The following is a 52,498-nucleotide window of genomic DNA, read 5'->3' on the forward strand; positions in this document are numbered from 1 at the left end:
ATTACTTTTACATTAATACGACTAAAGAGTTAGTTGTAGAGCATTCAATGCGATGACAGCAGCTTTCTACTTAGATATTTTAGGACTCTCTCCTGTCCTATATTTATGTAATGTTTATTTATATCAATAGAATTTTCTAGAACATTCTCCTGAATGACAAACCACCCCTTCGGACTTCGGCTTTGGTTAGTCGAGGAGGCATTCATCCTTAGACCACCTTTACCGGCCCTTATGACAAAAACTAACTTTCTCATTTACTAACACGAACTTCTCTGACAATGTTTACTCATTCTCGAATGACTTCACGTGCTTAGATTGGGCTCCAGGCTTAATATATACATAGATAATGAGCTTCTGGGCCCAATACTCCTACAATAATCATATATAAAATTGTAAGACCTCTAAAACTTTTATAGTAAAATATTATGAAGCTAATCAAAAGTTAAACATTTTAAATTTTTTTATATATAGCCTACAGATATGGATATAAATTATATTTTTTAAATCATGATATAAATTACGGTCAGATGAATTATTATATTCCATTATCAATGGTCACATTTCATCCTATAATAGGTGTCAAAGTGTACGGTTTCATAGGTGGGTGTACGGCTTCAAAAAATAATTTTGGGAGAAGGTACAGCTTCATAATAATAATTTTATTAAGCAGAATTCGACATATTACATACTAAAAGATATAATTAATATGTTAGTTCCAGTTAATTTAATTGGTAAATTTTTAGTAGTTTGATGGTTGAATAAGAAATTTGAGATTCAATCTCTGCTTATATAAAAAATCAATTGATATATTGGTCTGATGATATCATCAGAAGTGAAACGTTATAGTTTGAAATTCTCTAAAAAATATATATACGATTATAATTAATTTTTTGGTAAAATGGTTGTAATTATTATTATTATTTTCTTTTAAAAAAATGATTATTATTATTATGTATGCCATGAATCTCTCACCTTTATTTTTAGGAAGAATCACTCACTTTTATTAGGCAATTGTTTTGGAATTCTATAGATATCATATCATGTTACTTCTGTTTGAAGGATTATGCTTAGATTACGGACAAATTTGGTATTAATGTAGTGCAATGTTATATTTGACGGCGTGAGCATGAAGTTTTTTTTTTTTTTTTAATAATTTGTTTCCTTCTAAGTTAAGTAGCAAGCTACCAATCAAAGTATCAAACTATAAGCCCCAATTTTTCATTTCTAATTGTCAAAAAAAAAAAAAATCTCCAAATAAAATTTTGAGTACTATATAACCTTGTCCATTTCTTTTCCTTTGTGTGTGTTTGTTTCAAAAAAGAAAACCTTGTTCTTAGGTCAAGTTATCATCAAACATTAACTTGGATAGATTTATTGGAAGTCATATTATCATATATTATATTACAAAAATTTGGGTCCTAAGGTTGTCCCAATTGTAAGGATAATGGGTGGCGTAAACAAAGACTTTAAGTATAAATTTTAGGTCTACCCCAAAATGAATACTCTAACTCTTAGGGTAGTTTAGACACTTATAAAGCCAACATCCAACTTCTTATAGGTTATAGCTCATTAAAAATGTGGGACAAAGCCCACAATGGTCTTAGTGTATGTACTACACCTCATATAATAAGCTCTTCATATGTGCTCTTGAAATGTGGCTCATTAATTATAGGATAGTTTACTTTAGTTTCAATTCTGATACCCAAATACCTAGAGACTTACTAATTAGTAAGAATTTAAGATCATCTACTTTATGTAAAACTCAACGGCTTAGAGGCTGTTTGGTTGCTATTTTTTCATCACTCAATTTCCCTCACTCAATTTCCATCGTTCATCACTTTAAATAATACACTTGTTTGGACACCATCACCTAACTCCTATCACTCAATATTTTTTACACTATTTGTGGGCTCCATACTTGTCACCCGGTGCAGTTTTTTTTTTTTTTTTTGTCTTCCCAGTATCACTGAACCCAGTGAAAAAGAATAAAAAAAGCTAAAAAAAAACCCAGATCAGATCACCGAACCTAGTGAAAGAAGAAGCAGAAGAAAAAAGAGACCCAGATCAAATTACCGAACCCAATGAAGGAAGAAGAACAAGAAGTTAGTGTGAAAGGAAAAAGAAAAAAAAAAGAAGAAGAAAGGCACGCACTGAACCCAGTAAAGAAAGAAAAAAAAGAAACCCAGATCAAATTACCGAACCTAGTGAAGGAAGAAGAAGAAGAAGCTAGTGTGAAAGGAAAAAGAAAAGAAAAAGAAAAAGAAAAGATGAAAGGCACGCATTGAACTAGTAAAGAAAGAAGAAAAAAAAAGGTCAAAAGTTACGTCTAAAAGTCTGACAGTGGGTCCTTCATGTAGTGTTATTTACAGAAATGCTATTGAGTTATGAGTTATGGAAACTGAAAATAGCCAAAAGTTGTTTTCAGTTTCCACAACTCATAACTCAAAAAGTAGAGAATTGAGAGATGAAAACAGAGTTATGGAAACAAAAAAATTGTGCAGCCAAATAAGTATTTTGCTATAGGTCCTACCATTTTTGAGAATTGAGTTATGGAAATAGAGAATTGAGTCATGAAAAGTAGTGAACCAAATAGCCTCTTAAAGTTTCAAGAAATTTAAAATGCTGCTCTATAACTAAAACTCTATTTCCTATAATTAAAAAAAAAAAAAATTCTATCACCAAAAAGTATCAATAAATTTAAAATAAGATATATAATTTACTTTAATTAAAATTAAAGTTCTTCTATATTTGCATAATATTTATTGGAGGATGTCATTGGAAATTATACAAAACAAAAAAACAAAACCAAACTTTTGTTTATAGTAATATAGGCAAATAAGGAGAGCAACTAGATCTGTGGTTTATTCCTATTATGAAGTTTTATAGAAGAAAAATAAAGTTTTATGAAATGTAGGGCATATCTTATAACACGTACACCAAGTTACCCCGACAAAATTGCACTTTGCCCTTTTCGGGCAAATTATATAGCTTTATGCTCATTTTCTCAAACTAATTAGGGAAATACTCATTTTTTAAAACTCGATTTGTGATAAATCAAGTTAGGTCCTATAATGACGTTTTTAAGGAGCCTATAGTAACGTTTTAAGGACCTATAGTGGTATTTTGTAACTCTACCTCAATGCAATCGAGTTATAGGTAAAAAAAATTGTCTATAACTCAATTTCATTGAGGTCGAGTTACAAAACGCCACTATAGGTCTTTAAAATGTCACTATAGACTCCTTAAAACGCCGCTATAGAGTTTTAGAATTTTTTTTTTTTTAAAAACTCGATTTATCACAAATCAAGTTTTAAAAGAAGAACATTTCCTTAATTAGTTTGGGAAATGGGACATAAAGCTATATAATTTGCCCAAAAAAGGGCAAAGGGCAATTTTGTCCCCAAGTTACCCATGTAGAAAGTTTAGTTTAGTCAATTATATACTTCTTTATCTCACGTTCATTTATTTTGTAATATATATATATATATATATGGCTTAGTATGTATATTATTACAAAAGGTATTTTCTCATAATTGATAGAACACACACCTTTGTTCTACGAATCTGTATCCTTGATCAAGAACCGTCTACTGATGTTGACATAGATGCATGGTTTCTTTTTGTCAACAATCCGAGAATAAGCTTGAGATGATGATGATGATGATGACAGATGCAAGTTGAGTGAGAATAGTAGCAAAGCATGGGCTATATGGCGGGCCAATGGGCCATATCACATGCTTTTGCGTCCACGACCATCTTTCTCTGCCTAACATTTTGATTGACAATTTACATATTTGTGATTATATTACCAAACTGTAAAGCACATTTTCTTTTTGGGTATTCTTACACTTGATCTACCAATCAATTTGGCTCCACCTCACAACTACTATAGTTTTATTTAGATCCATCCATTCCATAATCTCCACGCAATCTTTATTTTCATCATAAGAAGATCACATTTTTTTTTTTTTTTTTTTTGTCTTCCCAGTATCACTGAACCCAGTGAAAAAGAATAAAAAAAGCTAAAAAAAAACCCAGATCAGATCACCGAACCTAGTGAAAGAAGAAGCAGAAGAAAAAAGAGACCCAGATCAAATTACCGAACCCAATGAAGGAAGAAGAACAAGAAGTTAGTGTGAAAGGAAAAAGAAAAAAAAAAGAAGAAGAAAGGCACGCACTGAACCCAGTAAAGAAAGAAAAAAAAGAAACCCAGATCAAATTACCGAACCTAGTGAAGGAAGAAGAAGAAGAAGCTAGTGTGAAAGGAAAAAGAAAAGAAAAAGAAAAAGAAAAGATGAAAGGCACGCATTGAACTAGTAAAGAAAGAAGAAAAAAAAAGGTCAAAAGTTACGTCTAAAAGTCTGACAGTGGGTCCTTCATGTAGTGTTATTTACAGAAATGCTATTGAGTTATGAGTTATGGAAACTGAAAATAGCCAAAAGTTGTTTTCAGTTTCCACAACTCATAACTCAAAAAGTAGAGAATTGAGAGATGAAAACAGAGTTATGGAAACAAAAAAATTGTGCAGCCAAATAAGTATTTTGCTATAGGTCCTACCATTTTTGAGAATTGAGTTATGGAAATAGAGAATTGAGTCATGAAAAGTAGTGAACCAAATAGCCTCTTAAAGTTTCAAGAAATTTAAAATGCTGCTCTATAACTAAAACTCTATTTCCTATAATTAAAAAAAAAAAAAATTCTATCACCAAAAAGTATCAATAAATTTAAAATAAGATATATAATTTACTTTAATTAAAATTAAAGTTCTTCTATATTTGCATAATATTTATTGGAGGATGTCATTGGAAATTATACAAAACAAAAAAACAAAACCAAACTTTTGTTTATAGTAATATAGGCAAATAAGGAGAGCAACTAGATCTGTGGTTTATTCCTATTATGAAGTTTTATAGAAGAAAAATAAAGTTTTATGAAATGTAGGGCATATCTTATAACACGTACACCAAGTTACCCCGACAAAATTGCACTTTGCCCTTTTCGGGCAAATTATATAGCTTTATGCTCATTTTCTCAAACTAATTAGGGAAATACTCATTTTTTAAAACTCGATTTGTGATAAATCAAGTTAGGTCCTATAATGACGTTTTTAAGGAGCCTATAGTAACGTTTTAAGGACCTATAGTGGTATTTTGTAACTCTACCTCAATGCAATCGAGTTATAGGTAAAAAAAATTGTCTATAACTCAATTTCATTGAGGTCGAGTTACAAAACGCCACTATAGGTCTTTAAAATGTCACTATAGACTCCTTAAAACGCCGCTATAGAGTTTTAGAAATTTTTTTTTTTTAAAAACTCGATTTATCACAAATCAAGTTTTAAAAGAAGAACATTTCCTTAATTAGTTTGGGAAATGGGACATAAAGCTATATAATTTGCCCAAAAAAGGGCAAAGGGCAATTTTGTCCCCAAGTTACCCATGTAGAAAGTTTAGTTTAGTCAATTATATACTTCTTTATCTCACGTTCATTTATTTTGTAATATATATATATATATATATGGCTTAGTATGTATATTATTACAAAAGGTATTTTCTCATAATTGATAGAACACACACCTTTGTTCTACGAATCTGTATCCTTGATCAAGAACCGTCTACTGATGTTGACATAGATGCATGGTTTCTTTTTGTCAACAATCCGAGAATAAGCTTGAGATGATGATGATGAAGATGACAGATGCAAGTTGAGTGAGAATAGTAGCAAAGCATGGGCTATATGGCGGGCCAATGGGCCATATCACATGCTTTTGCGTCCACGACCATCTTTCTCTGCCTAACATTTTGATTGACAATTTACATATTTGTGATTATATTACCAAACTGTAAAGCACATTTTCTTTTTGGGTATTCTTACACTTGATCTACCAATCAATTTGGCTCCACCTCACAACTACTATAGTTTTATTTAGATCCATCCATTCCATAATCTCCACGCAATCTTTATTTTCATCATAAGAAGATCACATCAATGACACTTTTAATCATTACGTTAGTTGTAGCATAACATTTTGTTTAATTGGATTGGTTTAGCAAATAATAATTCTATTTTATGAGTGAGAGTCGTTGTTGGCTAGTTTATGTTGGAGAATCTTTGACAAGTAATGCAAATGACAATATGACATATGATACATGTGGGGACTAAAGTTTCGAAGGGATTATAGAACCACAATAGGAATTTGACGGGTCTGAATAATCTTTACAACCTGACCTTACAACCTAACAAAGAGAAATACAAATTTGGTCCCAAACAACTTGAGGGTTGGCCAGCCCAGGGTTTCAATCACTAAACTGGTGGAAAAATAGTGAAGTAAAAAATTGACAAAGTAACAATATCAAAGTTTTGCATACTTCAGTTCAATGGGTAGATGGCGAGAAAGCCCTTCCCTCAAGACTCGCCATCTAGTCATCACTTCAGTTCAGATAGGGGGATGTGTGTTAGGACAACAAGTACCAATTCATAGGTAAATAAGATGTTGTTTAGTAGCATTAAATGTGATGGTAAACTGTGGGGCACAATAAATACTGATTGAAGGAAGAAAGTGGCTGTTGCTTTTGAGGATGATTGTAGTGGCCAATTGATTGGAAGAAAAGATTTGTGGGTTGGTGGTCACATCAAAGTAATTATAAAATACTTACGGAGTACTATAAATGTATACGCTTTCCTCTTATATAATTGTGGGTCTCACAATTTATGTGAGAGGGAAAGTACGCATTTATAGTATTCCTGAAAAGATTCAATAATTTTCCATAATGTCATATTGAGATGGGTGGTGGTTTTAGCCAACTGGCAAGAAGGAATGGATCCATAAATCTATAGATAGGCCTATTGGGATGACTATTTGTATTATTTTATTTTAAGTTTAAAGTTTGCTTGCTCTTGAGTCTTGACCGGTCACACAATATATCTTCTTTATAATATAAGTAAATTTTATTTATTTATTAATTCTAATTTTAATACATATCAAGTATGATGCTAATGTGAACACATCCATTGAAAGTTGAAATGACTCTATCTTTTTTGTTTTTTTGTAGGAAATTGAAATGAGTAAACTTGCTATACATTGACTCAACTATGTTGACTCTTGAATGGGCTCTTACTTAATCATGCCTAAATTCAGATAAGGAAGACGGAATTTGGTTCCTTTGTTGTGGAATGAATTTATCAATACTAACTAGGAAAAACAATTACGACTTGATTTTATATTGCCAAATATATATATTGCCAAATATATATTAAAAGAAGAGAAATGATATATCTACAACAATTTTACAATATTTTTATAACAAATTCTAAGTGGCAGGTTGTTACTGGTTGTTATTATTGGGGCAAAAAAGTAATCTTAGTATTAGTTTTAAATTTGAACCAATAACAACTAATTACCTGTGATTTGTTGTAAAAATATTATAAAATTATTGTAGATGTAGCATCTCTCTTAAAAGAAAACTATCACTTGACTTCCCTTATTTAGTTTGGCATGAGATAAAAGTTGTTTTTCCATAAAATTTTAGTAGAAAACAACTCTATTTCATGCTAAGATAAATAAGGGAAGTTTAAAGATAATTTTCTAACTCATTTTAAGGTTGCTACCAAATATAAAAAAAAAATGAGATAATTTTTAGAAAATAAAATTTTTTTTTTGGAAAAATGTTAATTTGGAAACAAATAAATATAGTTATATTTTGCCAATGTAGCGGGCTCCATCAGCTAAATTATATATTTTTTAATTTAACTTAATTTAAGAATTAAAACAACTCAAACCTGGCATGGAAATTCTTCCTTGATTTCTTGTCAATTAGCCCCGATTTTCAAAGGACAAATGGAGGGCGATAGGAATAGAAAAAAAATAAGAAGGGAAAATAGTGCAAGAAGGTTCTTTCAATCTTACATAATTGGGCTATAGGGAAAAAAAACATTGGGTGACAGGCCCAATTATGCATGAACTATGAGCATCCTAACTAGGCCCAGACATATTTTGAGGATGAATTGAGGTAAGAGACCCAATTACGAGGAAGCGAAGTAGCAAACTCTTTAAATGCTTCGGCTGCCATTGAATAAATTAATCTGACTGATGAAAATTTTGCAACCTAGGCTTATTTGATTCAGCTTATTTTCATGATAAAAAAAAAAAAAAAAGGATTGTACACTTAGTTTTAAAAGTTAGAGTTTGGCTACAAAGCTACCATGAATAATAGGAAGATGACACGTGACATCACGTGTAGTACACATAATTCACTTAAAATAATTGTATAAAATCACTTCAAAGTGTAGCGTAGCAAGTGATCACATGCCATTTTGCTATTGTTGGTTTTAGGCTTGTAGCAAATCTTATATCATTTTTTAAAATATTATATTTTCCAAGGCACAATTATATTTTTACATAATAAATTGTATAAGCTAATGAAAAGAGACTCATCCAAATGCACCTTCTCTTGATATTTTACCAAAAACTAAATCACATACACTATTGAATTCAAACACTTGAATGCATTGAATTTAATTGTTCTTGGAAAAGACAACACTGTTATATTTTATTGATCAAAGCAACAAAGTGTTAAGTTTTACTCTTTGCCTGATTGCCAAACCCACTATTTTTTCTTAGGATAAACATACGAAGGTGAACCCAATTTTTTTTTTTTTTTTTTTGATACACCAAAAAAGGAAGGTTATTAGTTCCATTAATGCTTTTCGGAGTGGGAAATCATCTCAAACTCCCTTCAGTCACCCAGTGAAAGAAATTCAGTTTTATACTTGCTCTCAACAGAGCTTTTCTTTTGCTCACTTGCTCTAGCTTAGAGAGCGAGACTTTTTTATTCCGTCGGATAGAGCCTATTCATCCAGATATTCGTAGTTGATTTGTAAAACAATATGGGCTTGAAAGAAGGCCCAATCATACATGAATTATGACCCTGCCCAAAAGGTCTTTAACCCAAAAGAAACAAAGGCCTAAAATTACAAAACTTGGGCCTATAAGAGGCTATAAAATACCCAACAAAACATATATATAAAAACCGAAAAAAAAAAAGGGAATTTTTATAGTAAACGGCTTCAACTTTGTCATTCACACTCAAAACACAAACACACTCAAACAAACCCACTCTAAAAAGGAAGGGGGGGTGGCTTTAGCATATAGCACACAGGAAGGAAAGAAAATTTTTACAAAAAAATAAATAGAAAATCAAAGCAAACGGAAAGTCTTTGAGCTTGAGCGACCCTTTTAGGAAAGGAAGAATCTGGACCGTCCCAGATCCGTCTCTCTCCGGCCATCACCCATGTCCTCCACCGTCCGATCTCTCTCTTTCCTTTCCTTCCTCTTCCTCTTCCTTTACCTCTCCTCCGTATCACTCGCCTCCGAGTCAGATCACAAGGTAAATTCTCTCTCTCTCTCTCTCTCTCTCTCTCTCTACCTTTCCACTGCGAATCCTAGCCGAGTCAATGACTCGCTGATTCGACTCGTAGATCTTGTTCATTACGTTCGTGTTTTGTTTTTGTTGTTGTTGTTGTTGTTGTTCAATTCCCGATTCAGATCTATGGGATTTGTAACGCTTTCGTGATTTGTTTGAAGATTAGGACTCTGGTTATTGCATCTGATTAGCTCAATTTTTTGTTGCTTAAGCTTCATGCGAACCTAATTGTTTGATTTTTTCTGTTTGTTTGTTTGGTTCGTTTTTCCGAAAGATTTGGACTTTGATTTGTGAATTTTAGTGGGTTTTTATTGCTCGTTGATGAATCTAATTAGCTCATTTTTTTTTGCTTAAGTCAATGAACCTAATGGGTGCATTTTATCGCGAGAGAGATAATGTAACTGATATGCTCAATTCTGCTTATGCAGTCAAGCTCATGAACCTAATATTCATTGTTGTGAGGGGGAGATCTCGGGTGGGTTGATTGTATCGCGAGTGTTATTATTGTCAATGTGATAGAAATTTTTGGTTGCAGTATACGAATTTGGTTGTAGGGAGGTTAGTGGGATTGTAGAGTTGCTGGTGTATTTTAATGCTGGGTTTCTTTTATGGTGATATGATATGCATTTTTGTATGCTTTTTAAAGTTTCTGGAATTATGACTCGCGGCGCATGATTTTGTTATTGCTACATGTTGGATCTAGTTGAGTGGATGTTGAGGTCACTGGGTGTTTGTGTAACCTTTCAATCAGAAGGAATTTTTTTGTTGGATCTAGTTCTGATAGGATGTGTTTTGAGAGGTTTTTCATGTGGAGTTGTGGATAAAGAAATTATACTGGTTGACTTATGTAGAATGCTTTGACTTTAGCGGCCAAGAACATATTTGCGTCATTGGAGACAGTCAATCTCTTTTCGTTTGGTCGATTATATTAGATTTTGGCGAGGGGGTCTGGGTCACCCACTAGCACTCCAAGAAATGAATCTCAATTGCCTATCCGATTTGCACCTGTGATCCGTATTCCTGAAGTTTTGGGGAGATGCTTGTCAAGTATTTTTATTTAAGGGAGGAAAAAACCTAGAGAAAACTTTCTGAACTTCTTCAGTGGTTATCATATTCTCTTTCTACTTTTTGTTCCTTCATTTTCTTGTTGTACAATAAGACACAAAATGCTATTGTTGTTCAAATAAAAGTTGCATTCCTTCCTTCCTTTAAAAAGCGTCAGTGAAGTAACAGTTTCAATTTGGTATTGGGGGATGAGTTGTGGTACGTATAAGAAAAGGAACATCAATCTGATTGGGAAATTATGTAAATAACATTTTCCTTTTTTTTGAGGATCTATCCTTGTTTATTTTTCAAAAACAAATCATATAAGATGGGCTGTCCCTGTTGTTTTTTCTAGATTCTTTCTGTGTACTCATTGTTGTTGTGTAGTATAGTATGTGCTGTGGGAACTGTACTGCAGACTTTTCCTTTACTAACTCCAATGGTTTTCTATTGTTTTTTTGTATCTGCATTTTGATATGAATTTTTAAGATACTTTTGTTGATACTCCTTTGTCTCTTCTGCAGTATCAACAAGATGACCCAGTTACCCTTTGGGTAAATAAAGTTGGTCCCTATAATAATCCACAAGAAACTTACAATTATTACAGCCTTCCGTTTTGTCGTCCAGAAGGCAATGCTGGTCACAAATGGGGTGGTCTGGGTGAGGTCCTCGGTGGAAATGAACTTATAGATAGCCAGATCGATATAAAGTTTGATAGTACGTACAATTTCCGTCTTATCACTTAAATTTGACATTGAAGTGGAGTTAATTGCTTGAGCTGACCCTAATATAATTGGGATTAAGGCTTAATTGAATTGAATTTAGTCTTATGTATTGACTTTTCCTTGCACAGAAAACGTGGAAAAGGCTGTCATTTGTCATCTGGAACTTGATGAGGCAACGGTTAAACATTTCAAGGATGCAATTGAGAACAATTACTGGTTTGAATTCTTTGTGGGTATGTTCTTCATTGAATCTGTTGATGTTTTACTAATATAAGTTGATGATATTTTTGGTATAGATTATCAATTATAGAATGTGGGCTGATGCATATGGGAGTCCTGTAGAAGGTTTAGAGACATGCCTAACATGTACAGAAATAAATTATAATGTTTATTTGAAATGCATTTAGTATGTAATTCCAGAGAGAGGGAAGAAAAGCTAGATGCAAGTAGGTCTGGATTTGTTGTGGGAAAGCAAAGCTAGATATGGATATAATAATAACTTCAATCCTATTGTATTTGCATTACAAGAAAATAGTTCTTAGAAAAATGATGGGAAATCATGTTCCCTCAGTAGTCACAGAAAATGTAGTAGGTTTTCTGCTATGCTACCTCCCAAAGGCGTATGTCTTGCGTAGTAGCATCAGCATGAGCACATTCGTACAAAGTGAATTTTTTTTTTAAGAAGATAACTGTAGATTTATAAGTGGTTAGAATGGGCTTGTACATTCTTGTAAAACCTGTGATACTTAAAATGGTTTTTGCTGGTGCACGTACTTTATTGGTTCAGACTACCTAAAGAACTGATGGGAATGAGAAATTCTAAGATACTTAGGAGTTAAAACCTGTTTAGAGTTCCAAACTGAAGTTCAATACCAAAATTTCAACAATCTTCAGTATTTATGTTATAATTAATTGATTTTGAATTACAAAAAGTCATTGTTTAAAAATCATTTCTAGCATTTATGACTCATTGAAGGCACAATTATACTGTGACTGCTGATTCTGACTCTCATGACAAATAGTTTGGAAATCATTACTAGCATTTGTGACTCTCTTAGAATGCACAATTATACTAATATTCATTGTTGCATAGTGCTACAGCTACACGGGTGTAGATATGTTGATCTAATGACCATATTGCTTTATACTATTGTAATCTGGAAAATTCATGTGTGGGCTGTTGTATATGTTTTGTATGCAAATTTTGTTTTGCCTTTGCTCTATTTCATGATATATTGGAGCTCTTACGCTTGATCTCTTTTCTCTTTTCTAATGTTGGTCTTCGGAATGCTGGATACAAGTTCAGATGATCTGCCTTTATGGGGTATGCATATAACTCACTCTGGTGGTTGTATTTAGCTTGAATATAATTTGATGGCTCATGATAATTTGTTTTGTTTTGTTTATTTATTTATGTTGTAGGTTTTGTTGGTGCGTTGCATCCAGATAAGAACAGTGATAATGGCAAGCATGTGCTTTTCACGCATAAGAGTATTGTTGTCCAATTCAACAAGGATCAGGTTTTGCTTTTCAAAATTGCATATGAATTCGATGATGGGAATTTAGGATTCTTCCCAGAATAATGGTTATGTTTCTATTCTTGCAGATTATTCATGTGAATCTCACTCAAGAAGGCCCAAAGCCTTTGACAGTTGGAAAAACATTAGACATGACATATTCTGTCAAATGGATGCCAACTAATATCACTTTTGCACGTCGCTTTGATGTTTATCTGGATTATCCTTTCTTTGAGCATCAGGTAACATAATATGGCTGCTGCTTATTTTCTAACTGTACATTGCATTCCAATATTATGAGCCCCCAATTTTGTGTTTTGACCAAGTCATTTCAGATATTTGTAAGTGTTTCTTTTTTTACGGACTTCTTGATTACCCTTATTCCCATACTTGTTTCTGTTATTGAGAGTTGTGTGTGTATGGTTAATCTGCAGATCCATTGGTTCTCCATTTTTAATTCATTTATGATGGTTATCTTCCTCACTGGTTTGGTGTCAATGATATTAATGCGAACTCTTAGGAATGACTATGCAAAATATGCTCGGGAAGACGATGATCTGGAGACTCTGGTAGTGCTCAATTCACTTGCATTTCTGTTGTCATTTTTTCTTTTGTTTTCTTTGTTTTTGTATTTGGTTTAAATAACGAAAGGTAAAAAACTATTTACAAAAGTAAAAATTTTAATTTTTACCGATCAAAAAACAAAAAAGAGGGTAAAAATTGTCATTTTTCTTTTGTTAATTGTTTGTTGATTATGTTCCTTTTTTCTTTTAATTAAAGAAATCAAAATTGTTGCTAGATCTGATGTTTTTGGTTACTATTTTGCTGCTTTTTTCTTAGGAGAGAGATGTTAGTGAAGAGTCTGGTTGGAAACTTGTGCATGGTGATGTTTTTCGTCCTCCTCGCAATTTGGTTCTTCTTTCAGCTGTTGTTGGTACAGGTGCTCAGCTTGCGTTGCTTGTTCTCCTCGTCATCTTATTGGCAATTGTTGGAATGTTGTATATTGGGTATGTTGAGAAGTTAATGATGACCTTTTTTTTTTTTTTTGTTGGTTAATTACACATGCAGTTGGTGAATCTTGAACTCATGACCTTACCCTCCTCCTCGCTGTTACAAGCGGAGGAGGTGCTGTTTAATTTAGAGCTCATTGGCGTTACTAATGACTAACGGGTTATAATTTCTTTCATCTTGTGTCTTGAGACTTATATTTTGGGGTGTATAAACCTGAACAGTAGCATAGATGCATTTGCTGGTAGCATATATTTTCCTTTCATCTTCTCATTGCTGTTATAATGTTCTTTAATTTTTATTTATGTGGCTCAGGAGAGGAGCGATTATCACAACTTTCATTGTATGTTATGCTCTTACATCGTTCATTTCTGGTTATGTGAGTGGTGGGATGTACTCGCGCCATGGAGGTAGGAATTTTGGCCATTAGTAGCCTCATTTGCTTATTTCTGTTATTCTGTTGCTTTTATATTTGGGTTCTGTTTCAGCTTTGTAATGCTCTTCTTAGATGTTTCTTTTTTGTGCATTATTAATTTTTGTATAACTTCTATGTCATTCTGTCAGGGAAAAATTGGATAAAGTCCATGATCCTCACAGCATCTCTATTTCCATTTATGTGCTTTGGTATTGGGTTCATCTTGAACACAGTTGCTATCTTCTATGGTTCTCTAGCGGCCATTCCCTTTGGCACTATGGTTGTTGTCTTTGTCATATGGGCCTTCATCTCTTTCCCCCTGGCACTTCTTGGTACGGTTGTTGGGAGAAATTGGAGTGGTGCTCCAAACAATCCTTGTCGTGTGAAGACCATTCCTCGTCCAATTCCTGAGAAGAAATGGTATCTCACACCATCTGTGGTCTCAATTATGGGTGGATTGCTACCCTTTGGCAGCATATTCATTGAGATGTATTTTGTCTTTACATCCTTCTGGAATTACAAGGTGAGTTCCACAATTCTGTGGGTTGTTTTGATTGATAAGGAAGATTTGGAGTTATGTCTATTAAGTGATTATTGTGTGGCATTTGAAGGCATGAAGCTATTGTCTAGTTTGGAATTACAGGAGATGGTGAAATAACTACCACACATAGCTAGTGAAAATTTGAACACATTTCGTGATCTCTTTTTACAAAGTATGAAGACAGGTTTCCAATGGCTGATTTGCACCTCTGAAAATACCATGAACTATGGCATACATGTCTGTGCCTTAGGAAACATGTATTAGCTTTATATTGCGGTTTAGTGCTAAGTTGTAGTTACGTAGTGACATTGATATTCAGCATTATAATACAACAGATTTCCATTGACAATTACATTGTCTGGAAAGTTTACTTGTGACAGGAATTTAATTTGTTGGAAAGCTTATTATATTTTGTTGGAACAATCTCCCTCTCTTCTATTTTTTTATAACAAGGGTATTAATATTTCCTGGTGGCCTCTTTAGACAGATGGATGTTAAAATTTATTTTGAAAATAGAAATTAGTATGTCTGCACAATACAGTTTGAGGAAATGTTGAACTTGAGTAACTCATCTTAGCTCTTTATGCTTAACAGGTGTACTATGTGTACGGATTTATGCTGCTGGTTTTCGTGATTCTCATTATTGTCACTGTTTGTGTGACCATCGTGGGGACATACTTCTTGCTGAATGCTGAAAACTATCATTGGCAGTGGACTTCTTTCTTCTCTGCTGCCTCGACAGCTGTCTACGTGTACCTATATTCGATTTACTACTATTATGTGAAGACCAAGATGTCTGGCTTCTTTCAGACCAGCTTCTATTTTGGATACACTTTGATGTTTTGTCTCGGTTTAGGAATCCTCTGTGGTAAGTTATCACAATTTTATTGTAACATTAATGCTTCTGTTTGTTTGTTTTTTTTTTTTTTTTTGGCTGCTTTGACATTCTTTTCAAAATCTCTCTCAATGAGTTATTTATCTTAAAATGCTGGCGCTCTCTCTAATGCAGGCAGTGGAAAGAAAATTTTATTTTAATTTAGTTTTCTTTAAGGTCAATTGCATTTTTTTTCCATTGCATTTTATTTTAGTTCTTATTAGTTATTTATGTTATTAGTATTTTAATTTAAATTCCTAGAATCTAGGGTATTTTTGTAATTTAATAATTAGGTAGAAAATTTAGGGTTAAGTCATAGCGTAGTTTATATAAGCACACTATTGTACTCCACTGGAAAAGCTTACGTTTTACTTGAGTAAAAATTATTTGTTGGAGTTTACTTCAACATCTTGGTGCTATTTTGAGGCGACCCTAATTGTGGATTCCTAGGTTTTTCTTTCTTGCCTGGTGCCAATTCCAAGTAAAGCCCGAATGTTGATTCCTAGGTTATATATTATCTTTATGTTCAATTTTTGGGGATCCAACTCTTATTCTGACACTAAAGCCTTGTATGATTGGAATCCATAGAGAAATCTTTATTTATCATTGTAACTTCAGCCAAAGTTTAAATTGTCAAGGCAATGGAGGTGGAAATGAAAATTTCAGTAGGTCCTTTTAAATATTTATTGATAATTCAATTAAGTGGGGGTTGAGGGATTGAACCCTGGATGCTTCTGTTGGAAATACCAGGAGGTGCCACTTGAGCTACAAGACTGTTGGCACTTGGCACTAGGTCTTTTTAAATTTTTTGAGCCAGTGGTTCTATTAGGCCTTAGGCTCTCCATCCTCAATTTTCCATGGTTGACTAGTAAGTTTCAACTGTCTTTGGCATGGGTTCTATTGAAGCATGTCTTATTGATTTATGGTCATTTACCACAGTAATGTTGGTGATTTTTGCGGCTGAGATGAGGCTAAGAACGTCTGGTTGATAGGCTACTGACACATCCACATACAGCCTGGCCAAACAAATGAGAAAAGATGTTATCTTTTGGTGCTTGAACATTGATTTGATCGTTTTAATTGTGCAGGAGCTGTGGGTTACCTGGGCTCTAATTTGTTTGTGAGGAGGATCTACAGAAACATCAAGTGCGACTAGGATTCTTCTGAGAAGAAAGAGACTGCATGCCACTTCCCTGAGCACTTCAGTTAGGACACAATAAATTTTGAGAGGAAGCTTGTGGTCATGTACGAGGGACAGCATTTTCTACAGATTCAAATCACAGGGTTTGAGGATGGGGATGTATTCTTCTTCTTTCTCTAGACTAGGGGATGCCCTGAGATTTTTTGTGTTTTCCCCGGCTGTAAGTGAAAGGCCTTAATTTAGGAATCAGAAATTGTTTCTATAGTATGGAAATTTAGCAGAATATCGGACTCTTGTCATTTATTATTTTCTTCTTTGTCCCTTTACAAATAGGTTCCCTGTGTAAGGATTGATGCCTAATTTCCTCTGTTCTTTTTATTTAGTTCTGTACCTGCACATCTTTGGGACAAAGAACTTGTGAGGGAAAATACTTTTTTAGTAATGAATTTTGTGATTCTGAATATGTAAGAATTTACAGATTTTGTTTCTATACCTGCATATATGCTTTGTCTAGTCTTCTGGGGTCGCATCCATTCTGTTTCTGTTCTTCATTATTTCAATTTTGATTCAACACACATTTCTATTGATTCCAGGAAGTTAAGCAAATACTTTTAAGGTCATGTGTGCATGGCATTCAAGAAGGTTTTAAATGCCCATTTTGTAGATTCCTGTCGTTAGAACTTAGAACAAGGGTCCATTTTTTTCCAATGCTGTGAGAAAAAGACAAATTGACCAATCTTTTTTTTCTCTTCTCCTGTTTGTTCTTTGCAACGTCTATGATAAATTGGAAAATTGGTGGTAGCCTTGTCTCTTTCAAAATGTTGTGTGGCTATGTGATTTGCACGTTACCTATGCAATTTGTGGCAAATATTTTTTCAGATCTATAACCAAAAGAAAAAAAAATGAAGTAATTCTCTTTTACCCCCTTCCCCAAAATAGAAATCCTGCCGTAATATTAGAATAAGAAAAAATAAACCCCATTTTCATTCTTTAGAATAAGAAAAATTTTTATCAGAGGATTGTGTCAACCACAGTCACCAATAAAATTATGGTGATAATAAAAAGATAAAGTGAGCCACGAGAGGTTGCCAAGTGGCAGATAGGGTTTGTTGCCAACTCAGTTCATCACATAATAGCCACACTATTTCCACAAGCCCTTCCCATTATCAACACTAGTTGCCTCTCCCACTCTTTTTAGCCTTCCAAACTTTCTCCTCAGCCTTACCAAGCAAGAAAAATGGCAACCACAGCTGCTCTCTCTGGCACCATGGTTAGCACCTCCTTCATCCGCCGGCAGCCGGTGACAAGTCTACGATCACTTCCTTGTGTCGGCCGGGCTCTCTTCGGCGTAAAAGGTGGTCGTGGAGGACGTATAACAGCAATGGCTGTTCACAAGGTCAAGCTCATTACACCTGATGGGCCACAAGAATTTGAATGCCCAGATGATGTTTACATTCTGGACCAGGCTGAGGAGCTTGGTATTGACATCCCATACTCATGCAGGGCTGGTTCTTGCTCTTCATGTGCAGGGAAAGTTCAGGGAGGGAAAGTTGATCAGTCTGATGGTAGCTTCCTTGATGATGAGCAGATTGAACAAGGATGGGTTCTCACTTGTGTTGCTTATCCACAGTCTGATGTTGTCATTGAGACCCACAAGGAGGAGGAGCTCACTGGCTAAAAATGTGAATACACATTCACTATGGCTGCTCTCTCTCCCTCTGTCACTTCATTATGTTTTGTTGGTTGGTTGGTTTGGTGGCTTGGTGAAAGTCCAGGGAAATGGTTGTTGTGTTTAAATGAGTAGCTCCTTTTTATGTTTTTTGTTTCTTTCATTTGTAGTCACAAATGAACTGCTGTAGCTTAATAATAACAATAATCTTCTATGGGTTTTGCTGACAAGATTGCTCGTGTGTGGGCTTATGTATGTCTTCTTAAGCATCATTCATGTTTGTGGACATGCTGGAAATGGAAACATTTTTGTAGCTCTAATCATTATAATATTTTCTATTCAAAAATAAAAAGCACAAAAAAAAAAAAAAAAAAAAAAAAAAAAAAAAAAAAAAAAGATTATTGTGGATATGGAGCTTTTGCACTGGCACAATGAGGAATTGCAGTTTGTTTGAATTAATATTCCAAATCGACAATGTAAGCTACAAATCTACAAAACTGAATTTGCAATGAAAATAGAGAAAAAATGGCTCATTTTGCAATTGTATATATGCATCAGATGAATGGATGTCTGTCTTCCGTGTTAGCATTTTAGTATATTCCGGTTATCCTTCCCTCTATTCTCCTCTCCCTCCGTTCCAAACATAGCCTTACTCTGGTCAACACAAATCAGATTAACTTCCATTTTTCTGGCTCAGAATGATAGCTTGAGCTCTAGGTGGATAAACACCTTCATGTCTTCTGAAACAACTCAAAAAGAGTATCCACCTTACTTTCCTCTCCACTGTTTGCATTGTCTTCTTCATCATAGGTGGGAGGGTGCGATTCACTTAACCTTATAGAGTCAGATAAAAACTCTTCCACCCGTAATGAGATTTCTCCAGGTATGTCAGAAGTCTCAAGCACGGGTTTGACAAGTTCATCTGATGCCACAGTTACATGATTGAGTGAGCCAATGGAAGAGCTTCGAGATAAAGTACCAGATGCAACTGTTATTTCATCTCTCTCATCAATTGTTGTATCAAGTGAACATACTGATCTTGTGGTATGTGAGTGCAAAGAATCGCGTAATTTAGACCTTTCCTTCACTCTTTTACACCAACTATGGAGTGACTCTCTGACACTCTCGGAAACCACGGCTTTCTTAAACCGAGATCCCATCTGAAGTCATTAAGGATCATAGCATTATACGTATATCATTTGATACAAAAACATGCTATCTACTATATGTATTTCATTTAGTCTATGAGCTAAATTACTATAATATATCTCTATTTAAAAGAGAAGAAATCTTTGGTAGTTCTTTCAAGTCAGGGGAACCAATACAACTCCTGCACAAGGCATTTTATTAAATTCATGCAGAATAAGGCTATTATAGAATTCATGCAGAATAAGGCTATACTTGCAGATAACATACTCCTTAATATCAAGTGTGTGAAGGTGCACATAATGATATAAGAGATGATGGTGCAGGTGAGAGAACTGGTGAAAAAATGACTTGAATGAATCATTGTTGGCCAAGGGTTCGCAATTTAATTGTTGACACCAACCATCCAATCAAATGCATTATACACGGTGATTGAATATAAATCATGTTCAAAGGAAGCTAGTACAAATTTTAAATTAAAGAATAATGCAATTACTTCTTTTATTTGCGAAAATATCATGAAAGAGAGACGTATACACCACAAATATACCAGTGTGATAGAAAGGGTTGAGGACAATCTGGCATACCAGAAAGATTGGAAAAACAAACTGTTGAGTTTTAATGATGATAATAGCATGTGGAATGAATTCTATATAATATATTTATATGGCCTGCAATCCAAACCCTAACAAGAAAGAAAATTCTAAAAAACTTAAAAATGATCCAAAATTACACAGGACCCCTTCAACCAACATAATGGTCTAATAAAGGAAAAATCCCAAAGGACTAAATTGAAAAGAACACACACACACACACACACACAAAAAAAAAAAAATATATATATATATATATATAACTAGACTTTTTGTAAGTAGAAACTGATGAAAACAATGGATTTTGAGGCCCAAATGTCAGAGTAGTTGTCGAGTGCTTCATTTTGACAGGCTGTAGGTTTTGTAACTCTAATGGGATTAAAAGTTATTACTGCTCGGAATTCTGCTGTCAGACTTGGAAATTTAGGAATTCTTCTTACAACTGCCTTTTTTTTTTGGATAGGTTCTTACAACTGCCTTGATTGAGATATATGGTTATTTCATCTATGTAGCAAAGACTATATGCCTAACTACCAACTTGAAATACATGATGATGCCAGCATATTTAAGAATTAAAATTTGATCAGTTAAAAGAGAACGCAAACCTGGGTAACAATTACATTGAGAGGCACTGTACTGTAGCTACACCAGAACTGGACAAGAAGACTGCAGTTACCAAAAAGGAAAATCATAAGATGCATATGGCCACATAACAAATTCATAAGAAATCAATGTGAAGTTTTGATCATAAGTTAATCAAACTAATAACTTGAGTACAGCCTCCACACCCCCTCTTCCCCCCTTCCCCCCTTTCCGTCTCTAAGCCTATAGATTGCATTCAAATCCATTCCTATGCCATATTCAAGTCTTTGAACCTGGTATTAGGTTTTTATGGGTGAGTGTTACAAAAAAATTATATGCATTGGAGCATGATACAGGCAGCTAGTCACCAAATTAACATGCATTACAAGATCAGTGTCATGACAAGGAATTTACACATCTTCAATAGAACTGCATATTAAGAAAGTAAATACCCAGAAGCCAGCCGAATGACTATCATCCAACGGTTTTTCATGAAGCATGATCTCTGTTTGAAGCCCAACTAAACAAAAGACAAAAAAAGAAAAAGAAAAGGAAAGACCATTATAACTTCATTTTATATGATTGAAAAGAAGCACAAAGAAGTAGTAATCGGATAATTATCTAATGCACTAACCATTACTGCAATTAACAAGGAAACAGATTTGTTAGTTTTAAATTCTTCAGAGTTTCAAAAGGACTACTCAAAGAAGTTGTTTGAATCTTTGTTATATTATGAACCTGCATCCCATAGATTTAAATTAATCATGACATGTAATTCTGAATAGCAAATATGCAGCCTCTATCCTTGTTTGTTTCATTCCTATGATACTTTAGAAACAGGACAATGATGCTATTAAATGCTACCTTTCCTGCAATCAAGATCATGTGGGCATTATATAGTAAACCAGAAGCAACAGTAGCAAGGGTTGCAAACTCAAACATTTCTACAGATCTTATTTTGTTGATTAGATTTAAAGGATAATAATACATGTAATACATATGTATTCTCTTTAACTTTTCCTTGAGAACAAGAAGATATCTGTCGATTACAGGGCTTGAATTTGAGTTGCGTCAGTCGCATCTATTAGTGCAATTTTTTCCTCAACACTGCTCATGGACATAGGCCTAGAGGCCAAATCACATAAAATCATTGGGTCCTTGTGAGATTGTTTGTTCTATTTTTCTATTTCTATTTCACATCCACCATATAATAATTAACTACATTCACAGCATACTGGTTTTAGAGCTTCAGCTATCTCAACGATATCTTTTCTGGTACTCCATTTTTTCACTAATCTAGTATGTTCCACAATGAAAAACTTTCTTTAGAATTGCGTTCTATTAATTTATACCTTCTTTCAAGCATGTACACAGGGTCTTTTTGTGTTCCGTGTGTGTGTGTGTGTGTGTATATATATATATATATAGAGAGAGAGAGAGAGAGAGAGAGAGAGAGAGAGAGAGAGAGAGAGAGTCTAATCTTACCAAGGACCAGATAAATGTTGCCATCTCAAAGGCATTCTTCATGCACAAGAAAGAAGCTAAGCATTAAATCAAATGAAGAAAATACAATATAAATCATAAATCAGGCACAAGATATGAATTACACATCACCACCTGAAATATGATGAATTGTATCAACCATAATAATATCTCTGGTTTCCCAAACCAAAATAGATCGTCACGTGGCTTTACTTGACCCCCAAAAGATGGACCTGTTTGTTCCCCAATTTCAAGTGCTAAGGAGGAGACAACATGTTGAAGTTTTGTTCCAACCAGCATGACAAGCTTTTTTGAAATGCGAAACAATTGAGCAAGAGATGTTAATTTGAGAAGAATGTAGATTCCTTATACTGACATGATAAGTGAATGTATACTTACAATGGCAGGGATGAAAGAAAGCCAGAAATATATATTCAGACCTGCAGCAATAATGTAACTACTAAATATTTCATGAAGTGAAGCCAAAAAAAAAAAAAAAGCAAGTTCTCTGCATCTGCATTCTGAAGATATGACAGGTTACCATGAATATTTATGAAGATGCATACTATGGCATATACCCAAAGCGGCCAGCTGCAAAGTTAAAAGGTAATTCAGTTCTAAGTTTAACATTAAGATATGATTTAACTATCAATTTAATTGGAGTTGCATGAAAAAAATTATTTATTTTATAAAACTGCATACCTAATCCCCAGAATGCCTTGAAATTCATCTTCCATGCTCCGAACCATATATTTATGGAAATCATAAGAATGTGGAAGTTTGTGCTTCTGGATAGTAAATAAGCACGCAACAAAAATCAGTACAAATATAGTATGGTATTTACAGTTCAGGGTAAATGATATTCAATGATGAGAAGAGAACACTGTCATGCAATGATATTACAGTTCTGATCATGACTATGTGACCTAAAAATGTCAAATAATTGTGCAACTTCTAACATCTATGTTCACCCAGAAGGTAAAGGTTTAAAATGCTATATGAAAGAAAATTAGCAAAATGAAGGAAAAAAAAAACAGTTGTTATATTAATATGAGTATGAAACTACTTAATTATTAATAAATATTAAAATGGAAACACTAAAACAATCTAAACTGACATCTGGTGTGCTTTTCATCTTTTTGGTACATCTATTATACTTTCTTTTTTGATGAATGAATTATATATTTTGCTAATCCAAAAATAGTCATGCAGACATATTATACTAGATCATAGAGCAGCATCGCTAATCTTGGCATTCGTTTGCCTTGGCCAATATTGAGTAACATGTCTCTAGCATGATTGTCGGTAAAAAGAAATCACAATCAAATTGTGATTCATTTTAAATTTCCAAAAAACGGTATGAATAAGAAGTTAAGTACCCACAGTGACAAAACCCAAACGCAGTGCCAAGTAATCTGGTTTCTTTATTGAACTCCTGAATTGATGTAGAAAGCAGAGCTGCACCAGTAGCCCACAAATCAACTTTACCTTACAGAAATTTAGAAAGCTAAAGTGACAGATTGGGAAAACAAGATGCTACATTACTTTGTTCAAAAGAAAGGAATGAAAAGAAACTGAAAGATAGACACTAAGTTGGCAGAGTATTATTTATATAAAAGCATATTGAAGTGACTGTCACAAATTTTTGTGATGATTACCATTGGAAAAGCTTAATGGATGGAGATGCATTTGTAAAAGAACATGGCACAGCGAGTTCCATTTAACCTAAGTTGCATCAACCTTGTACAGTAATTTTATTAAGAATGTGGTGTCCACAGCTGTGATGTAGATCATCACAAATATGCATGATTCTAATTGAAATTATCTCTTGAGTAATCAACATATAAGAGAAGATGATCCGAGAATGGGAACATAAGCTGTAAAATTTTAATTGAAAATCAAACTTTCTTCTTATAATTTACTTGAAAATCAAACTCTCTCAGAAGAAATATAATCTAGAAGCATTTAAGTATATTCCACTACATGAGACATAACGATCTTATATTCCAAAGTGCGGGAATGCAATATGCATTATATTAAGCTAATTTACCCTCCTTTTTTCTGCTTATTTTATTTTTCATTTTAAAAATTTTTGGCAGCCAATGTAGAGTTCAAGCTCATTTACCTAAACAATTTCAAACAAGTACATCCATTTTAATCTTAATTTACATATTCATAATAAGGATGAAAAATCACCATCCAAATGAGAACCCGACTCCTGCTCCAAGGATGAGAAGTGTGATGGAAAATAAAGGTGGACTGTCGCCTCATCACCTTGGATTTCTTTGCTATAAAACGGATCCAAGATTAGAGAGCTAATATTGTTGAAAACTAGGATATAGAAAGATAATCAAAATAAAAACACAAACTTGCATCTCTATCAAATTTTGGGAAGATAAAGCTAGACACCACATTACAAATACCTATCAATTGAAAGAAGCAGAAATACTTAAAAGGGTCGTGCTGCACACCTCTGACCACCTTTTGCACATGAATTAATGTCTCATACCTAGAGGCAGCAGATGCCTCTGAAGGTTACACATCTCATACTTGCAGCAATTCTAAAGTTAAACTAACTAGTTTAGCCAGTCTACATTTTGGGAAACTAAATTTAGTGTGTAGTGGCCAGAAAAAAAGCATCAGCACAACCTTTGTTAAAAAATAATTTTTATTCATTCTTTTTCTACTTGTGGTCTACTTTATCTTACAGTGTGATCTCTGAGATAAAGGAACAGTTTGCGCCTTGCTAAAATCTTTCTTTATGTAATTCATTTTTCTTGTTTAATCAGAATCCTTACATCAAGTTCTAAACAACAGATAGCCAAAATTCTAAAACCACACGGTCTTAGTTTTTTCCATGCTTTGCCTATGGGGTCTTCAAATTCCTTCTCACTAATTAGCCTTTCTCTGATTTCATTTTAGTCTCAAATCTGAAACAAATTTGTGATAAGTATGTTTGGACTTTGGATAGAGGGAGAAGAGGGGAGAGGAAAGGACAGTAGAAACTCTTCTCTCCTCTCCCCTCATCTCCCTCAGTTCCAAACATTAGGTTTTAACCATAAGCAGTTAATTAGGATCACTATTTCTTCTTCATGTCTAACACCTTGCAGTAATGCTAAACACCAAAGTTATTTGTCCATAGTCATATTGGATTTCATTTTCTTTTTTTTGGAGGCTATCATGTTAAGAGACAAATATGCGAAACTTAAAATCTCCAAGATCTTAAATATTAATGGAAAGTAAGAATGTGTTGTACAAAATCCTTTCTCCAATGCTAGTTTGTTGTGGTAGTGAGAGCTATGTTAGAGTTAGGAATCAGCGGAAACATACCATAGAAACAATGAAATAGATATCCATACAAGACAACAAGATTTAATGTGTTTAAATTTACATAAGACATGATTATGTGGTTCAATTAACTTCATATCTACATCTACAGGCAATGACAACCCTCATTAATTTAAACCGGTCCAAAGCCTATTACAACCAACTCACATAACCTATGCATATGTCTCACTGGGTCCTCTTTCAGCCTCAAAGTAACTACCACACTATTATTCTCTGTATGGGAGGACCATCTCAGCCAAGGCCCTCCACTTGGGCTGAACCTCCACTGGACCAAGGCCCTAATTGGGTGAAAGTCCCATGCGGGTAGAAAGTAGAAACCCCATTTGGGATAAGTCACTAAGTCCCTAACACTAGTATTTATATATAAGGCTCCAACTGTAAATTCATTAATCTCTTCTTAGTGATGCAGGATTACTGCTCTTAGGAACAAAATGAATGGTTTTTTGTTTTTGTTTTGATAATTCAACAATTGTAATGGGGAAGGAGGATTTGAATCCTGGACGTTTCTATTAGAAACACTAGGAGGTGTCTGTTGAATTATAAGCTCTTGGCATGACAAAATGCAACTTTGATTAGCTTAAGTGGAAAATCATCTAATCTCAGCAAACTTTGGACAAGTAGGACAAGTTGGGCAGAATGTTTCTGGGGCTCATAGGCAGGTAAACATCTCACAGCTTTTTATTAGTAAGCAAACAGAGGAATAATGATAATATTTAAGGAATTCAAAAGTCACACAACAAAAGTGTAGAACAAAGACTAGTCAACTAATCATTCCAATGTTCAATTTTGTTGTGTACCTCTCAAATTCTCTTCAGCCAGTAAGCTAGCCTGAATTTCCCATTTCCTCCAACTGTAAATCTACAAAGCCAAGCAATTAAGAAGTGAATAAACCTCCCAGGTAATTTAGGGGCAAAGGACATCACATTAATAAAATCATATAATTATATTCGAAGAGGCATTTGAATCAGTATATATGCACCTAACATAGAGGCAACACGAAGAAAAATATATGAGTGTCAAACCCCAAGGGTTGGGATTAAGCTCCATAAAGCTACTGAGTCTATCTTATCACACTGATTGGACCATATCATGTTTCAGAGAAAACATTGAGTTTCAATCTCATATTTTGGTAATGACCCATCCTTGTATTTTTTGTATAATCATTAAATGACTTCATATTTGATGATTTTGAAAAACCCCATTTCAAAGGATGAATTCATGCCTTCAAATATTACAGAAAAACAATAGATCAAACTGTTTTCATGCAATATCCAAGCACCCCTTCAAAGGAGAAAGAACCACACATAAGCTCCAAAATGTGAATGAATTCATCTTTGATAAGCTTGAATGACCCCCCAATGTTATAGAAACACAAGACAGATTGATTTGTTTTCATGTAATATCCAAGCACCCCCTTAAAAGAGCAAGAAGCTCCCAATGTGAACATGCTCAGATGGGGTCCTATAAATAAAGAATGCTGTACCTTGCTCATAGCTAGACCAACTGCCACACAACTATACAGAACATGAGTGATCCCAAGAACAAATAAGAATCTGTGAAGCTGCTCTAGACCCTCATATGACACAAATGGTTCACGACCCTGCAATCAATTATTGGCATCAGTAAGGTCAATTCACCCACAAATCCTAACTTTTGCAAATATTGAGAGTTAATTTACCTCCCCACATTGATTTGTTGAAAGACCTCTTGGAGGAATATCAGTAACATTGGTAGAAGAGAAAGAACTTTTAATCATAATGTTCTCCTTCATTCTGTAATCTTCCTCGGAACAAAGATAGAACCTACTGCTGAAAAGAGATGAATTTACGCAAATCTCAGAGATCCACCTTGCAGATTGTGCCAACAACAAAGATAGAAGCCCAAGCAGCATCATCTCTAACAAGAAGGAAAACAATGTCAACTACAATCAAACCAAATTCCCACATAAAGAATGCTTTGATAGTCTCAACTCTCAGAGATTGAGTCTCACTCAAACAAAAACAAACTACATCAGAGGCAGACACAACCAACAACAAATGCAAAAATCAAAGCTTGAAACCCAGAACCCATATCAGGTATCTTGCCACAATTAACATAAGTGAGAGCTGGTATTGACAAATTACTCACCTTCCTTAATCTTCTCCAAAGAAGCAAAAAGAGCCTTCCTCCTAGTCTTCTTCAACCACTGTACACAGCAAACATGGGATTTAGATTTCTTTTTCAACTTGAAAAGAGATCATTTCTCTAGCTAATTTATGTTTACCCCAATGAGCCAAATAATCTATTTTATATCCCAAACATCAGGGCAAAAGTTCAGCATTATGGTTTATTCTCCCAAACTTAAAAAGAATAAGCCAACTAGTTTTATTTCTCCTATAATATGTGAGATTTTTATCAATTTCTCATTTTCTCATAATTTTGCACTGACCAAGCACAGCATTATCACAAGATTGTTACTCTGCTAACACTTGCAGTGTCACTTAAGTCAAGCTAAATAGTTATGCTGGTTCCAAAGGAATAAAAAAACTTAATCTTCAATTCACACACTACCTTAACCTTTTATCTTCACACAATTTATCAGCAATCAAACACAGCATAATCACAAAAAACTGATACTTCTCTAACATCTCCAAACACAATTAACTAAGCACTAAAGTGGGTCCCACATGAAAAATCCAAAGATTCAAAACCTCCCATTTTCCCACATTTTTTTTGAGCAACCAAACAGAGCAACAGAACATTATCAAGAACCTTTTTCCTGCTTTACCTTTCCAAATCTGTAGATTGATCTCTCCACTAACAAGCACACAAAGACCATAACTGTCACCACTGTAGCAACCAAAAATGTTGGAGTCTCTGCCAGAGACCTCCCTTGTTTAAACACTTCCGTCATTTTCCACGCTAAGAATAACAACAACAAAGCCCATGAACTCTCAATGCAACTCTATAAAAGCACTTTATAGAGAAAAATGGAATATTTTTCCAAAAATATGGAGACCCAAGTGAGAAAATTTAGTGAAAGTGAAAGTGAAAGTGAAAGTGAAATATCCAGGTAATGGGGAAGTTTGAATTTGCAAAAGTGAGAGATCCTTCTATAGTCTTTTTTATCATCATTAGGTGAAGGTGTATGTGGTTATGCACTGGAACATGTGCTTATTTATAGTTTATTGTTATTTGTTTGGGATTTTCTAAGCAAACCCACTTTCCATTGCATTGAAATTGCTGTTCTCTCTGAGTCTCTTTCCAAATCCATTCCAAGTTTCCAACCAAACCCACATGGGAGAAGTATCCTTGTAACAAATAAAACTAGGCTTCACATGCAAACGACTAGACAGTCCCACTACGTTGGAGAGTGACGTGGCTGATTTCTACTGGTATCTAGTTCATGCCAAAACAGCAAAGTCATTACTTTTGCCTCAACTTATGCAAATTATGAATAATGAAGAAAAAATAATAATTTCATACTTCCACCGATCACAACTCGAGTGGTGAGCTGTAGCAAAAGTTATATAAATAATTATGATATGTGTGAAGTTGCTGAAAGCTGGACAAATTTTACGTATAAAATGTTAAATGGAGCATATATTACCATGTTGGACTTTATAGGCGACGACAAGTTCGCTGTTGTGTCCAAAAGCGATTTCCAAAGGTCCTGGCAGAAGTTGATTCGTTTTTTCCAAGTCAAAGATTGAGTCATTCACTGTACTGATTCGATCGGACAACTCACTTGAGCGTTACATTTGATTTGATCCCATTTGTTGTTGAGACCTAGAGAGGTAAACTTGATTTAGATGAAAATTTCTTAGGTATTTTTGGAGTACGAAAAAATTGCACTCTGTACTCTTATATTCATTGTGAGCTTACATGAATTTAATAAGTGGGCCTTATTATGAATGTGAGAAGAAAGAACATAATTTTCTATGCTTCAAGAGTATCTAAGAATTACTTGAAAAAGATTATGAAATGAAATAAATGAACAACAAAAAAGGAGTTTTGTATGGAGTAATAAACTTTTTAAGTTACATAATTTAATAGGAAGTATTTTCAAGTTTCAACGAAGATGTCAAGAGTTCATATCCCCTTTCCTATTGTAACTATTGAATTATCAACAAAAAAAAGTCTAGATTGTATGTCAAAAGTCTTGTTCCTCAAGTGAAATCTTCACATATTTCAAATTAAGACATTCATGGGTTCAGACTCTCCTACTCTTAACAGTCAATGTATCAAAAAAAAAAAAAAGGAATTCAAGTTGTATAGTGTAGTATACATTCACATGCTTTCCTCCTTTCTAAATCAAGATGAAAGTTGGAAACATGATTTTTTGTTTGGGGGGAAGGGGTGAGAATAAATTATCCTATTGATTTGCAATTTATGTATATATGTCTTAGTACATTAGTTTAATCAATGTAATTCTTATAAGAACTCAAAATACTAACAAAACTAAACTACATTTAAAAAGAAGAAGTAAACTACCAACTGAGCATCTTTAAGGTCACTTTCTCCCTAAGTTTCTTTTATACCTTTGAATAGTCATAAGTCCTTTTATAGCTTTGAACAACCATAAGTCCACAAATGTTCAAGAAGTTAAATATAAGAACATAGGAAATCTAGAGTTTTAGACTACATCTACAAGAAAACATAATATTAACATAAATAAAATATAACAAAATCAATATAAGCCAATATGAAGTTCTAGATTAAAAAAAAAAGGTGAATAAAGCCTATTAATTAGTTTGATAAATTAAAGGAAAAAAAAAATCATAAACCATAAGATAAATAGAAATGAAAAAGGGAGAAGAAGAATTTAGTAGTTATCAAGATTTTAAAGCCATTTTTACTATAAGCTTCGAATAAGCTCAAGACTCTTTGTTAAGGAAGATGGAGGACCTTAATGCTAACCATATGGAAGCTTAAAAAGATGGGGATGGAGGGAGCGAGTTTCAATAGCTTGGAAATTGTATTCGTGAAACAATGGTCTGATGTATTTTGGGGGGGGGGGGGGGGGGGGGTGGGGTGTTTCAATTGTAAAAGCTAAAGGTAAAAACAAAGCTAATAGTTAAAGAGTGAAAATACTAAAACATGAAGCTTCAAGGTCCTAAATTAAACTTCAAGGGGACACTAACGTGGACAAGTTGTTTGGGGGGTGGGTGGTTGGAACTTTTTTCTTAGGGGGCCAGCTTTGACAAAAATGAATTGGGTCTCTATTTTCCCCTACTTTAAACAATTATATTATTTTTTTTGTTTTGGGGGGAGAGGGGTTGCGATGGCCCCCGCTCACAAACATAGCTCCGTCCCTTGGTTATGTCGAGTCATAAGATGCAACATCTTTGACTCTAAATAAAAAACAATTGAAAAAGGCTCGAAAGAGAAAGATGAACAAACTTTTATGAATCTATTAGGTTTTGAATAAAACTATTTTCGAAAAAGTTGTAAATGCAACTTCATTCAAGCAAGCAGTGGGAGATTCTCAAAAAACTCTCTAAAGTGAAACGGAGGATGTGGATGTAAAACAAAAAGTTCGCTTTCAAGCATTGAAAGTCAAGTTTAAAACTGTACACATGAAAGAATTCGAGTCAGTTTTAAATTATTTTTAAGAGTATTGGACATTGTAAATCAATTAAAAAATATTTTTAAGAGTATTGGACATTGTAAATCAGTTAAAAGATATGGTGATATTTTGAATGATGGGTGGTAGAAAAGAAAATCCTTCAGACATTAGCTTCAAAATTTGATCATTGTGGCATTTGAAGAGTCAAAAGATTTAGAGTCAAAAATCATTGATTAGATCATGGGATCTTTATAAGTCAGTAAAAAATGATTCAATAAGAAAAAGCAAAGGTTTTGGAACAAGTTCTATAATATAATCTTACATTGAATGAAAAACGCCACTATGTAGCCAAAGAAATAGAGGATCTAGAGAAAGGAATAGTCTTAGCTCTATTAATGATGAAGAGAGATATAAAAATTCACAAACCACAAGACACCAAGGAAAAGGTCTAGGCCATACAAAGTAGTGTAAGAAGCCACGACCTTGGGACTGATCATACGTAAAAGGGTAGATCGAGCAAAATTGTTTCTCAAAATGATGGCTTGATTGATGATATTATTTCCCAAAAATTGAAGGTTTTAGATTGTAGTTGCCATCTATTTTTATTAAGGGGGAAAAAAAACTTAGAAATAAACAAAATACATCACTTTATTTCATGGAGAAGTTAAATTTACATCATGGTACACATAAAAAGGAAAAACTACAAAATTTTGTTTTCTCGTACATATTATGTAAATTATATGTGTGGGATTAGGATTTGTGGCCCAAGCCCAAAATAATAAATTTGTAGAGTGTGGGTGATAGAGCTAGGTTGATTATGGAATTTACAACGGTTGATTACAACCTTCAAGTATAACCCAACATAATGATGTACGTAAAGGCGAAATGAATTGAAGTCCGAAGAGACTTATGATAAACTTGAATAGAGATTACAGTTCTTAGAGCTACAGTAAAGCCTTTTTCTTTTCCTCTATCGTCCTTCTCTCTTTTTTATCAGGAGCCCTTCTTCTTTATATAGCATCATTCCCTGTCATCCCCATCGTCCACTTGTTCTTCATCTGTGTACCTACTTGAGTATATGTCACGTCATGTATATTCTTTAGCTTTTTGTGAGTGGGTAGCTGAGGTTACACTGTTCAGGGTCTTCTCCACATAAATGCGGTCAGAAAAGTTGCTGCAGTGCATTTGATACGGTGGTAGCAGCTTTTCCTTTAAATATTTCTTCGCTTTTATCGTCTCCAAACATACCTAGAGCTTATCTTTATCAATGGGGTTGCTAGGAAGATCATTTGGATCTTCCACACGTTTGATTGATCGAAACTATTCGTATCCGAGGAGTAAGACCTCTTCGGACCACTGGTGACCTCTTCGGATTGTACTCCTCCTTCATTTCCAGGTACCTTTCTTCCAGATGGACTCCATCTCAACCGATTCCTTCTCTTCGGACACACAATAATCTTCAAATCACCCCCCCCACCCCCACCACCTCAACAATATGGTTTTGGTTGCATTCTAAAAAAACAAGTAAAATTATGTGGACAAATACTAGTCTAGAACTTTTTTATTTTTGAGAAGAATTCTAGAACCAATAATCTATGTTTGGCGGCTAGGCTATGGAAATGCGAAGGGATCAGGCACCCATTCTAGCCTACCTAAGCTAGTCTTCTAGAAATTAATGACCACGAATTCATATTATCCAATCATACAAATATAATACAACCATCTAAACATGCCATAAAGAAGGAAAGTGAGCATGGAAAAATCAAAGCAACAATTTAAGGTTGGATAAAACCAAATTTTGTTGATGTGAGCATTCAAGTATATTCAAACCCTAAATTATGAGAACATGTTCATCATTGCATTCATCCGATATCATTATAGAAAAAAATTTTCGTGTAGAAAAAAAAAGGGTTATAGCTCTATACCTACATACACATTGAGCTCAGAATATCATGGCTGTTGGATGAGTGTTGTTGCTAAAAAGGATTTGCAGTCAATTTAATGTCTCTCTAAAAGAGTGCTTCTACTGTCAAGATAACACCACCTTTATTTATAGAGGTTGGAGCTCAAGGTGAGGTAGTTTGAACTTTGAATCATAGTCTTCAAGAGTTATCTTAGTTCATATTCATCCCTTGTGTTGATTGGATAAGTGTGCATATCATAAAAATTCATAAGTGCCGATTGGCACTGTAACCCAGGTTTATGCAATTTCTACTACTTTTTATTTTGGTCAAATTCTAATAACTTTTTCTAGATAAATATAAGTTTTGTCCAGCATTTGAAGAGAGAGAGAGAGAGAGTCAACAATATTGAATAATTGTTGCAAGTGTCTGATACAGCATAATAGCCTATAGGACACAAAATTGATCCCCTCATATTTCTATAATCCAGTGGCAGAGATTTTAAAACCAAACCAAATGAATATAGAATAATGTATGATTTGCAAATCTGAGTTGCAGAACATCAACTATACATGAACCACAACTCGTATTTACCTGCCAACTGGGTAGAGAAAAGAAAAAGAATACACACACAAAAAAAAAGAAAAAAGGAAGATGGAATAAAAAGAATAGTTACATAACAATTGGTTTATATCTCCTATTATAACAGGTTTGCCCACACGTTCATATCCTGAAGTTTCTGCAGCTCAAATGGCAACCTGATACAGAAGTAAATAAAAAACTATGAGACCCCGAAATTGGATTGTAGGAATTAACACAAGGTGATAGTATATGTTGTTTCATCACATGAGAAAGAGAGAGATAGAGAGAATCCTCTCCACAATGAACTAACTCAGTTTATAGAATCAATATTTTAGGTTCATCAAAAAGCTGTAGTGGTGAAGGCACCCTTGCTCTCTTTATCCTAGAATCTAGATTCTGGTGGGACCTTCATTAACAAAAATTGAGCCATCCTACCTAGCACTTTCAACCTTAGAAAGAGATTTTGTACATGATGTAGGACACAACATGGGGTCAATTTTTGTTGTATGTTAATCTTTGATATTTCTTGTAATATTATATGGTAGTGTATTAATTATGGTATTTGAGAATTTGGTTTTGTGGAGCCTATAAATTGGTCCTTATGTTGTAAAAATGAAAATTGAGTTTATTATCAATAAAAATTTTTCCAAGTTATTTTCTTTCATCTAGTGGATTTCAAAGTGTTTACTTGCGATTTAAGAAGCCCCGTACTTTTAGCTAGAATGAGATTTTACCCTCGGTGTCCTGCTTATATTGCAGTAACCTTTGGTAAGACTGTGCTGGAATCTTAGCTAGATATAATTTGGGGTTACACTAGCACAAAATATTGTGTCACAATATACAAAGTGGTAATAAACATTCACATGAAGGTCATGGATTATAGATACAATGCTATTTTAAGTATCTAACCTTATAAGCAAAACATTGTAAATAAAGAACTTGCTTCCTCTCATAACTAACCTTTAAGCTAGGGATGTCCTCCTGCAAGAACCACCATGGACCATTTTTGGATGATAATCTGAAAGCACAAAAGTGGCCAGTTGGAATTTAGTCCATCACATATGCTAATACTATGGCCAGAGTAACATGATAATATCAATCTCAAGAGATCTTGTAAGTGAAGTCAATATCAAAGTTTATTTTCCACTAAGAAAAATGAACAATTAAATTTAACGAGTGTTGCTAAGAGCAAAATCTTAATATTCATATCCAAATTCATCCACTGCATACTAAAGTGTGGTCGATATGCAGAAACCTCAAATAAATACAGTAGAATCACATTAATACAAGTGTTCGATGAGCTTGACCCAAAGTTCGATTATCTATGTGCCATATCAACTTGAATCATAGCTTGTAAATGTCAAATTTAACCTTGTAGCAATTTGCAAAGGATAGTGATGGTGAAGAGAGAGAAAAAAGATTTTGCACAATTCTGCACATACCTCATGTATCCAGCCACTGTTCGCAGGCCCATGAAAAGAGTTAAACCAGACCAAACACCCGAAAGACCAATAACGGAGGGAGCGTAGAGCAAAAATGCAGAAGACATTGCCCCTACCAACATCTGAAAATTATTTGCATATGTTAAAATAAATGATATAAACTAATCAAATGGGTTAATATCATGACCACTATCTTATCTAAATAGTTAATCAATATGACAAGGCAGCTCACCATAGAGATAGCTGCATATGAAAAGTCTGAAATTCCATAATGGAGGCCATCAAATATATAAGCCAGAGCATTGATAGGTTGACTGGCGCTGACAAACTGTAGCAAATTTAGGTAGGAGCTTATAAACAAAATGATGAAACATATAACAAAAATTGGACACGATCCAAGACCAACAGAGATACATACCAACAACCCGGATCTTACAATTCCTAACACTTCAGAATCATTAGTGAACAATGTAGCTAATGACCCAAAAGACACGCCCAATATGATAGCTAAGGAAATGCCAGTGAATAGCCCTGTCTGAGGAAACATATATGATGTTATAAAAAATAATCCCAAAGGGAGAAACGGGAAAAAAGAAACACATTCTTTCAATTGCAAAGTATGTGCTAAAACTAAAACAATAAACACATGCAATAAGTCACCTTTAAAGCAAAGTGAGTGATTTCTTTCACAGTGCTGTAGTCACCTTTAGCAAGGGCACTTGCAATAAGAGCCTACATTCAATAAATGCTCTTCAATAATTTTGTAAAATAATGTAAACATGTTAAAATAATAGTGCACTCACAAGATTTAACAAGAACAAAAGCAAAGAAAAGGAATTTGCAATCATATACAAACACCTTAACTGTGAGGACAACAAATAGGTACCAATGAAACCTTTTAATATAACTCCAGAATATTAAAAGCTGAGGTAGGCTAACCAAGGAGTTTCTAGTCATGAAAATTAAAGGCAATGGATTGCCAAAGTATCAACCTTAATCTCTCTTTAATATATACAAGTGTAACAGGATGTTACCATATTTAGAAATTTATGAAAATAACAAAGTTAGGAGACTCTGAATGGTTGCAAGAAGGGAGGATTTATAGGAGATTAATAGAAAAGGTTTGTGATTACACATTGCATACCTGACCAGATGCAGCTTGTGCATCAGCAAGGAGAGATACAGATAACCACACTTGCAAGCATATCTGATGAGCTGCCATTGCTAATGGTCCAAGACGAGCAGCCATTGATGTGCTCAAAGTTATTGTCAAAACAGCAGCTAGGGTTCTCCCAAGAAGAAAACCACCTAAGCAAAAAATTCTGGTATGTGAGTGATCAATGCACAAAGAATTAGATACTGTCATATACATTGAAAGTGGAAAAAATAAATGTGCTCATTCACCATTTGACAAGTGGTAGTTTAGCATGGTATTAGAGCAGTGGTCCTGAGTTTGAACTTTGTCTTCATCTTCCCTCCCATTTGAAAGTTAAACATTCCACATGTTGGGACTTGGGACCCACTTATTAAGACGGAGTTTGGGCCCACAGATGAGGTGGTATATTAAAATAATGGTTAAGTGATTATATTCACCATTTCCTAGCATGTTATGTAGCTTCGAATTTTGTCTAGAAACATCAAAGCATTATTAAAAAACCAGTCAATCAATCCAGAAAATGCAAAATTTCGATTGTCTTACTTTTTTGACTATATAACATGAGAAACACATAACAGGTTTAATTAAAGGAGAGAATGACTTCCATTATAACCACATGGAATCAGCAAAAGAGTCAAAGAAGATGTCCCTAAACCAAATATAAGAGCAGAATAAAACTCACCAGATTTTAGGTAGCCACCAAAATGCAAACTTTTTGCACTGGGAACTGATAATACAGTCCTTTTATTAAGATACCAGATCATCAAAATGGTGACAATGTATCTGGAAAATGTGAAAGCATATAGTTTCAGTTATGAGGCTATGAATAACAGAAGCAAAAGGAAGATCTCTAACAGTTGAAGCACATACTGAGAGACAACAGTAGAAATGGCAGCACCAGTTACTCCCAAGCGAAAATAATACATAAGTAAAGGAAATAAAAACACAGCTGACAAATTTCCGAGTCCTGCAAATAAATCATCTACATTCATTAGTTAGTTAACAAAAAATCTGATAGATAATGCTGAATTGGAGGTCTGCTTGGTTGTAAGCAAAAGATTCAATCCATGGGAACTTGCATGTGTAGAATAACAACTACTTTGTGATAGAAACAATAAGGTGCTAAACCAATATCAACAGAGTTCTACGATAGATGAAATATTTAATAACAGAAATTGAATAAAGTGACTTCACTTTTATGATTTGATATATCACTTTCAATGCATCATTGTGGCCATCTTACTAAATTCATTAAGAAAAATAAATTACATGTAATGTAGTTGTACGTTCTTGCACATGTGATGTTTGACATTATCAGGTCCTTATTTAATGTTATATTCCAATGAGATCAAAGGAAAGCCAGGGAAAGAGGGGATGGGGGGAGAGGGGGGGGGGTGGTGGTTACTGTTAGGGAGACGACACCTAGACGACACCCTGGGAACACTTCAATTGAGCCCTTATATATCATATAGAGACACTACTTAACCCCAGAGTTTAAGCCTATGAGTTTGGATCCAATTATGTTATATTAATTTCTCTACTTCTTTAATTTTTCCCGCCCTCCATAGGAACCCTATTCCTATCTATGGGAACCTCGTGTTTCGCCATTCTTCATTGATCTAGAACCGTTGACAATGCTATATTCTAGGGCCTTTTTCCAAGATAATTTATATGGGCATTGTGGGCTTGCCTTGTATGATGCACACTTGTGTGAGCTCCAAGTACACACATTTTGTCGCCACCTTGCCAAAACCTACCATGGCTTTTTTTTTTTCTTTTTTCTTTTGAGGTATAACCTACCATAGCTCTAATACCACTTGTTATGTAGATAACACCTTGGGGAGACTTCAATTTAGACCTTAATATGTTATATGGAACAACACTTAACCCAAAAAATTAAGCCTATGGGTTTAGACCTAATTAGGTCATATTAATTCATCAACTTATTTACTTTTTCTCTATGTGGGACTTCCACACACACACTTGTACACCCAAAAATTACCATAAGATGAGCACTACTTGAAGCATTAGACATGTGACTAATAGAGGGAGGCAAATATGTGAAAAATCACAGGGTGGTTTATACAGCTATAATAGCTTTTAGCCGGCATATATATATATATATATATAAATTAGGGTGGCTTAGTATGCATCAAAAAAATAGTTTTTTCTTTAAATCTTTCTACAAATGCTTTAAACAATATAAAAAAAAAGCCACGATAAAATGACTGTTTTTTGTGATATACGGGTTTATGTTGGAACAGTGACACATGCTCATTGCATAAAATACCAATGCAGTCCAATGACATTCATATTCCTTTCTTCATATAAGTTTCAGAAGGTAAGCTGAGCACTTGCCTAAACATAATACAGGGGTCTTTGTATCCTTAAATCCACGGAAGATGCCTTGAATGGCCAGAGAAACAACAACTGCCGGAGCACCAATTGCTCTAAGTTTAAGAAATTTTTCTGATGGAATGCGCATGGATGAAGCCTTTTTAGAGAAATAAGCATTAGAAGTTAGTTCACTCTATAAATGGAAAATGGAATGTGAGATCAAAATTACAATGCAAATGTTACTCGTCAATAGGAGGTAAATAATAGGAATGCACTAATATCATATGTACTCTTAACAAAGTTTTACTCACAGATGATATGCCCATAATGTTCAGAAATATTCCAGACCCCAAATACATTGCCAAAGCCTCAAAAGTACCAATTGCAACTGATAAAAGTAAGGCAGTAGAGACTGAGGGTAGAAGCTTTCTTTCAGCCATTCCACCAAAAGCTGTACGTCAATTATTTCAAATAGAGAAGCGAGGAACTCAATATGGCATGCTTTGAAGTTCAAGAGAAGAAATTCTAGCATCTGTTGTGGTTTCACCTGAATTAGATTCCTTGCTTGCGTTCTTTGATATGTCTTCAGCCACAAATGACGTTGCAACACTGAGAAGAGGGATATTGAAAACCTTTGATATGATGTTGAAAATTGACATAGAAAGACCCGCCGATGCCAACTCCAAGGGCCCTTTTCAAATGGATAAAACCAAGGGCTTATTTAGCATATGCTAAAAAGGTACTTTTGCACAAAATGTTAACTTTAGCCAAAGGAAGCAAGAATCAGTATGAGAAAGTAACTAATAAATGAAAATCCAACACACAGTCACCAAATTTCTTGCATTAGTTGTATGATGCATCATATTTCAAAAATCTAATACGCCAAATGTGAACAACATAAGAGTATATAAACTCAAAAATCCTAGAAGATTGATACTCCACACTCTCAGATTCCATTTAGATCACAGGAAGCGGGGTAGAATGGAAAGAAAAATCGTTAAAATTCTTATGATAGGAAGCTAATTTCTCAAGCAATTAGATGGTTTTTCTTTCCCTCATTACTTCTGTGACAAAAAATGGAGCCTTTATAAACCAGCCTACATGCTCCATATTCCAAGTGTGTCCCTCCCAATCAATCAATAAAATAATCTCTTGAATATGGAAGTGATTGGAGCCAATTGTACATCAACTCAGTTTTGACTAAACCTAAACCAGACACTATAGTTGGTAGACAAAGCTGACAATAATTGATGACCAATTATGCACATCAACCAAAATCAAGACAAAAAGTTGCTAGTTAAGACAAAACAAACTTAAGTAACAAAAATGACTCAAGCTAAGAGGAGCCCTGCAGCAATTTTAGATATGACACATGTCATTAAGCTGATTTCATCCCCACTATTTATGATTACCCATTGTTTAATCGTAGTGGTTTATTTGAAGAGAGAACTCATTGAGTAAAAAATCTAACCCAATCTTCCAATGTAAGCAGTTTCCATCAGTTGTGCCAAGGGCTCGATTGCTTGTCCAGCAATTGCTGGTAAAGAAAGCATTATAAGCTCAGTTTGGACACTTGGAGTGTGTGATTCACTGGTTGAGGGTGTCTCAGCAATCTCACTGTAAAAATTTTTCAGGAATTCAATAAAATTAACAAATCTAGAGTCAGAAGATAAGCTCAGAACTTTGTAGCTAAAAAAAGAAAAAAAGAAAAAAAAAGATAAGCTCAGGGCTTCACTGGGTTCTCACACAGTGATGCAATACTATTCAAAGTACCAATTTTGTTTAAATTAATACTCAAAACTCATTTGTAATAACAAGTAGCAAAAATGAAAAAATAAAAAAGGTTTTTAAGTCTGGCATCTTACAAGATTCTCTTGCTCGGTACGGTCCCATTTTTGGATGCTATAATATCCTGAACCTCCAAACTAGAAGCACTCAACTCATAATCTGATGTTTGTTGCTCACTAATCAACCCACATCGCCTAGCAACATTGCTAAACCTCAATTGTCTATTATCACACGCTGCAAAGTAAGGAACATGATGACCTTCCCTTGAGATTTTGGACCCAAATCTTTTCGCCATGTTTTTAATAGACCTTCTTTCACATTTCTTAACATTAATTCCACAAGCCAGTGAACCAGACAGTTGAGTTATTTCCATATTGCAGATAACCAAACTATGAAGAACTTCGAATTAGGAGCAAGATCCAAGGAAATCTCCTGCTAATGATCAAACATCATGTCAGTGACACTTAATACCACATCCAGAAAAGAACAAGTCACTAATACCATACCATACCTTTCTCCTCATTCCTTCTTTGTTCACATTTATTCATATGAAAATATGCTCTCATTCGAAGTATGATTAGAATTTTACAAAGTTCTTCCAACTCACTACATGGCAATTGAAAAGACTATCCACGCGTACTCTTATCACACTACCTACTGAATAGTTATGTGACTTGTTTAAATTATTTAATGAATCATGTAATTTAATACAAGTGGATGGTCTTTTGAACCGCCACATAATGGGTTGGTTGGAGGAAATTCCTCAGATTTGTCCTTTGAAAACACTCTTGTTTTGTTTGGATGCTAAGAGAACATAGGAAAAAGGCTACCAGGAAACACAGACCTCCACCAAATGAACAAAACTAAAATGTGGCATAGAATTCTTTCATATTATGGATTCCAAAACCACTCACACAGGTTACAGCAAAAAAATAATTTAAAAAATTCAATCTTTTCCCTCAATATTCTCCGAAACCAATTAGACAACGAAGTAACTAACGGATATGGCAACAACCTCTGCAAAGCAACTGTTAACTACTTCAAACCCATTACTCAGCAGTCAACATTATCACCAAAATAACTCATTTCAGTTTGTTTGCTAAGAAAAACGTGTGGGAAAGAGAAAATTTTTAAAATTTAAGGAGGTGGGTAAAAAAAAAAATCAGAAAAATACCCAAGGCAGAATTTTATTTTAGCCATTGAAACACATAGTTAGCTAATGCAAAGGTTCATCTGAAAATTCCAAAATGTGGGTCACAGAGATTACCTGCGAAGCTGGTTTTAGCTGGAGGAAAGCTTAGTCAGAATCAACGAACAAGCTCAACGAATGGCTATGAATTTGTATGTGAGTTTTCTACTTTTTTTAAATGTGATTGCTACAATGTTACACTTTTTGCAGTGGAGGTTATATTATGGTGTCAGGTGTGTGAGTAGGTGGCTGTGTGAATTATTAGTTTGTTGAGCACATTAATTGCATTTGTCATGACTTATTATGAGCAAATGAAAGAAAAGTCATGTGTCTTAATCAAACACGTTCTGGCAGCAATAATTAGCATGGTATGAGCACCATACAAAGCAAACTACTGTCCAGGGATATCACATGTCATGTTATAACCATCAATTACATTTTTCAGCAAAAAAGAAAAAAAAAAAGAAAAAGAAGAAAAAAAACATGTATTACATTTGTGGGGGTAGCATGGGGTATAGAATAGTGCTATGGCTTACTAGACGTGGTAGGATGTTATTATGGTCACTCTTAAATAGAATGGTAAGACTTGGTTTCAGTGCACTGGAACTGACACGATTTAAATACATAACATGTATTTGATTTTTATTAGGTGTACGAATCGTATCAGGTTCAGTGTATTGGAGCATGGGAGGTAAGCCGAGTCCTAAATAGAAAAGTCACATTTTGATCTTTACTCCTACCTATTTTTAAAGCAAAAGAAAAAATATTTACCCTTTATGGTTTATCTAAAGTATCAATTGGTTTGGTTTCAAAAAAAAAAAAAGTATCAATTGGTTTTAGTTTAAGTGGGATTCGAACCTATGTCCTTTATGGGTTGGCAAAAAACTGTGTTTAAAAAGTTAATGCATTTTTTCATTAGCTTTATTTGAGTTTAAACTAAATATTACCGGTTTTAAAAATTTACTCTTTTTATTAAAAACAAAATGTATTCAATAATGTTCTGTTAAAAAGTTAAAATTTTTAATTGGGATTAACAAAAAAGGAAAGAGGAATTATGAAATGGAAAATAATAAAATTACTATCAATTTTGTTACAATTAAATTATCTATCAATAAATATGATTAAAAGTTTGATACCATAATAATAGTTAATAAATTGATTTTTTGTTTTGCATGCGATCTGCTAAGTCAAAAGAAAGAAATGATTTCTTGTGCTTTTAATTTATGATTAGTGATAGGGGTCGGTCCTGTTCTAACAACGAGAATAACGTGAACAAAATGATTGAATTGCGCTGTTAATTTATGACTAATAATAGTAATAATTTTTTTTGAGGAACAATTTATAACAAATTATTAGATGTTGGTTTTGACATTATTGTCCATTGCTTTGAAACTCTCAACCAGATTTGTCGGTTCAATTCATTCGATTTTGAATCTGCCCTTATATATTTTAGGTTAATTTATAAATTATATCCTTAAAGTTTGGAGTGGTTGGATTTTACTCCTGAAATTTTGGGTGTTTGAATTTTACATTTTGATGTTTCAGAACTTGGATTTTATACTCCTAAAATTTAGGGCTGTTTGGATTTTACATCTCTAAATTTTGAAACTTTAGAGTGTAAAATCCAAACACTTCAAAACTTTAAGAAGTAAAATCTAAACACTCCAAAAATATAGGGGGTAAAATTTAAATTCTAAAACGTTAGAGTGAAAATCCCAACATCACCAAACTTCAGGGGGTAAAATCTAAATTTTGAAATTTCAGGATGTAAAATCCAATCACCTCCAAACTTTAGGGGTGTAATTTGCCTATATTTTATCATTGAAAATCAGGAGAAATTGTCAAAAGACTAGGCCATAAATATTTTTTACAATTTTATTCATAATTATTGTTTATTTGAAATTTTGAATTGTGATTAAAATAAAATGCATTGATTCGATCACATTATATTTATTATAAATCGATTAAAAAAGAATTCTATTAAGAATTGAAATATATATATATATATTATATTTTACAATAGTTTTTTTTTATAAAATTTTTATACAAGGTAGATATTCTATTCTAGCTTAATCTAAGTATATATGTATATAAAACTCCTTCTAATGGAGACTTGAACTCCAACTCTTGCCCCCAACCACACGAGCACTTATATTTGGAGAGTGACTATCGTATCAAGGATGTGTGGCAATGATCAAATTATCAATAGTTGAAACATATTATTATTTTCCATTACTTAGATCGGACAATTATTTCAAGACTCTGGTCTAGGAGTAATGCTACAGTCATAAATTATTTTATAATATTTTTATAATTTATTAGTTTTCATCTGGTCCAAGAGAAATGCTGTATCCATAAATTATTTTATAACATTTTTATAATTTATTAATTTTTATTTAAGTCCACTATTAACTTCACTATTTTTTTTTACTAATAATTACTTATCATATCAACAATTTATATACTTTTATGTAATAAAGTTAGTATTGTGGCTTTACTTTTCAATATTTCACATGTTTTTGCCTTTCTATTTATTACGAGTTATGACGTCGTCCTGGGCAATTATTGGGAATGTAAAGCAGAATGAAACACGTGTTACCTTGGATTTTGGTAAGTCTCTAGTGGGGTTCACGTCCAATTAATGTTTGTGAAAAGTCTAGGGAGTAGGACACAAGTAACTTGCGTGTGAAATTTCATTAAAAAAAAAAAATCATAAAAATAAAGTAACTTGTGTTAAAACTTTTGATTGAAATTTTTTTGTCAGAGCTGGGATTCCAACCCTAATTCTTAAAGTTTGTTTGGATACAGTTGAAAATTAAAAATTAAAACATAAATAGTACTGTAAAATTCATTTTTAATGAAAAAGTTGCAAAAAAATAAAATTTGTGGGTTTATGAACAGTAAAATTTGTGTAAAAAAGTCAAATGTTGCGACTACAATGAACAGTAGCCGCAACAGTAATGAACAGTAAAAAAAATGGACTGAAACGCGTGGAAAAAAAAAAAATGAGTCCTAAATAGAAAAGTCACATTTTGATCTTTACTCCTACCTATTTTTAAAGCAAAAGAAAAAATATTTACCCTTTATGGTTTATCTAAAGTATCAATTGGTTTGGTTTCAAAAAAAAAAAAAAGTATCAATTGGTTTTAGTTTAAGTGGGATTCGAACCTATGTCCTTTATGGGTTGGCAAAAAACTGTGTTTAAAAAGTTAATGCATTTTTTCATTAGCTTTATTTGAGTTTAAACTAAATATTACCGGTTTTAAAAATTTACTCTTTTTATTAAAAACAAAATGTATTCAATAATGTTCTGTTAAAAAGTTAAATTTTTTAATTGGGATTAACAAAAAAGGAAAGAGGAATTATGAAATGGAAAATAATAAAATTACTATCAATTTTGTTACAATTAAATTATCTATCAATAAATATGATTAAAAGTTTGATACCATAATAATAGTTAATAAATTGATTTTTTGTTTTGCATGCGATCTGCTAAGTCAAAAGAAAGAAATGATTTCTTGTGCTTTTAATTTATGACTAGTGACAGGGGTCGGTCCTGTTCTAACAACGAGAATAACGTGAACAAAATGATTGAATTGCGCTGTTAATTTATGACTAATAATAGTAATAATTTTTTTTGAGGAACAATTTATAACAAATTATTAGATGCTGGTTTTGACATTATTGTCCATTGCTTTGAAACTCTCAACCAGATTTGTCGGTTCAATTCATTCGATTTTGAATCTGCCCTTATATATTTTAGGGTAATTTATAAATTATATCCTTAAAGTTTGGAGTGATTGGATTTTACTCCTGAAATTTTGGGTGTTTGAATTTTACATTTTGATGTTTCAGAACTTGGATTTTACACTCCTAAAATTTAGGGTTGTTTGGATTTTACATCCCTAAATTCTGAAACTTTAGAGTGTAAAATCCAAACACTTCAAAACTTTAAGAAGTAAAATCTAAACACTCCAAAAATATAGGGGATAAAATTCAAATTCTAAAACGTTAGAGTAAAAATCCCAACATCACCAAACTTCAGGGGGTAAAATCTAAATTTTGAAATTTCAGGATGTAAAATCCAATCACCTCCAAACTTTAGGGGTGTAATTTGTAATTTACCCTATATTTTATCATTGAAAATCAGGAGAAATTGTCAAAAGACTAGGCCATAAATATTTTTTACAATTTTATTCATAATTATTGTTTATTTGAAATTTTGAATCGTGATTAAAATAAAATGCATTGATTCGATCACATTATATTTATTATAAATCGATTAAAAAAGAATTCTATTAAGAATTGAAAAATATATATATATATATATTATATTTTACAATAGTTTTTTTTTATAAAATTTTTATACAAGGTAGATATTCTATTCTAGCATAATCTAAGTATATATGTATGTAAAACTCTTTCTAATGGAGACTTGAACTCCAACCCTTACCACCAACCACACGAGCACTTATATTTAGAGAGTGACTATCGTATCAAGGATGTGTGGCAATGATCAAATTATCAATAGTTGAAACATATTATTATTTTCCATCACTTAGATCGGACAATTATTTCAAGACTCTGGTCCAGGAGTAATGCTACAGTCATAAATTATTTTATAAAATTTTTATAATTTATTAGTTTTCATCTGGTCCAAGAGAAATGCTGTATTCATAAATTATTTTATAACATTTTTATAATTTATTAATTTTTATTTAATTCCACTATTAACTTCACTATTTTATTTAATAATAATTACTTATCATATCAACAATTTATAAACTTTTATGTAATAAAGTTAGTATTGTCGCTTTACTTTTCAATATTTCACATGTTTTTGCCTTTTCTATTTATTACGAGTTATGACGTCGTCCTGGGCAATTATTGGGAATGTAAAGCAGAATGAAACACGTGTTACCTTGGATTTTGGAAAGTCTCTAGTGGGGTTCACGTCCAATTAATGTTTGTGAAAAGTCTAGGGAGTAGGACACAAGTAACTTGCGTGTGAAATTTCATTAAAAAAAAAAAAAATCATAAAAATAAAGTAACTTGTGTGAAAACTTTTGATTGAAATTTTTTTGTCACAGCTGGGATTCCAACCCTAATTTTTAAAGTTCGTTTGGATACAGTTAAAAACTAAAAATTAAAACATAAATAGTACTGTAAAATTCATTTTTAATGAAAAAGTTACAAAAAAAAATAAAATTTGTGAGTTCATGAACAGTAAAATTTGTGTGAAAAAGTCAAATGTTACGACTACAATGAACAGTAGCCGCAACAGTAATGAACAGTAAAAAAAGTGGACTGAAACGCGTGGAAAAAAAAAAAAAAAAAAGCAAAATGCAACGCAGACGCAAAACGTTGAATCCAAATTAATCAACCATCTAATTGGCTTTATTCCGTGACCAATTTGCTTGTAATTTAGCACTTAGTAACCCTGTATTTAGGTGGGAAAATTGTAAGGGTAGTGTGTGAGAAGATGTGAAGAAAAGCTCAAGAGTGTGCAAGAAAAACAGAGTCTCGCGACTAGGACTCGCGGGTGGTTCGCGACTGGCAAGCCGCAAAAGGCAGTCACGTGAGAGGCACACTGGGAAGCTGAAGGGTTGCGTCAGCTGTCACGCTACAGGACAAAAGTTCCAGTCTGGCCAGGCCGTTACGTCGCGATTTGATTTCGCGACTTGGCCAAGCCGCGAGATCAAGTCACCAACTTGCCCTGTTTGGCAAAAACTGACATTTTGCATTCCCTTCTCACCCTACTATATATACACCCTTATACCCATCATATTGAGAGAGCTTCCAGAGAGAATTTTGTGAGAGAAAACCCTAGAGAAATACAAGATTGATTCATCCCCAATCTTCATCTAAAGAGACTCTACAAATTCCTCTACTCTCTTCCTCTCCATTGTCATACCCTTGAGAGGTCATTTACCAAACCCTTGTCTCACCACACCTATGTCTGTGAGAAGGTCCATTTGGTGCTTTGGGAAGCAGTTTGGAAAGGAACCAATATACATTGGTTGATGCTATGGTCAAGTAGCGAAATCCGGGAAGCTAGAGAAGAAATAGGATCGGCGTAACCTTGTTGGAGCAAGAAGCTTGGAGGGCTTAGGTACTTGGGTAGATTAGGCTTGGAGGGTCTTCTGCTGTTCATGTATCCCAACTACATTCTTTAGTGGATTATTTGACCGCTTGGAGGGTGGCGGAGAGGTTTTACGCCGAGGACTTCGATTTCCTTTTCGATAACTCATCGTGTGTTGTCCGTGTGTTTGCATCTTCTTTCCCTTTACCTTTGCCTTATATTTACTGCTGTGAATGTGTCTATATTTGGCTTAGATTGTTCTATTAATTCTGTTTTAAGCTTGTTATCATATTCCGCACATTAATTGTTTGATATAAAGCTTGAATTGATATTTTTGTAATTTGGGGTCTAAACGTTCAAAGGTGTTTTATACCCTTTTTGAACTTTCAACAGCCATATGGTTTTGGATGACCGCACAAGGAAACAAACCATCAAGCCACGATGTCATCACTAGAAATTGGAGACCTTCTTCTTCTGACACTTAAGCAGGTCAAGTCCCAGGTTATGGTGTAATCACCAACATTATCAAGGGTGGGATCGAATGTGGCCGTGGATATAATGATAATGTGGCTAATAGGATTGGTTTCTATAAGAGGTACTCTGACATATTGGGAGTAGGCTATGGGAACAACTTAGATTGCTATAATCAAAGGTCTTCTGCCTAAATAGCTCTGGTCCAGAGCAAGAAAATGGTCAGCCAAGTACAATAAGGCGACCATATAAATGTATGATCATGAATTGGAGATTTTCTTATTCAATGAGAAATCTCTAAACTTATACATAAATAAAGAAGAATTATATAAATTTGGGTTATGGTAATACATACTTCTCATCTAAGAAATCATATACTCATTTGGGCATGCACATGGCATTCGTTCTCATCTAGGGAGTATATGCTTAAACACGTAAAACAAATCTAAGAGCTATATATATTAAGTATCACCCCCCAAAAAAAATGTTTATATTGAAGGGGCACTTTTTTACAGGGCTGACTCTAGTCTTTGGTAACTTAGGCTATTGTCTAAGGCTTTTGGTAGAAAAAGATCCAAAGTTGTATGTAAATAATTGGTTTTAGGTTTCACCCCAAAAAAATAATTAGAAGAATATAGATGGGCTATATATATGTACTGGATCCGCAACCCAAAGAAGGCACAAAAATTGCGGGTCGATAGATATTTAATCCAGTTGAAAATTTAATTTGTTTCACAAACAATAAAATGTTAAGTGCATCCAGTAATCATTTACCATAAATTTTTCCTATTGGTTTGTGTCTTCAATTTTGGTAAACTAAATTGTAATCTAAAATATATTAATGAGACAACTGGATTGGAGGAACATTGCATTGAAATAGCAAAAGAATCCCAGGGCTACCAAGAGAGCCTTAGGAAACCCTAAAGTATTCATAGGGTGACTAGAGTAGAGACTCTAAAACACTCTAATTTGCATTAAGCAAAAAATTAGACTAAAATATAAGAAAATTGTCAAAAATATATAAAATTGAGAAAATTACAAATTCAAATCCTATGAACTCTAGGAGATTGTCACAAAACAAGAAAAAAAAAAATAGTCTTATGGAAGATGTCTTCCCTCCGCTCATAGAAGGTGTGGACCTCATACCCTGGGTCTCATACTAAGGTTTACATCTCTTGTGAGAAGAATGACTTTCCCCATAAAAATGAATAATTTCTTTCAAAACATACTAAAACTTATTCTAACTTTTAAATTGAGAGTTATAATAAATTTTTTAACCATCAATAGCAAAAACACCTATTAAAGGCCTAAATGAAGTAATTTGGTGGCAAAGTAGCATAAGTCATGGTCATGAGTTCCTCATAGAAATTCCGTTCAAGTCACCAAATTTTATGCAATTCGATCATTTGTTCGGATTAGTCCTACTAGTACATTTTTATTTTATTTTATAAATTTGTTGCATGTTGACTTTTATTTGTCTTTTTGTTCAAAGTAACAGTATTCTATCCATTATACATCATCAATGATGATCAATAAAAGCATTCACATTGGGAATGACATATGCCATACGTTGGTTCAATTTAGCATGAAAGTCCATGTAAGGTTGAAAATTATCAACTATCGTGTTGGCTTTATTCCATGCCAATTTGGTTGTAAATTAAGCACTTAGTAACCCTGTATTTAGGTGGGATTATTGTAAGGGTAGGACTCGCGGGTGGCTCGCGGCTGCAAGTCGCTAACTTCAGGCACGTGAGATGCATGCAGGGAAGTTGAAGGGTCGCGCCAGCTGTCACACTACAGGACAAAAGTTCCAGGCTGGCCAGGCCATTACGTCGCGACTTGATTTCGTGACTTGGACAAGCCGCGAGATCAAGCTGCCAATTTATCCTGTTTGGCAAAAATGTGTCTCTTCGTATTCTCATATCACCTCACTATATATAGACCCTTATACCCACTAAATGTAGAGAGCTTCCAGAGAGAATTTTGTGAGAGAAAACCCTAGAGAAAAACAAGATTGCCTCATCCCCAATCTTCATCTAAGAAACTCTACAAATTCCTCCACTCTCTTCCTCTCCATTGTCATACCCTTGAGAGGTCTTTTACCAAATCATTATCTCACCACACTCACGTCTGTGAGAAGATTTATTTGGTGCTAAGGGAACCAATTTGGAAGGAACCAATATACATTAGTTGATGCTATGGTCAAGTAGTGGAATCCGGAAAGCTAAAGAAGAAATAGGTTCGGCGTAACTTCGTTGGAGCAAGAAGCTTGGAGGGCTTAGGTACCTGGGTAGATTAGGCTTGGAGGGTCTTCTGCTGTTCATGTATCCCAACTACATTCTTTAGTGGATTTTATCACCGTTTGGAGGGCGGCGGAGATGTTTTCCGCTGAGGACTTCGGTTTCCTCTTCGATAACACATCGTGTGTTGTCCGTGTGTTTGCATCGTTCTTCCCTTTATCTTTGCCATATATTTACTGCTGTGGATGTGTTTATATTTGGCTTAGATTGTCTATCAATTCTGTTATTGGCTTATTATCATGTTCCACACATTAATTGTTTGATATAAAACTTGAATTGGTATTTTTATATTTTGGGATCTAAACGTTCAAGGGTGTTTCATATCCATATTGAACTTTTAGTCCAAAACCCCACACTATCCGGATTTGTAAAATTTGAGTATTGCAAAAAAATTTGCAATTGTGCTACAGTGCGATTCTCATGAGACCACAGGTTAGTTCCAATAAAATATAAAAATAATATCAGTGGTAAATGCATTCGAAAATGATGTTATTCCAATTACAACTAATAAACTATTTCAAGTGAAAAATAACTTATCACTAACATTATTGTACTGTATATCTCCCATATAATAAATAAGTGTATGTTTATTGTTTAGTGTAACTATTTTTACTTAAAAAAATGGTAAGATTGTATAAAATACAACTATACATAAAAATAAATGTGACTTCAAAAAATTATACCAGGCCCATTGTTTTTGTAGTGGACTAACTCTAAAATTACATTACAATCAGGGTTATAGTATAACGGACTTAGACTTGGGTTACAATCAGGCCTGTAGTTTTTGTTTGATTGACTTAATTTTAATTGCAAAACGTGATTACATTTTGTCACTTTTGTGTAGAGGGTGGGCAACTGGACCAATGGCCTATATGCATAAGGATATTGTTTTGTTACGTAAAATAACAAGCAAATCTATTGTACCTCAACATTTTGGCCATGCGCTTCTGGAAAATAATATTATGGCCAGAGACCTATCCAACTCACTCAGTAAGTTTTTAAAATAAAAAATTTGATAATAAGTTACAGAAACAATTTATTTTTAAAAAATTGATATGATTTATTATAAGTGGTGTAAAATAAAGTGGTGTTAGTGATGGACTTAAGTGTTATTAATATGATCCAATTACAACAAATTATGTTAACGTTGTGAAAAATATTATGTCAGATGACTTTTGTAACTTTGTTTATCAAAGACTTTGACCCTAAATTTGATGGTTCGTCAACTTTTATCAGCAACTACAATTATGGGCAAGCAGGTAAAGCCATTGAAGCTGATCTCATAAACAATCCAAATCTTGTAGCCAAGACCCCACCATATCGTTCAAGACAGCCATATGGTTTTGGATGACCCCGCAAGGAAACAAGCCATCTAGCCACGATGTCATCATTGGAAATTGGAGACCCTCTGCTGCTAACACATCAGCTAGTCGAGTTCCGGGCTATGGTGTAATTACCAACATTATCAATGTTGGCCTTGAATGTGGCCATGGCTCCGATAATAGGGTGGCTGATAGGATTGGGTTCTATAAAAGGTACTATGACATACTGGGAGTAAGTTATGGGAACAACTTAGATTGCTATAATCAAAAGCCTTTAGCGCCTAATTAGCTTTGGTCCAAGGCAAAAATATGTTTAGCCATCTACAATAAGGAGACAATATAAACATATAAATTGGTGATTTTGTTGTTCCATAAGATATCTCTAAGCTTACAAATAAATAAAAAATGAATTATATAGATTTGAGTACTTTCTAAATTATTTACTGCTTTGTTGGCTACTTCTGGTACGATGTTCACAAAGTCAACTAGGTATGATGCTCTCTTAATTAAAAAGAGATTGAATCATATTGGGTACCAATCTGCATAGCTGCCCTAGATGTCTACTTCTAAGTGAAACAAAGTATCACTCAAACAATTTTTGAACACTTTTGAATTATGATTATTTTTAACTATCCAAAATACTTCAATTATCCACGGATGACATTAGCCAAACTCTTCAAGATTTTTACATGCTCTTCCTTTGTTCCTACTTATATGGACAAACAGTACTGTCATGTGTAATTGCCAAGTGCCAACTCAATATGAAATCGGATCTTTAAGAAGCAAACTTACTTGAACTTACATTTTAAAGCTTTAATTTCAAAAGCACTCTAATATATTTACTACTAGTGGGTAGTTTTTCACCTTTAAAAT

The 52,498-nt window shown here is 33.8% G+C and overlaps 4 protein-coding genes and 1 pseudogene across 4 annotated transcripts; 3 read left to right on the forward strand and 2 right to left on the reverse strand.

Annotated features, from left to right (window-relative positions):
• Positions 1–9,055: 9,055 nt before the first annotated feature.
• Positions 9,056–17,150, forward strand: LOC112009024 (transmembrane 9 superfamily member 1). The gene is made up of 12 exons (XM_024041377.2): positions 9,056–9,386; positions 10,991–11,183; positions 11,320–11,424; positions 12,498–12,515; positions 12,614–12,711; positions 12,798–12,950; positions 13,143–13,277; positions 13,549–13,715; positions 14,032–14,126; positions 14,281–14,654; positions 15,267–15,540; positions 16,635–17,150. Exons 1-12 carry the CDS (start codon positions 9,291–9,293, stop codon positions 16,700–16,702), a joined length of 1,776 nt encoding a protein of 591 aa, XP_023897145.1. The 5' UTR covers positions 9,056–9,290; the 3' UTR covers positions 16,703–17,150.
• Positions 17,151–17,822: 672 nt separating this feature from the next.
• LOC112009045 (ferredoxin) lies at positions 17,823–18,586 on the forward strand. Its single transcript, XM_024041394.2, has one exon. The coding sequence runs from the start codon at positions 17,925–17,927 to the stop codon at positions 18,363–18,365; it is 441 nt and encodes a 146-aa protein (XP_023897162.1). The 5' UTR covers positions 17,823–17,924; the 3' UTR covers positions 18,366–18,586.
• Positions 18,587–18,744: 158 nt separating this feature from the next.
• Positions 18,745–28,673, reverse strand: LOC112009034 (MLO-like protein 4). Its single transcript, XM_024041388.2, has 15 exons — positions 28,275–28,673; positions 27,635–27,692; positions 27,186–27,403; positions 26,991–27,107; positions 26,305–26,365; positions 24,356–24,447; positions 23,543–23,617; positions 22,862–22,947; positions 22,701–22,750; positions 22,559–22,599; positions 22,295–22,465; positions 22,163–22,198; positions 21,130–21,197; positions 20,701–20,761; positions 18,745–19,516 (listed from the first exon to the last, which is right to left on the reverse strand). Exons 1-15 carry the CDS (start codon positions 28,398–28,400, stop codon positions 19,088–19,090), a joined length of 1,689 nt encoding a protein of 562 aa, XP_023897156.1. The 5' UTR covers positions 28,401–28,673; the 3' UTR covers positions 18,745–19,087.
• Positions 28,674–33,350: 4,677 nt separating this feature from the next.
• On the reverse strand, positions 33,351–41,705 carry LOC112009074 (protein DETOXIFICATION 45, chloroplastic). Its single transcript, XM_065764541.1, has 15 exons — positions 41,529–41,705; positions 40,339–40,693; positions 39,945–40,090; positions 39,021–39,164; positions 38,785–38,924; positions 38,495–38,630; positions 37,007–37,103; positions 36,819–36,919; positions 36,125–36,288; positions 35,641–35,712; positions 35,399–35,515; positions 35,213–35,308; positions 34,981–35,102; positions 34,499–34,556; positions 33,351–33,714 (listed from the first exon to the last, which is right to left on the reverse strand). The coding sequence occupies exons 2-15, from the start codon at positions 40,632–40,634 to the stop codon at positions 33,703–33,705; spliced, it is 1,701 nt and encodes a 566-aa protein (XP_065620613.1). The 5' UTR covers positions 40,635–40,693; positions 41,529–41,705; the 3' UTR covers positions 33,351–33,702.
• Positions 41,706–43,993: 2,288 nt separating this feature from the next.
• Positions 43,994–51,914, forward strand: LOC112036638 (endochitinase-like; annotated as a pseudogene).
• Positions 51,915–52,498: the final 584 nt, after the last annotated feature.

Source organism: Quercus suber, unplaced genomic scaffold, assembly GCF_002906115.3.
Source record: "Quercus suber isolate HL8 unplaced genomic scaffold, Cork oak 2.0 scaffold_568, whole genome shotgun sequence".
In the NCBI taxonomy this organism is placed as follows: Eukaryota; Viridiplantae; Streptophyta; class Magnoliopsida; order Fagales; family Fagaceae; genus Quercus; species Quercus suber.

Bases quoted from the DNA above. Each gene is read 5' to 3' on its own strand.
- LOC112009024 (XM_024041377.2), top strand. From the start codon at position 9,291: ATGTCCTCCACCGTCCGATCTCTCTCTTTCCTTTCCTTCCTCTTCCTC. The intron at 13,716-14,031 runs GTATGTTGAGAA...TATGTGGCTCAG, and splicing joins GTTGGAATGTTGTATATTGG to GAGAGGAGCGATTATCACAA. The intron at 14,127-14,280 runs GTAGGAATTTTG...TCATTCTGTCAG, and splicing joins GATGTACTCGCGCCATGGAG to GGAAAAATTGGATAAAGTCC.
- LOC112009034 (XM_024041388.2), bottom strand. From the start codon at position 28,400: ATGACGGAAGTGTTTAAACAAGGGAGGTCTCTGGCAGAGACTCCAACA. The intron at 22,600-22,700 runs GTAACCTGTCAT...TTATTGCTGCAG, and splicing joins CATCTTCATAAATATTCATG to GTCTGAATATATATTTCTGG. The intron at 22,466-22,558 runs GTAAGTATACAT...ATTTCAAAAAAG, and splicing joins TTTCTTTCATCCCTGCCATT to CTTGTCATGCTGGTTGGAAC.
- LOC112009045 (XM_024041394.2), top strand. From the start codon at position 17,925: ATGGCAACCACAGCTGCTCTCTCTGGCACCATGGTTAGCACCTCCTTC.
- LOC112009074 (XM_065764541.1), bottom strand. From the start codon at position 40,634: ATGGAAATAACTCAACTGTCTGGTTCACTGGCTTGTGGAATTAATGTT. The intron at 38,631-38,784 runs GTGAGTAAAACT...TTCTCTAAAAAG, and splicing joins ACATTATGGGCATATCATCT to GCTTCATCCATGCGCATTCC. The intron at 34,557-34,980 runs GTATGTGCAGAA...TTGTGCTTTCAG, and splicing joins ACAGTGGCTGGATACATGAG to ATTATCATCCAAAAATGGTC.